A 72,089-nucleotide genomic window follows, 5' to 3' on the forward strand; every position below is an offset into this window, starting at 1 on the left:
TTAGCTTTAAGGATTGATATTGGGTTTTTTTGGTAGAGACAGACTCTGAGAGCTCTGCAATCTACTGGGTGAAAGCTTCATGCGATCGACAGAGTTCGACAAGGGACTGCTCCCTAGAGAGAAGGGTCATTTCAAATTTAGCCTATTTGGCCTCGATTTTAGAATAGGCTTGATGGAAGGCTCAAGTGACCATGCCATCCTCTGCAAATAACATAGAGGCAGAGTGTGCTATCTCGAGTAGCGTAGGCCTGTGAATGTTAGAAGAAGAGAAAGAGGGGTAGGTGAACTCTTTCAATTCTGGGGACAACTCTTGATCTTGGCGTTGTCGAATCGCAAAATGAGCAAAGGGATATTGGCAATATTGGCAAAATGAGCCGAATTAGTAGCACGTGGGTTAGCAATATTGGCGAACTCAGCCGGAAGACTAGGGATGGTTGGAGGAGGGAATGAAGAGAGCGATGGAGAGTAAAGTGCGGGGGTTGTGGTATTGGGCACAAATTGAGGAACATAAATTTCATCCTCTACATGGATCGACCACTTGCTAGGATGGTGATCAGGCAACCTATTGCCACCGCCTTCCCTAACACTAGAGGACCTTCCTTGAAGTCTCAACCTTTTTCGGTCGTTGTTACTAGCTCACGCATTTAAGGCGACCACATCCATAGTTTGTTGTTCACTTTTATATAAGGCCTCAATATCCATGACCCAAGGTTTGGGCAAAGCTGACGGCGGCAAGGGATGAATAGGACCTACAGGAGGAACAATTAGGTTAGGAAAGCCTTCAATTAAATTCCTACCAGAAGACTCAGCCCTGAATCCTAGAGTTGAGGAAAGCCAAGAGAGGGGCTGGAATGCTGCAAATGGTATAAAAGAAATTTATGGCTCCCTCTTTCTCCCTATAAGACCCCAGCTAACTCACCGTTAGCAGCAAATGGTTACGCCTCTTCGGCGGGCTAAACCATTTTAGAATTCATGCCATGATAAGAATCGGAGGCATGCCAACCATTGGGGCTCCTACCCTTCAAGCAATAATATAAAAGATTCCTAACAGTAGGAAGCTTCTTTACCTCTAGAGTCAACCCCAAGCTCAAACTTTTAAGTTTCTCAATCGTGACTTTTATATCTAAGGATTGTGATTGGTGACAAATGGATTTGATAGGAATACACCACCTTATGGGGAAATCGAAACCATTAGGAAGTCTATTTTTCACTAGAATAAATTTTATAAAGTCTAAATGTTAGTTTGGGATCTAGTTTTTGAGTATGGGTTTGTGACCCTGGCAGACACTGAAATAAGCCATCCCAACTGAAGGCCCTTGAGTCACCACCTTCAACTAGTAAAAGTATTGAAACACAAGAAGAGTTGTCTCGTTATGGCTACTAAAAAGTAGGGAATATGCCATTAATGTCCACCAAGTCAAGTCTGACAATTGTCTTGGTGCAATTCCATACTTCTTGAGTATGCCGCAGAAGAAAGAATGCAAAGGGAGGTGGAAGCCAACCTCCAACATATAGAGTGGTAAAAGGAGAACCTCATTAAAATCGCTCAGGTATCTTTCCCCTATGACAATTTCAAGATGATATGTGAAATTGGGAAAATGGATGCCATGGGCTATCAAATGATTCACCATCTCTTCCTGAGTGGTGGAACACCTCTACAAAGGCATCCCTAAAAGAATACCGACCTTGGGGAAATGTGGGTCACCACCATCTGAGACTGTGGAACCTTGCGTAGGACCCCTCTAATTTCAAGGATCAAAACCCTTGACCTGTCCACCCACTGTTGGTACAACTCCAAACATGATAGTGTAATGTGAAATAGGCGAAAAAGGAAGGAGGAGGATTACCTAAAAAGCAATAAGGGCTCACGACAAGTAACTCTGGTGGAAAGAGTAAGGATGGAGAAAAGAGATGAATGAATCAAACTTTGGGTTCAAAAAGAACTCAAACGGCACGAAAATGACTATTTAAAATATTGGTGTTTGATAAAAAAGATCTTTACAAATCTTGATTTAAATAACCAAACGTTAGAAAGAAGATTTGGTTGAAAAGGGGTATGAAAATTGTTCAAATCTCGAACCGATTTTTGACACCTGTCAATAGGAGGAAGGTTTATTTCAACTGCTCAATAGAAAAAAAAAGTGAGAAAACTTTGTCTGAATGAATCGTTCATAGAGAATCTGCTAGAATTGATATGCCAAAACCAATTGGCACAAGGCATCAGTTAAGGACCCTGCTAGAAGGGCTGACAAATTACTTGTAGAAAGATAACCTCTACATGTGAGAAGTCCGGACCTATCATCTGGGCGGAGTACTTTAAAATGTTTTAGGAGCAGGCTATACTACCTAGGTAAGTAGTAATGTATGCCTCTAAACTTATAGTAGGCGGTTAGAGGAAGATAAGTTTTCTTAAGGACAACTCTAGATTTACCACAAATGAAAATTTTGAGGACAAAATTTTCTTTAAGGTTGGGGAAGTTGTCACAGCTGGATATCCCAAATACTCAATCTCGAGGAAGAGTCAGGGACCTAACTGAATAGGAGTAGAAATTCACGGGCACTAATAAGGCATTTAGAAACTTAAGTAGCTGGTTAGGGAAAAGTTAAATGGCTGGTTAGGGAAAACTTAACCGGTTTGGTTTGATTAGAGTCGGCTGGTTCCATAGTGAAACACACAATAATTAAGACTAAGTGGTAGCACCGGTCTATGCAGATCGTGCTAAGGGAAAATAAATAGGTTAGACTGGAAACAAAATTCTTTATAATTTTGTCTTCTTAAAAACCAAACATCTTATTCAGGTAAAGTTAAGAAGAAGAGGAGGTAGTTGTGGAAGGTTTTGCATGTCGTTACCATCGTAAGGATCCAAGTCTAGCAATTGAAGAATAAGGAACCGCAACCAGGAAGAAGGAAACTTTGGCAAAAATGACAAGTTGAACTGCCAAGAATAAGGAATTGAGCTGAGATTCTAATATCCAATATGGCTAGTCAGATTCCTGTGGGGATAGTATGACATGTATGTATGGTAGCATGAGTAATTGTTGCTATATGTCAATATGCGTGAAATTATCATGGCATGGTTTAAGGGTTTATTGTACTCAAAATCATGTTGTATGACAATATATGCATGTTTTGAATGATAATTGTAACCCCCTCCACTCGACTCGATCAACCAGATCCAAGTATTGGGTGTTACACCTAAGGACAGACGTACTTAGACTTCTACTTTACTCTCTACTTGCCTATATAACTATTTTAGTGTTGGCTTAATGAAATTTCTTTATCTTTGTTTCTTGAATTACCTCTTATATTCTTATTACGTATATCTTTGTACAATGTAAAATCATGTTTACAATTTGAAATTTACAAATATTATCTTTGCCTTATTTCTATCACTATACAGAATTACATCTTATGTGCAGACTTCAACTTTGCCCAATGGCTTTTTGTATAGCGTGGTCGTTATCATTTAGTCTTAAAACTTTTCATACATCTTTCTCCTTATGTTTTCCTCTGTCTTTCATTCTTCCCCTATATGCATATTCGTATGGACCGCCACTTCTTAGCATAGCCTTGGCATCGTCTCTCGACACACTCTTTTGTATAAACCCTACATTTTGAAGCAACCATAATAAGTTCAAAAGAACTTAATAAGGCATTATCATATATTCATTCACCATTTCATAGTAAATATAAAACATTGCACTTTGCTCTATAGAACCAGATAGATACTAATCAAATTCAGCAAGAACGGAATTAAATCTCAGTATACCTTGTACCTTTTTCATATTTTTTAAATAATATTACCTCAGTTAATATCATTGAACTTACTTGTGCTCTTGAACTCATGAGATACTTTCATTTCACCTTTCATTCTATGAACAGGGTAGACTTCGTCTATTTCTAAGCATGAAAAGTTTCCTCACCAACCTTAAATCATAGCAAGCTCGATAGTTGCACTTTCATTTTGAGTTTGCCAATTTAACATTGCCTTCGAGTCGTTGTTCCTAGGTCATTTTACAAAAAATGACACCAAGGCGTATTATTGACTTCAAATGTCTTCCCTTGCTTCTTGGAAGCTTCAGACACTCGCTTGATAACCAGATAGCATCGAAGGCATCCACACAACTTTCAGTAGCCACAAAGGCACCTACTCACATTAAATTGCCACCAAGGCATTCAAAAATGTACCCAAGATAGCCATAACGATGCCTACATATATAGAAAGCCACAAGGGCGTCCACATAACATCAAATACCCACAAAGCCTCTCATACAACATTAGATAACCATAAAGGCATCCACATATAAGAGATTTCCCTACAATGGTGCATTTAACAAATACAGTAAAAAAAGATCTTCTCATAATAGAATCAGCCACAAGGGCTTCACATATAACATACTTCGTCACGAGGGTGCATATAATGGAAAACAGCCGCAAAGGCTTCCACATTTAACACATTCCGCTACAAGGGCTCACATATAACATAGAACAACCACAAAGGCTTCTACATATCAGAGAATGACCACAGAGGCTACCGTTAACTAAAGAACAATCACAAAGGCTTCCACATTTTGGTAAATGACATTTTTGACAATAGAGATTTGCCTAAAATCAACGTCTTCATGTTTGCCTTTCATCGCCTAGTACTTACCCAACCATCCTTTCTCTCTTTCCCCACATGATGCCATAGTCCTAGACTAGGTCTTACACGATATAATTTTCACTTGCCATATGATGCCATAGCAAATGAATATGCCTTACACAATATGGTCTTCTTTTCATGGCTAGAATTCATGTTTACTATCCCAACAGGCTCATATGCAAGCAGACTCTTTATGCAAACTCATACTGAACAGACCCTTCCATACATCCAACTTATCCATGTAGACTCATCATGTAGAGACTTACTTATGCAAAGACTCCATCATACACGTCGAGAATATGTGAATGCGAAACATGATACATTTACTTCACTAGGGCAACTGAGAGATTGTTAGAAAATGTGCTCATATTGTAGTAAAATGTAATTATTCTCTATGTATTTGAACGATGAATAAATAAATTTCACATTTCACTGTTATGTCTTTTATATTGTTGTCTTTCATATTTTGCATGCATAGCAAAATTGTGACAAACAAATATTAGTTCATTAATTGTCTAAGTTCAAACTGATGATAAGTGGCAACGTAAGAACGTTTACATTGCGAGAAAGACAACTTACTTCAGTAGATAATCTAAATGAGTACGTAATCCCGTAAAAGAATCAAAGTGACCATTTGATTCAAATACTAAAAAGGATTATTATGTCGTCTACAATTCCAATTGAGCGAATGGATAGTCTTAGCTATCAGAGCAGTTGACTCCATGGGTAGAGATATAGATGTATTCGTTGGCAGAATGTTACATTGGACTGGACCCAAGATGAATTAATTTTGAATCCATTTGTGAATTAATTCACTTGTAACATTCATGGTGTGATTTACCTAAATCCTGATTTAGTCACTAACCATGCTTATGTAACTCATGTGCTTTGATATAAGTGGTGGCTTATGCTCTAAAGATGATCTAGCTGATAGTCGGGATGTTGGGTACATGACTTGTGTATGGCATGACTTTACTAGAAATAGTGGAATTCATAGCTCAATTAAAAATTTAACGATATCCTCTCATTAGCATTGTATGGATTGATAAATATGAAACGTGGCCATGGGTTGCTTATTCTCGAACGATCAATTTATAACAGTCATTTGTTGATAGTGATTATATTAATCATTAAGAAGACACAATAGTGATAATGAGATAATATATGATTGTATTGAGTAAACAAATTTAACTCAAAGGAATCAAGGATGTCATATCAGGGTAATACACACATGATGAGGTCATTAGACAAAACAGTTGGATAAATTACTTTCGTAAAGAGCATACAATGAGGAGTTTTCAATCATCGTAATTCTAGTAAATTGATTCCATGATTAAGTAATTGCAAATTATTGTACCGATATTTCTGGACATAATTGCAATTACTAGAGCCTAATTGTACATGCCCGATTGGTCTTTTCCTTAGCTAAACAAATGCTCAATCGGACTACATTTGAATTCGAAAAAAAATTTAACACCCCTAACCCATATCCGTCGCCAGAACAGGGTTATGGAGCATTACTAGAGTTTACAAATCAAATACAGTTAATTTATAACATTTCCTATTCATATTTGAAACTAAACATATTCAATCATATTATCCCCTAAATGGACCCTCGAGGCCCAATTTATACGTTTGAACAAGTAGGGACTAAACCGAGAACTCAGGAAATTTTTTGCAAAACATCAAAATTTATCCAAGGTATAGGGGACACACGCCCGTGTGGTTAGGCCATGTGGCTCACACGGCCTAGAGACACACCTGTGTCCCAGGCTGTGTGGATAATTTAATTTTCGAAAATTAAGTGTAGGGGTCACACGGCCAAGCCACACGACCGTGTGCTAGACTGTGTGACATACACGATTGAGACACATTCCCGTGTCTCTACCTGTGTGAGCAATTTGAAGGATTCTGTTTCTTAAATTTTAAGATGCAGGGGACACACGGTGAAACCACATGCTTGTGTCTCTGACCGTGTGGACAAAATAAGATCATTTCCAAGCCTTATTTCTCACCCAACCTGGCATCAACCTATCCAACCAATTTTTGTACCATTACAAGTCACAATAATACCTTCAGTTCAAGCCAATTTCAAGTTCAATACATGTCATAACATCTCATTTATCTAATCTTACCTAACTGGCCATATAAACATATAAGTATGTTTATGTAACTTCCATCATTCAGCCATTTCAATACACATATCAAGCATGATAATGCCTTATATAACTACATCAAAATATGATTAACACTAGCCATTCCAATGGCTAGTTACAACCAAAACATTTCATCATTATGCCTACTTAGCTTATACATGCCATTATACCAAAAGTTAGCTTGCTTTATATATCGAGAAGTCCGAAGGATAGTGTGATGTGTCTCTGACCAAGTTCCAACCTTCACGAGCTTTCGAGTATTATAAAACAGAGGAAAGAAAAAAAATCGAGTAAGCACAAAATTGTTAGTAAGTTCGTATAACTGGAAATTTAACTTACCATTCATTTTCATTAAAATAAACATATAAATGACATCCAAACAATTTGGATAAGAGCCTAAAACACAACTTCATTAATCATGTCAGTCAAGGAATTCACATAAATACAAAGAACATGAATGAGCTCATCATGTAATAACTTTCATATACATATGCTTTTCAAATCATATTTCCATATAACATATACATTTTCCATGAAAAATCATCTCAAGTTCAGTTTAACCATGTCAGAACTTTGCCCGTTGAATTTATTTGAAATATCGATGGACACACATGTAGTACACTGTAATCCATCAACTCATATTTAGGGGTACCCATTAGGGCACAAAATCAGGAAGCACTCTCTCGGGCCATATAACATGATGCTCATGTGAGCCATGTAACAAGAGGCTTATCCGGGCTGTAACAGGAAACTTATAGGAGTTTAGAACAGGAAGCTCATTGAGCTTAACAGGTAAATTCAAAGAGTTATTATCAGGGAGCTCCAGATAGCCATATAACAGGAAGTTCAAGCGAGCCATATCAGGAAGCTCACAAAGAGCCTATATCAGGATGCTCATAAAGAGCTACAGTATGTCTACATTTTATGCAGGATCCATACCGATCATATAACAGGGTGCTCACAAAGAGCTGCGGTTTATCCACAACACATGCAGGATTAATAATAATGAAGATGCTCCCAGAACCATGTAATGGGAAGCTCGAGAGAGCTTCTAACAGGATGCTGGCAAGAGCTATGCTGTGTCCGCAACATATGTAGGACCACAACCAATACGGGAAATCCTATATTCATCAAATCTCATTATTTCAAATGGGATTTAACATTTATCGGGTATTATCGAATATATGACTGATTTTCATGCATAAGACATTTGTACAATTCACACATATACAACATTCAATTCAAACTTACCTCGATAATTGTTTGTGTCATAGGCTACTAATCCGATACTTTTTGTTTTCCTCGATCCAACTCCTTCTTTGATCTTTTTGGATCTATATAGATGAATTTAACACATTCCATATCCAATTCAATCCAATTTACATCTTAGGCAAAAGTACCATTTTGCCACTATACTTTTGATTAATTCCAATTTCATCCTTAGGTTCGGAAAATGAAATTCATGCAATTTAATCCTTATTCCAAGCCTAACCAAATTTTTCATATAACTTTTACAACCCATGTATTTTAAAAAATGTAGAAATTTTTCATGAATTTTACATCTTTTCAATTTAGTCTTAAAATCACAATTTCATGAAAAATTCCTTTACAAAAGTTGTTTATCTATCAATAACCTTTCATTTTCTACCATAAATTTCAAATTTTCAACATACTCATTCATGAAAAAAAATTTATACTTTGATAACTTTGCAAATTGATCCCCAAAATAGATTAGATTATGTTATTACGATCTTGGAAATATAAAAATTACTAAAAACGGGGCAAGAATTTATACCTAATTGAGCCAAACAACTTGCTTGAACTCACTTTCTCTTAGCTAGGGTTTCCATGTATTTTAATTTGGGAAGATGATGAAATAAGATGATATTAGCTTATTTCCATATTTAATTAATTTAATTTCCAATTTAGTCCTTTTCATTTTCTATTTTTCCATGGATGAATCATCATAAATATCTACTCAGTCCATTTAATGGTCTAATTGCCATATAAGGACCTCAAATTTTGAATTCTATAGCTATTTAATCCTTTTAGCTATTAGTACTCAACTTTTTCATTTTATGCAATTTGGTCCTTTCTATAATTAAACATGTAATCGATAAAATTTTTGCAACAAAAATTTCATACGTTATTTCTATCATAATGCAGACCATGCAATAATATTAAAATAATTTTTCTATTTGACTCAGATTTGTGGTCCCGAAACTACTGTTTCGATTTCACTAAAAACAGGCTATTACAAAAATTTGACGACTTTGGAAATAATTTCATTGAGTCGATTTATTCAAAGTGGAATTAAATTGGACGGTTGTAAGAATTGTTCAACTAGAAAATTTGATCAAAGAATTTTCTTGAAAATTTAATTTGGAAATCTAAGTGATTTTTGGGAAAATTAATTTTGATCAAGTAAAATTAAATTAATCAAATTAATCAAAATTAATATGATTTTTTGGAAATTAAATTTTAGGTCAGACAATTGGCCTAATGGGTAATTGAACTTGAAAATTGGACCTAATATTGTAAATTGGGCCTAGGAGCCCAAACCCAAGACCAAGATCCAAAAAGTGGTCGAGTCGGGCCCGGTATGTGAAGCTGGGCCGATAGTCCAACTGGTGGTTGGACTGAACCAGTCGTCACTAGCCTAGGTCAAACCAGTAGAAACCAAACCATCTCAAGGTGCTGGCTGCGACAGTAGCATTTTAAAGACCGGCAAATGGTTAGTGGTGGTGGTTCTTTGGTAGTTGAGCAGGGAAGAGTTACACTTCTACTGGAAAATTACGTAATTTTCAAATTACCTCACTGGTAAATTTTTTTTGATTCGAAGTAAGCCCACACTCGATAGATGTGAGCTTGAGGATAGTGGAGAAGACTACTCAGTTGAAGCGTTCATCCTAGACAAATTGAAAAAGTACAATTTTGATTAAGTGTTTATTACTTTAAATATCATAACCAAGTTATTGTTTTGGAAAAAATAGTAAAACTCTGATTTTTCCCTAAATTTATTTTTCCACTGCATTTTCGAAACTTGATTTTTCCCTAAATTTGTTAAAAATCATCCAAAATCACCATATGAAGATTGCTCAAGAAATCACCCACCCCATGTTTACTAGCCGATTTCAGTGAAACCAGAACAGTGGTCTCGAGACCACAAATCTGATGAGTAAATTTTTATTTTATTATTATAATTTCTATGGTATGTTAATAGGGTCATATAAAAATTTCGTTAAGAAATTTTGACATTTGCATGCATAATTATTTTAAAAGGACTAAATTATAAAAAGTACAAAAGTAGTGTTCTATTAGTTAAAGGGGTTAAATAGCTATGGAATTTACAGTGAGTGACCTTAAAAGATAATTGGACCATTAAAAATGTTAGTGGACATATATGGACATGGATTAAGTGATTTTTAAAGGTTAAAAATAAAGGTTAAATTAATAATTAGTAGAATAAACTAAAAACAAATAAAAGAAAATTTGTGCTCATCTTCTACAAGGGGTTATTCCACCGAAATTGAAGAGAAGAAATAAGCCATTTTAGGGTTCCTAATATTGGCAAGTTCAAAGGTGTGCATATCAAGATAAATCTCAACCGGATCTAAACCGAGGAAAGGCGAAAATCACGGATTAGCTTGATCGTACTTCTACGCTCTAGTTGTTAATGTAAGTTCTTAATTATTCACTAAATTGCACATACATGCCCTTGTTTGTACTTCGGCACCCCTAAATTGCACATACGTGCCCCTATTTTTACTTTGATACCCCTAAATTACACATAATTGCCCCTATTTGTACTTTGGTACCCTTGAGTTGTACATACATGCCCCTATTTGCACTTCAATACCCCTGAATTGCACATATGTGCCCCTGTTTGTACTTTGGGACCCCTGAATTGCACATATGTGCCCCTATTTGTACTTCGATACCTCTAAATTGCACATACGTGCCCTTGTTTGTACTTTGATACCCCTAAATTGTACATATGTGCCCTTGTTTGTACTTCGGTACCCCTGAATAGCACCTACGTTCCCTGTTTACACTCTGATAACCTTGAATTGAGTAAAAGATGAGTTGTATTCGATTTTTGTTAAGTTTAATGATAAACTATGCTCTTATTAAGCTCTATAAGCTTATTCGTTTGTTTTGAATTGTTTTGTAGATCATTTTTTATGATGTTTGGATGGATCAAAACTATGGCTCACACTATCTTTCAATGTTGGTAGTTCTTATGTCCCTTGGGGTTGTGGCATGTATATATGGCTATATAGGTTTCTTTGGTACAATATGACAATATACTAACCAAGTTGATAGGTATCTTTTTGTATAGTTAGAATGGTATGAAATTGCGCACTTGTGAATTGTTTTGGTTTATGAGTGAATTAAGTATTATGGTAGAAATGGATCAATGTTTATATGTGTTACATGTTCATTTTGAATTTAATTGTGGTGTTTATGAAAGCACATTGCTTGATTGGTTTTAGGCCATTAAAATGGTATGTTATGTTAAGTTGCTTGTGATCTCAATTGTGGTATGATTTAAGATGATATTGAACTAGTAGTCTATGTTTTTAGTGTAGTAATGCATAAGTTTAGATATATTTGATGGATTGTGATTGAGGTGTCTTATTGGAATATTGGTTGTATGGATTAATGGTATAGTGAATTGGTCATTTTATGCATGTTTTGGGCTTTTTTTAATGTCTTGGTCATATGTGCAAATTCTGTTTAGGTACATGCTTGAATTGGGTGAAAGAAATGGCTTGATTTTGGCTAATTTCTTGTCCACACAGCTTAAGACATGGGCGTGTGTCTTAGTTGTGCGTTCCCTGTAGGTTTTAAAGGTTCCAAGTCAGGTAGTTACACGGCCTCACACACTTCCCGGCAAACGGGCGTGTGAGGCCGTTACATAGTCGTGTGGCTTGGCCGTGTGACCTAAGTTAGAGAGTTACACGGGCATAGACACGGGCTAGGACAGCGTCGTGTGTCCCTATTTCAATTGTTACACAGCCTGAGACACGGGTGTGTGTCTCAGCGGTGTGTCACACAGCATAGCCACACGGCCATGTGACCCCTGTAGTTTAAAAATTTCTATCTTTTTCTTGAATGTTTCAAATGATCTTGATTTAGTCCCAAACCGTCTTTAAAGTGATTCTAAGGCCTCGAGGGCTCTATTAAGGTACGATATGCATGTTTATAAATGGATAATGCCATGTTTAATGAAATGTTTGAAAATGAATGATTTTAGGTTACATTTAATTGGTAATGCTCCATAACCTTATTCCAGCGACAGATACGGGTTAGGGGTGTTACACCATGGCTAAATTTAGCATGATTCCATGCTTAAATCAAAGAACCAACTCACCCTTATTTACACTTGTTATGGTTGGCCATTAATGGGAGAGAACCAAGGGATCTTTGACGCAATTTCTAGTAAATTTAGCCACCAACCTCAAGTGTAAATAGCACACTCCTCTCACGTTTTCAATCATCCCTTCATCCCTAAAAATCATCTATCATTCCTTCATTCATTACTCATCCATTCATTTTTTTCATTCTCATATTTGTTCCTTCTTTCCACACCTAGAACTTTTTAGCCAGCAAAACTGTGATAAGGTTGTCTCTTGGCCGACCACCTTGAAGAGCCATTAGCAAAGGAGCAACACAAGGATCGGAGGAAAACATCTTCATTCGAAGTTTGCGAGACTACCGATTTGAACAAAGTTTATTCTTCTTTTACTTTGTTATTTTGATTTAATCATGTCTGCAATGTGTTTTATGATCTTGTCATCAACTTTGGTAGCTCAATCTGTTGAGCTAGAATGATTACATTTATTTAATGAAATTTGTTAAATTGTGTTTATAGTGTTTTATGCATTAGTCGATCATGTTTTCAATTAAATTCAAGTATGTATTTCATTCATATGTGATTGGATGCATTTGAATTAGCTGAGCAATCCTGACCAGACGACGGCTAATGGACATAATAATTGAAAAGTTCATGCTTAATTTAGATCCTGATCTGACTAATTTAAAAGTTCATAATAACTTTGACGAGCTCTATTATCTTGCATAGTTTTTAGATTTATGTATTAAATCGTTTCAAGCATGATCCCTCCCTATTACTTCATATGAATTCTAAGAAACCCCTAGTTTAATATGGTTAGTAAAATGCATATTTCACTAAGTAAAAGATTCCTAAAGGACTTAATTTGGTTTCCAAACTCATGAAAGATCGAGTTGCCATGGAATGTTTTCTGAACACTGTTAAGCATGAGAAAAATAAACTAAGTTGAACAGTGTAATTATCCTAGCATATTCATGTTATTGATTGTTGAAATTTGTGTTTATGCTACTAAACTCATTTCATACCTCTCATCTCATACTTTGCATTTAGATTAAATTGCATTAGGATCATCCTGCATTTAGTTAATTTAATTTAGCTTAAACATCATCACTCAAAATATTGTGTTTTTATCACAAAATTGTTAACTTTAATTTTACAATTAATTGATTAACATACACGGTCCCTGTGGAGACAATAACTCTTTTACTTACTTTATTACTTGATAATGACTGTGTACACTTGCACAAACCTAAGTGTTACATGTTTATGCTTGAATAGTTCATGAACATGCTTCAATTATGGTGTCAATGGTGGCATATTGGTTAGGCACTTACGTTAGATCTTTCATGTGTGTTATTTGGTATATTTTGGTAGGTTCTTGATGCATTTTAATAGTTTAAATAGTTAGTGTAATGCATGACTTGTGGCATAAGTGAACCTAGTTGTGATTGCTTGGTTTAGAATACATGTTTAGGTGCACACGGTCTGCCACACAGTCGTGTGCCATACACAATTGCAAGGCTGGTCTATCATAATTCGGTATGGCAGATTAAACTAATTATCGCACTTTATGAGCTTGAAAACAAGCATTTTCAGTAGGTTTGGATTATGTTTCTTAAGTTTTTAATAAGTGAATAGAATGTGCAAATTGAGTATTTTATTGACCTTAGTGGTCAAATGAGGCCTAAAGTGAGCTAACTCACTTTGTGAGTGTATAGGAGACCTTTAGAAGACATACTAAACTGATATTGATCACTAGATCAGAAGACGGGATCTCTGATGTCGCAACAAAGGGAACAGAATGGAAAAATCTCAAGACTGCCTTCAATGTAGCGACATAGCCTGAGGGTGTCGCGACATACACCTGAAGATATCCCAAGAGGAGCACACTGACTACTATGTCACGACATAGGTCCTGGTGTGTCGAGACATCGACTCTGGACAGGAGATAATCACGAAACAGGGGGTGTTTTGGTCTACACAATCAAACTTAAAGCTCGAGAATGTCAGCTAACCTAGGATTAAGGACGATGGCCACTTAGAATATATAAATAGGCTCATTTGGCACATATTATGGGGATGATTCATTGAATTTAGAATGTCTTTTAGTTTTAGTTTAGTTCTTTTTCTTCCGTAGGTTTTTGGAAATTATTTTCAGTTGTTCTTTGTTTTCAAGATATTTGATTTGGGGAGATTGTCAAACTTTGTGGATTCACTATAAATTCTTAATACAATCAGACTTTTTCTTAAACTCTATACTGGAAATTTATTTAGCGTGTTTGCTCTTTATATTGATTTTATATTGTCTATGGAAGCCATGAGGAACTAATCCCTCTATGGGGGATTAGCTAGTGGAGGTGTAATCTATTAACAGTTTTGTAGGGTCACTCAACGGATCAATTGTTTGGGAAAGGGAGAATGTGAACCAAACCCTAGGCTTGACAACCCTGGGAAGTCATCAAGGTGTGAATTAACCCAAAATTGGTATAACCCATCCATGAAAACCTTCACCCCAAACCAGTCTAGACTGTAAGGTCGAAAGATAAGTAGTCCTAACTCGTTATGTTAGTGGAAGATTGGAAGATCCTACTAGGGTAACGGCTAGTTGATTGACCAGGAACTCGAAAAGGCAGTTAATGGGGATTACCAAAATGAGCTAATCACCCATAATTAAGATTTGCTTTACTCTACTATTTAGTCTCTTGATTTTTTTTATCTTTTATGTTATTTTATTTTTATCATTATAAAAACCCTAAAAATATTTTATTATATGTTTTCATACTATAACTAATTTAATTTACTAATTATATCTTTTAGTGTTTAGGTTGAAATTGATTTAGCACTCGCCTCCCTTGGGCACGATCCTTGAAATACTCACCTATTCTGTTGTAAAACTATATTACAACTCGATCCGTATACTTGCGAATATCGCCTCGTATTTATATATTTTATTACAGTATTCACAGTCTAGACGTTAGTATATCCGGAGGCAGTCAAGGGCACGGTCATGTGGTCTGTTGAATTTAGGTGCAGGTTGATCCACACGACCATAGTCTATTACACGACCTGGTGACACGACCGTGTGACCCTGATATATACGACATCAGTCTATTACACGGTTTGCGGACATGACTATGTGATAGCACCCCACGACCTCAACCTTGTCCCACGGTCGTGTGACCTCTGTTTTCACATTTTACCTATCTTTTCACAAAAGTTTCAAATTAGTCATGATTTGTTTCCGAGTTGATTTAAGAGCTTCGTAAGGTTATTTAGACTCAGTCTTGATTTAAAATCATTGGATTTTTTTGTTACTAACGCTTTATTGATTGATTAATTATTTATGTTGAATTTGTGTATGTTATTAACGATTAACAATTGTAACACCTTATAACTTGTAACAACCTATTTTTCAGTGGTTTTGAGGTCACCAAATCCGACGAGTAAGTTTTTAAATACTATTATTTCATATTTATGTGTCAAATATGGTTTTAAAAAGGTTTTTTATTTGATAAATTATGTTATATAAGTGATTTATTAAGTCCAAGTGGTATGACCCTGAGGTCAAGTGGTTTTAGAAAATGAGGTATCGGGACCTTGTTTCTATAAACCGAGTCATAAATCATTTTATAAATATTTGTAGAGTGTCATTAAGGTGGCATTAAAATTTCGTTGAAAAATTTTATCGTTTCGATGGTTAATTAATTAAAAAGGATTAAATTGTAAAAGATGAAAAATTTGATCGCTATTTTATTTGAGTGATTAAATGGTTAATTGAATAAAGGAAAAGGGACTTAAATGGTTAATTGAATAAAGGAAAAGGGACTTAAATGGTAATTAGACCATTTAAGAATTTAGTGGATGGTTTTGGGCAATTAAAAGCATGAAATATTGGATGATTATTAAAGGGACAAATGTAAATTATAATAAAATAAAATAAAATAAAACCAAAATGTTTAATTATCAATGGAAATGAAGATATGGTTGTCCCTTTAAAGAAGAAATTTAGGTGATTAAATGGTTGCTGAGGTCAATTCATCATATATCACTTTGACCATTCAAACATGCTTTAACATATTATCAAATTTACACATATCCACAAGGCACCGATACATGTTTAACTGTTGTGATTGAGGTGCCTTTTGGGCATATTGTTCGTATGAATATGTACCTATTTGGATAGCTTGTTGTTGTATGGTTTGGTGTACTTTGGGATGCTTGATCACATGTGGTAAATTGGTTATAGGTGTGTGCATGAATGGGTGAGCAAAATGGCTTGGAAATGGCCTATTTTTGGTCTACACGGTCAGAGACATGGATGTGTGTCTCAGTCGTGTGTGACACACGGCCAGGCGACACGACCTTGTGTTCCCTGTAGGTTTTTAAAGGTTGCATTTCGAGAGTTACACGGCCTGGCACATGGGTGTGTGGCTTGATTGTGTGACCCAAGTCAAAGAGTTACACGGGCACGGACATTGGCTAATGTTTTTTTGAAATTTTTTAGTTTTTCTTGAAAAATTCTATATGTTTCCGATTTAGTCCCGACCTGTTTCTAATGTGTTTTTAGGGCCTCGATGGCTCGTATAAAGGACAACATGTATGTTATTGATTGATTTTCTATGATTGATGTAGTGAATTGAATGTTTAAAATTTTTTGATAGTTTTGAAACATAAATTTCGGTAATGCTCCGTAACCCAATACCGGCGACAGATACGGGTTAAGAGTGTTACATAAGTTAAGTCTAGCAGTTGGACTGGGTATAGGGTTTTAAACTTAATTTCTCTCTCTACATCCTATTAGTGATTGGGTTGGTTGATCCAATCTTATCTTTTTCTACACTATAGTGACCAGTTCACTTTTCTAGGCTCTTTTTCCCTTTCCCACCCCAAAAAAGAAGGCCTTACCAAGTTTTGACCCTTTTAAATATACATATTCTTGTTTGTATAATATATTTAAGTCAATTTACAAAAATTGCATACAAACGGTCATTTATACAAACATTTCATAAAAATATTATACTTAGTAAAATTAAAAAAAATATCATAATTATTCTATTATATATTTATATACTATAATTCTATCCATAATTTAATAAATATTTAAAACTTTATTATAACAAAATTTATTAAAAATCATTCTAAAATTCTAGAATTTAAGGACTTAAATATAAGTTAACTTGCTTTCTTTAATTAAATTAATAAATTTTATTTTTATATACTTATTTCATTTAAATTTAAATAAATTAATATGGATTAAATTGCACACATAAATACAGAGTAAAATAATGGCTTGAAAAATTGGAGTAATTTTAGAGAAATTTTATTTGTAACAGTTATCCTCCAACCTCTAAAAAAATCATTTAATTATGTGTCAACTCAACCACTTTTTGCTATTTACATTATGCTCTCTCACCGATTGCTTATGGTTCTCGATGAGTGTGAGCTCGTTGACTTTCCTTACTCATTCAAGTTTTCACTTCTTCCACTACGGGTTCTTTTGACTCTTTTCAATCCTTCTTTCCTTCTATGGCTCAGGATTAGGTCGTTCAGGATTTGATTTATTAATGGATGGTTTGAGTTTTCAAGATCGATCTTGGTCCTTTAGCTTCTGGCTTTTCTGGTTTTTCTCTTCAACTTCACGTGGTTACGATTACTCTTTATTGGTTCGATTAGGGTTCACCTATCGGTGTAAGGTTGGGGTTCATCAGTTGGTCTTAATCTTTCTAGCCTATTGGTTGTTTTGGTTGGGTTTTGCTCACTTTTTAGGTTTGTGTGCTTTAACTTGTTATAGTTTTTGGGTTTCTCGAGTTTCCTATCAGTCTTGCTTTTTTTTTTTTACTTTTTGTGGAGCCTTTGTATTTGGTTGTTTCATGTTCTTCCCTTTCCATCCCTCTATAAGCCTAAAGTTAGGTTTTTTTCTTCTATTAAAAAGAGGATTCTAAGTTAGAATTGCAGGGGTATTGAGCAACAAATTACCATTCAAGATTTAAGAGAATTAAATAGAAAATATAAACCTCAAATCATATTTCTCATGAAGACTAAACAAAAAAGGGAGAAATTAGAAAGAAAGCGAAGAAGTCTTGGTTTTGATAATTCCTTTTACGTTAGTCTTATAAGAAAGGAAAAAAATCTTACCTTCTGGTGGTGGTAGGCCCTTAAAGTTGATGTTGAGAGATTTTAAAAAATATATATTAGTGTTGATACTTGAAAATGATGAAGGCTATCTTTAGAGTTGTAGTTTCTCTTATAGTAGTCCCTATAATGAAGGTGGAGCTAAGGTTTTGGAGACTTTCAAAATTTTCAATCGAGGATAGGAAATCCTATTGTGTTACATTGAAAATTCCTTTTATGTTAAGCCCATAGGAAGGGTAAAGAGTCTTTCCTTATGGTAGTGATAGACCCCTAAAGTTGATGTTGAGGGATTTCAAAAAAAATTCAACAATGGAATTCTTGAAACTAATGAAGGTTATCTTTTTAGATGTATTTTTTCTTATGGTAGTCCTTATAATGAAGGTAAATTTAAAGTTTTAAAGACCTTCAAAAATTTCAATCGAGGAAAGGAAATGGTGTTGTGTTACATTGGTGACTTCAATGAGGTAATATTCCAACATGAAAAAGAGGGGGGCTTTATTGGATGTTCAAAGAGCTAACAAATTTCATGACTTTATTTTTGAATGTGAGCTCATGGCGATCAACATTATAGAAGGTGAATTTACATGGGATAATAACAAAGATGACGAAGGTTTCATACATGAAAAACTCAACTGGATTCTATGCAATTTGAAATGGCAAGACCTCTTCCAAGACTATAATGGTAAAATAGAATTACCTATAGGATCGAACTATAAGTCAATCATTCTAAACCTCAAAATGAGTGGCAACAAATTTCCAAGATCCTATAAGTTTGATTCTAATGGCTTGTTACAAGCGAATGTGGTGATATCATTAAGAATGAATAGAGGCTTATGAAAAATTGAGAAAGAATAGGTTTTATGGAATATTTGTTAAAAATAAAGACTAAACTTCAACATTGGAGTAGAAGAAACAATTGAAGCTTGAGGAAAGCTATTGAAATAGTCACCAACTAAAATGAGCCACTATCAAATCATAATAGGGATAATTAGAGCACTAGAAAATTATCTCAATACCTTATAGGAAAAAGAAGAAAGACATTGGCACAAAAGGTTGAGGATCAATTGGTTACGGCATAGGGACTAAAACATTAGATTTTTCTATGCTACAACTATGTCCAATAAAAGAACCTACATAACTCTGAAGCTTAAGGATGGTCATAATTAATGGATTGAAGGGGAAGAAAACTTACTTTCTTACATACCTAGTAATTTCAAAGTGGTTTTCAACTTGGAGGGGGTTGTGGAGCTTGAAGAAGTTCCAAGCTCTTTTAAGAATGTCATATCGAATTATATGAATAGGGAATCATGTAGAGAAGATACTTTGGAAGAAGCTAAGGTTGTGGCCTTTGGTATGTGGTTCTATAAAGCCCGAGTCCTAATGGATTTTCTGGAATTTCTTACCAACAATTTTGAGACATTATTGAGGAATGTGTTTTCAAAATGGTGAAGGATTTCTTTAGTAATGGAAGATTTCAGAAGGTTTAAATGATATTAATGTGATTTTAATTTTGTTCGTTCAGAAGGATCAACTCGAAATCGTCGATAGGGAGGTTGAATTGGCCTTTGAGAAATTATGATAGATGCAATGAAAAATATGCAACAAAGACCATGATGATTTATAGTGGTTCGACCTCAATTGCCTACTTTACTACCTTAGCTTGCCACAATTAAGGATTTTCCCAAATTCACTAATTTGGCAACCTTTGAGGATAATCTTTAACCTTACAATCTCTCTTAAGATACAACTCCCTTAAGGTTTCTACCCAAACCTTAAGAATAAACCCTCTTTCAAAGAGAAACAAATAAGCAAACAAAGAAACAATTCTTACAAGATTAGGATGTCTGCCAATTAAGCACAAATACAAAGAAGAACAATTGAGCCAAATGAATACAATGAAAGCTCACAAGTGTTTATAAGAAAAGGTATGAAAGAATTAAGCTCTAGGTTGTTTTTATTGATCTTTAAGCATTACACATGTCTCTTGTTGTTGCTAAACCTTTGGAAAATGGTATTCATACCCTCTAATTGGTTTTTAACCATTGTGGTTGTTGTAGAAGTGAATGTAGCTGTTAAGGAAGAAATACCAGGTTATTAACTTCACCTACAGCAACAAGTATCGATACCTACTAAAAGGGTATCGATATTTTTTGTAATTAATACTGATTTTAGTGACTGTTGGAGCAGGAATATCGATACCTTAGGAAATATATCGATACTTTAAGAAAAGTGTCGATACTGGATCGATACCTACCAGGGTTTGAAAATTGCAGAACGTCAATTTGGTATCGATTATCATAAGGGTATTGATACCTTGTAAATTATCGATACTTAGACAAAATGTATCGATACTTTTTGTCTTGGAGCAATTCTAACTTGTTTAAAAATGGTTAAAACATATCTGTCGATGTTTGACTCAATTGAAACCATTTCAACTTGATTTTTATGAAATTGCTCAACTTTCATTTTATTCAAAAACACTTTAATTTGTTATATCAAAATGTATTATCCAATAAGGCTTAGTTTAACAATCTCCCTCTTTTTTATATAACAAAACATTTTGTAAACTTCTTTTTGAATAGGTTGCTCCCCCTTAATTAAAGTCTTTTTCAATTTAAGCTCCCCTTATATAAAAATCATTTTTGATTTAAGGCATAAATATTTGGAGCATAAAAATTTGAAATAAGCTCAAATTTGACATTCATTTTGCTTTGAAAACATAGTCACTAAAACTGGCATATTAGTAATCAATCAACCATAAAATTTACATTTCTCTTCTCTCTATTTTCATTATATCAAAGAAATAATCAAGTAAAAAACAATAGGAAAATAATATGGTTAGTCCAAATATAGATATATTAAAAATAAAGAGCAAATGAACTACCATACCAAATAACATTAAGGTGCAATCACATAGAATTTGCATTTGTTCACGTTGAAGCAATGCACCTTACCTACAAACATAGAATTAAGTGTTTGGTACCCAATTTCTTTTAGGTCCATAATCATTAGTCTTCAAAATCCTAGTCCCTTTTTGTATCCATTTTGAAAGAGCTTCCTTGTCTTGAGTAGCACTAAGTCCTTTAGGGACCCATACACTCTTAACAAGTTTTCCCTTCTAAAATCTTGAGGGACCTCTATGTTTTATAGAAAGTAAAGTTATTTTTAACAATGTTTTGTTTTGAATTTTCTCCTTTTTCAAAAACTTTGTTAGAGCGATTTTTTTCACTCTTAAGCAACTCAAGTTACTTTTAAGGATCCTCATGAACTTTTGAAAGTATATGCAAGTCTAAATTTTTCTTGCATTTTGTTTACTTTCTCTTCAAGTTCATGATTGGTTTTGGAAAGTAAGTCATTTTCATTTCTCAATTTTGAAACATTTTTCTTGTGTTTTGACATCATGAATTCAAATTCCAAACCCTATTCATCATAGGCATCTTCTAACTCATCAAAAGAATAATCATTTAAAGTAGATGAGTTAGAAGTTACCTTAGGATCATTGATGGCCATAAGGCGTAAGTAGGCCCTTTGTTTGCTAAACCCCTTCTTTTTAAGTTAAGGACAATCATACTTGATGTGTCCCAATTTCTTGCACTCATAGTAAATAGTGGGATCTTTCTCCTTGGTAGATTCAAGCTTGAGTCCTTCCTTCTTTTGAAATTCTCTTCCTTTGTTGGACCTCATGAATCTCTTGAATCTTCTAGCAAACATCTCCATCTCTTTATCTTCATCCACCTCTTCACCTGATTCATTATCGTTATTAGTGGTGGATTTTAGAGCTTTACCAACATTATTCTTCATAACTCATTCTTATTCACTCTCTTTGTTAAGCCTCATCTCATATGTAAGCAAAGAACCGATGAGCTCATCCAATGACAAAGTTACTAAATTCTTTGCTCCTTCAATTGCAGTCACCTTGGCTTCCCATGATACAGGTAAGCTATGAAGCACCTTCCTTGTCACCTCTTCATTTGGATAAGTCTTCCCATAAGACTTCAATCCATTTATGATGGTTGTAAATCGATCGGACATCTCCTTAAAATCTTCTTTAGGCTTTCTCTTGAAAATTTCGTAGTCGAGAGTAAGGATTCCAAGTTTAGACTTCTTCACTTGGCTAGTGCCTTCATGGCTGACTTCAAGTTTGTCTCATATCTCCTTGGTGTTTGAACAAGATGAAACTGTACTATACTCATCTGAACCAAGTGCACAAAATAGAGTATGCATTATAACACCCCTAACTCGTATCTAATGCCAGAATAGGGTTACGGAGCATTACCGGACTTATAACTCAAACAATTATACTTTTTATATTTATTTCTCATTCTAAACAAAAGTCATTCAAATTCATTCATATAGTCCCTAATACGGGCCTTCGAGACCCTAAATACTCATTAAAAGTGGTTCAGGACTAAGCCGAGTACTCAAGAAATTTTTTAGGAAAACATGGAAAATTTTCAAAGTGCAGGGGACACACGCCCGTGTGTCTCACACGGCCAAGTGAAACACCCGTGTCTCATGCCGTGTAGGTATTCAAAATGGGGACACAGTCATGTCCGAGCCCATGTAACTCACTGACTTGGGTCACACGGCCAGACCATACGCCCGTGTGCCAGGCCGTGTACCCTTTGAAATGGCCTCACACGTCTGTGTGCCAGACCGTGTGAAAACTGGAGAGTATACTGACTTGTGCAACACGGCCAAGCCACACACCCATGTGCTAGCCCGTGTGAAGCTACTGACTTGATTTCTATAGTAGTATCAGGGGACACATGGCCATGTCACCTGGCCATGTGTCATATACGACTGAGACACACACCATTGTGGACAAAAATAGGCCATTTTCCAAGCCATATTTCTTACCTAAAATTGGTACCAACCTACACACATCAATATGCATATAACCATGGAATAAATAGGCATTCAACTCCAACCAATGTCAAGTTAATAACATGTAATAATATCAGATACTATCATGATACATATAGGCACCTCCAATGGCCACTCATAATCTTGCCAACTATGTCTCCAAATATACCTAATTGGTCAAACACATATATGCAAACTTTGTGCCTAAAAACCTAACATGTATGCTATTTATAAATCTCAACCATTTGGTACCCAAATACCAATTCACAACCAAGTCATTCACATAACAACCATACATCATATACTATAAGGCCATTTATACATATACACATACCAAAATACATGACCACCTTACAAGCCAATTCAAATGGCCAAAACTCAATGAAACATATAGGCCACATTAGCCAAAATACCTATACATGCCATTTAACCAAAATATAAAGTCCAAAGTACCAAAATAAGAGTTTGATAGTGTGATGCAAATATCCAACGACTTCTAAACCGAGCGAGCTTCCAAAGCACTATAAAACATGGAAAAATAAACAGAGTAAGCAATTAAGCTTAGTAAGTTCGTAAAACACAGAATAAAACTTACTGTATAACAACAAATTTAGGTAAATAACTCAAAGCATAACTCAATTCAATTTTGGCCAAAGCCTATCACATAACCATTCACCAAGTTAGCCATGTATACACATAAAAACTGAGAATCATGTATGAACTCAACAATTATTAAATTTCCATGTACATGTAACATCTCTACCCTATATCCGTATATCATATATATAAAAACCATCTCCATGTAAATACTTGTACTAGTTCGTATCAAACTTATATAATCTCGTAATAACGCTATGTCCGTTGAACCACTTAGAATCTTGTTAGATACGCGGGTAGTACACATGAGGTTTAATGAATTGTAATCTGTCAACTCCTATACATGTAGGCTCATATGAGCGATAAACAGTAAGCTACTCCGAGCTGAATATTGGTAAGCTCCTACGAGCTGCAAATCGATAAGCTCGTATGAGCTGTGGTGAGTCCGCAACACATGCAGGACCTCAACAAAAACGGTAACCCTAATGACATGTCATTTGCATCCTATGAATTTCTAAGGTTCAAACGGGGCTCGGTATTCTTTGTACTATATCGGTTATGCGTTCAATAATTATACACCATAATTACCCAATCCAAATACAAATATTTCAATTAAAGTATATAAATACACAATGTAAATACACGAACTTACCTCGAATTAGTACGGAGTAAGTCAACCGATCAATCCAATACTTTTTCTTTCCCTCAATTTAATTCTGAACGTGGCTTTTCCTGATCCATATAATCAAATTTAACAAATTTAACCTTTATTCTTATTCAAATTAATCCAAAATTCATGTTATGGAAAATTATTATTTTGACCCTATACTTTTAACTTCTTTATAATTTAGTCACTAGGCTCGTAAAATGAAATTTATGCAATTTCATCCATACCCAAGCCTAGCCGATTTCTGTATTTGCTCATAGCAACCCAAACATTTCACAATTTCACACATTTACCACACAAATTTTACATTTCTCAATTTAGCCCCTAATTGACCATTTCATTAAAAATCTCTTTACAAAAGTTGTTTAACTAACAACAAAAATTCATTTTCTTCCATTAAACTTCAAAAAAAACTAACATGATCACATGGAAAAACCCTAAAATTTTAACCATATTGCAATTTAATCCTCTTTTTAGCTAGATTAAGCTACAACGATCCTAGAAACATAAAAATCAACAAAAACAGGACAAAGGATCACTTACATGCAAGCGAATTAAGTGGCTGGCTTCAAAACCCCTATTTTCCTTGTGGTTTCTGGTGGAAAAGATGAAACAAATGGGTTGATAATTTGTTTTATTTAATTTATCCATTTATTTACTATTTACCATTTTAACCTTACCTAACTTTAAAAATAACAAAATTGCCAAGCCGTGCTCATCCACTATCACTTTTAATGGTCTAATTATCATATAAGGACCTCCAACTTAAAGTTATATAGTTATGTAACACCTTTAGCTAATAGAATACAACTTTCACACTTTATGCGATTTAGTCCTTTTTCACAAATTAAGCATACAAACGGTAAAATTTCTTAACAAAATTTTTATACTATCATATTATCATGCTGTAGATACTAAAAAAATATTAAAATAAATTTTACAACATCAGATTTATGGTCTCAAAACCACTATTCTGATTTCACTAAAAACGGGCCGCTATATGCATTGCCTTGGCATTTGGTTGCATGTTCTTCCTATCTTCCTCATTCCATTCATTATTGCTCTTTAGAACAAAGATCTCTCCTTCTTTCTTTTGAGGTATGGTTGGACCATCCGTGATGATGTCCCATACGGCATAATCATTAGCTTGTATATACAAAGTCATTCTAGTTTTCCAATAAGAATAATTTGCACCATTGAAATGAGGACGTCTATTGATGGATTGAGACGCACAAGGAATATTGACATGAAAGTAAATGTCATTGTTGTAATGAGTTTATGATCATTTTGAGCTTCTCTGAGGATATTCTCTTGGTTGTTAAACAGTCTTTAGACGCTCTTTGATACCAATTGTTAGCTTAAAAGGATCAACTCAAAATTGTTGATATTGAGGTTGAATTAGCCTTTGAGAAATTATGGTAGAAGCAATGAAAAATATGCAACAAAGACCACGATGATTTATAGTGGTTCGACCCCAATTGCCTATTTCACTACCTTAGCTTACCACACCTAATGATTTCCCCAAATTCACTAATTTGGCAACCTTTGAGGATAATCTTTAACCTTACAATCTCTCTTAAGATACAACTCCCTTAAGGTTTCTACCCAAACCTTAAGAATAAACCCTCTTTCAAAGAGAAACAAATAAGCAAACAAAGAAACAATTCTTACAAGATTAGGATGTCTGCCAATTAAGCACAAATACAAAGAAGAACAATTGAGCCAAATGAATACAATGAAAGCTCACAAGTGTTTATAAGAAAAGGTATGAAAGAATTAAGCTCTAGGTTGTTTTTATTGATCTTTAAGCATTACACATGTCTCTTGTTGTTGCTAAACCTTTGGAAAATGGTATTCATACCCTCTAATTGGTTTTTAACCATTGTGGTTGTTGTAGAAGTGAATGTAGCTGTTAAGGAAGAAATACCAGGTTATTAACTTCACCTACAGCAACAAGTATCGATACCTACTAAAAGGGTATCGATATTTTTTGTAATTAATACTGATTTTAGTGACTGTTGGAGCAGGAATATCGATACCTTAGGAAATATATCGATACTTTAAGAAAAGTGTCGATACTGGATCGATACCTACCAGGGTTTGAAAATTGCAGAACGTCAATTTGGTATCGATTATCATAGGGGTATTGATACCTTGTAAATTATCGATACTTAGACAAAATTTATCGATACTTTTTGTCTTGGAGCAATTCTAACTTGTTTAAAAATGGTTAAAATATATCTGTCGATGTTTGACTCAATTGAAACCATTTCAACTTAATTTTTATGAAATTGCTCAACTTTCATTTTATTCAAAAACACTTTAATTTGTTATATAAAAATATATTATCCAATAAGGCTTAGTTTAACAAATTCCTAAACAAAAGTGTTCGAAAAATATATCTCAATTTTGGATGCAAGATCATTTCAAGACTATTAGTGGCTAGGATAAAACTGATTCTTAAAAAAGTGATTCATACTGCATAAGTGGCTTTCTTTGAAGGGATGCAAATTCAAGATAACATCACTATTGCGCATGAAATGTTCAATGCTATTAAGGAGAGTAAATGGGGGAAGAAGAGCGTATTTGCTATATAACTCGATGTAGCAAAGCATACAATAAAGTGGAATGGGTTTTCCTTAGGTTTTTTTATGTGGAAGATGGGCATTTTTTCAATATGGATGGAAAGGATCAATGAATGCTATAAATAATAGTCATTTATTCCAATAAAAATAGGAGGTCATCAAAGTTAAAGTACATAGATTTTAAATTCTTGGTTATTAAAGAAAGAGTTCAAAGTGGTTAGGTGTTTATAAGTATATCGGGACAAATACCATAGTTGCGAATCTACTTACTAAGAGACTACCACCCATGGTTTTTATGAGCATACTGCTCATATAGGTGTAATGTCATTTCAGGATATTCAATTTTAAGGGGAGTTTGTAATTTTAAATGTTTTTCTATTATAGATACATTTAGTCAATACAGTTTATGGATATTTTAAGATTATTTTCTACAAAAATATGGTTTATTCACACTCTATTTTTGATAAGGTCTGATATCAGTAAGGCTTAAGAAGGAGCAATAGGAAATAGGCATTTTTACATCACACTACATGTAATTTCCATGCTACACATTCTGTAACAGCCCATTTTCAGTGAAATTGGAGTAGTGGTCTTAGGACCACAAATTTGAGGTCAAAAAATTTATTTTAATATTATTTTAATGTCTACAAAATGATAGTATTATAGTATAAAAATTTTGTTAAGAAATTTTACCGTTTATATGCTCAATTTGTGAAAAATGACTCAATCGCGTAAAGTGCGAAAGTTGTGTTCTATTAGCTAAAGGTGTTAAATAGCTATAGAACATTAAAGTGGAGGTCCTTATATGATAATTAGATCATTAATTGAGTTAGTGGATGTGCATGACTTGGCAATTATGAAAATTTTAAAGTTAGGTAAGGCTAAAATGGTAAATAAGTAATAAATGAGTAAATTCAATAAAACAAAATACCAACCTATTTGCTTCATCTTCTCCAATAAAAAACACAAGGAAAATAGATATTTTTGAGCTTAAAAATTCAGATAGAAGAAGACCTTGCATGTAAGTGATTTTGGTGTTCATTTTTGTTGATTTTTATGTTTTTGGAATCATTGTAGCTTAACCTAGCTAATTAGGGGACTAATTTGCAAAACTATTGAATAGTTTGAGTTTTTCCATTGATGAGTATGTTAGAGTTTTAAAGTTTAATGGAAGAAAATGAATCTTTGTTGTTAAATAAAAAACTTTTGTTAAGTGAGTTTTGTTGAAATTGTCAATTAGAGGTTAATTTCTGAAATATGAAAATTGTGTGGCAAATGTGTGAATTTGTGAAATGTATGGGCTGCTATAATCACATATATAATTCGGCTAGGCTTAGGTTTGGATGAAATTGCATGAATTTCATTTTATGAGGTTGGTGATGCGGAACCTCGGATCTAGACACAAGAGAAACACAAATTAGAAATAAAAACGAGAATAAATAAAATTAATTAAATAATAATAATAATAAAAGGATAGATTTGCCCTATGGAACCCTTGGTTAACTTGCAACCAAAAACGCCAATGATTGAGCGGCTCCCTACGAAACCCCTAGAAGAATAACCTCTAGAAACACCGATGAACGGGAAAGAAATTTGAATATTTGTAACTCCGAAATACCCTCGAAAGTAACAAACTCCAAACTAAATAGTAAGAGAAGAATCACTCTACTCTCAAAAATTTGCCTCACACAAATTTGGAAGAAAACAAATACTCTCTTTTTTATCTGTCCTTTCCAATGTGTAGAAAGCAAGCCTATTTATAGGCAAATTACAAGAGTAATTGAATCCTAATAAAACTCTTTCAAGAGTAATTGAATCCTAATAAAACTCTTTAAAATTATCTAAGAAAATAAAATAAATAATAACCTAACCAATAAAATTACTTAACTCATAAGTGATGTGTCCCAACCAATGAGAATTAAGTAAATAATAATAATAAGATACATAAAAGATTAATCCACCAATTTATGGGCTTTCACTATTCCAAGATTGGTCCAGTGAATTGCATTCCCGTATTTGTCAACGTCACGAACATGATGACTTAAATTTGTAGCAACAAAGTCTTGGACAAAAACATTCATCTTTGATTTTAATTGTCGTGCCTTGCTTCGAGTGATTGGACCACAAGGAAAAACAACCCCTTGAGTGTCACCTCTTTGGCTTGTATCATTCTCCCCCTCTTCAAGAAGATTCATCCTCGAATCTGAACCTACATCAAATTCAAAAGGAGAAAGATCAGAAACATTGAAAGTAGCACTAACACTATACTCACCAGGAAGATCGATGCGATAAGCATTGTCATTTATTTTCTCGAGTACTTGGAATGGTCCATCTCCTCGTACATCAAGTTTGTTCTTTCTCTTAGAATGAAATCGTTCCTTCCTCATATGCACTCATACCCAATCTACAGGTTCAAACAAGACTTGCTTTCGCCCTTTATTAGCTCGATGTGCATTGGACTCATTCTTTTTCTCAATGGCTTTACGAGCCTTCTCATGGATCTCTTTCACTAAATTAGCTTTCCTTTCACCATCTAAATTAGCAATCTCATTCAAAGGTAAAGGAAGCAAATCTAAAACAGTAAGTGGATTAAAGCCATATACAATCTCAAAAGGAGTAAAACCTGTGGAAGAATGAACAGAACGATTATAAGCAAACTCAACATAGGGTATCCATTCTTCCAAAGATTTAACATTCTTACCTATTATGGCTCTAAGCAAAGATCCCAAAACTTGATTTACCACCTCGGTTTGACCATCAGTTTGAGGGTGGCATGTAGTAGAGTAAAGTAGTTTAGTACCTAACTTACCCCATAACACCTTCCAAAAGTGACTAAGAAATTTTACATCTCTATCGGAAACGATAGTCCTAGGGATTCCATGTAATCTCACAACTTCACGGAAAAATAGATCGGCAACATGGGTTGCATCATCAATCTTATGGCATGGAATGAAATGAGCCATTTTAGAAAATCGATCCACAACCACAAAGATGCTATCTCGTCCACGCTTTGTCCTTGGTAAACCTATTACAAAATCCATTGAAATGTCAGTCCAAGGTGAACTAGGAACAGGAAGAGGAGTATATAGACCATGAGGCATCACAGTGGATTTAGCTTGTTTACAAGTAATGCAAGTAGAGAAAATTTTCTCAACAAGTTTTCGCATGTTAGGCCTATAAAACTGCTCATGTAAAACATCATAAGTCTTAGTGACTCCAAAATGACCCATAAGACCACCACCATGAGCCTCTCGAACCAACAATTCTCGCATTGAACACTTTGGTAAGCATAGTCTATTATTTCGAAAAAGATAGCCATCATGCTTATAAAATTTGTGAAATGCACCATGTTCACATGCGTCATAAATGCTTGCAAAATCAGAATCAGTGGCATATAAATCTTTGAGATACTCAAAACCTAATAACTTAGTATGCAAAGTACTAGTAAAGTGTACCTCCTTGATAGAGCATCAGCCACAATATTATCTTTACCTTTCTTATACCTTATAACATAAGGAAAAGATTCAATGAATTCAACCCACCTCGCATGTCGCTTGTTCAACTTACCTTGTCCTTTTAAGTGCTTAAGTGATTCATGGTCAGTGTGAATCACAAACTCCTTTGGTAAAAGGTAATGTTGCCAAACTTCTAGTGCCCATACCAAGGCATACAACTCTTTATCATAGGTCGAATAGTTCAAATGTGCTCCACCAAGTTTCTCACTAAAGTAGGCTAGTGGTTTACTATCTTGCATGAGGACGACACCTATACCTACACCAGAAGCATCACATTCAATCTCAAAGGTCTTTTCAAAATTAGGTAAAACAAGAATAGGAGCATTACACAATTTATCTTTAAGTTCATTAAATACTAATTCTTGCTTATCTGTCCAATGAAAAGATACATCCTTTTTAATAAGTGCAGTTAAAGGCGAAGTAATTGTGGAAAAGTTACGAACAAACCTGCGGTAGAAACCGGCTAACCCAAGGAAAGACCTTACCTCAGAAACAGTTTTAGGGATAGGCCATTCTTTAATTGCCTTTACCTTCTCCTCATCCATATGGATTCCTGTAGAACTTATCACAAAACCCAATACTAATTTAAGATTAGCAAAGGTGCATTTTTCAAGATTAGCAAAGAGTCGTTCATGCCTTAACACATCCAATACTAATTTAACATGCCCAACATGATCATTCAAAGTTTTGCTATAAATCAGTATGTCATCAAAATACACAACGACAAATTTTCCTAAAAAAGGTCTAAGTATGTGGTTCATTAATCTCATGAATGTGCTAGGAGCATTAGTTAAGCCAAATGGCATGACTAACCACTCATACAGGCCATACTTAGTCTTAAAAGCAGTTTTCCATTCATCACCTTGTTTCATTCTTATTTGATGGTAACCACTTTTTAAGTCAATTTTAGAGAAAATGCATGCACCATTAAGCTTATCCAACATATCATCTAATCGAGGAATTGGATATCGATACTTTACCGTAATCTTGTTGACAGCATGACAATCAACACACGTTCTCCAAGAACCATCTTTTTTTGGGACAAGAAGTACAAGGACCGCACAAGGGCTTAGACTCTCACGAATCAACCCTTTCTCTAAGAGATCTTCAACTTGCCTTTGCAACTCCTTAGTTTCTTCAGGATTGCTTCGATAGACTAGTCTATTCGGAATACTTGAACCAGGAACAAAGTCAATTTGATGTTCAATCCCTCGTAAAGGAGGTAATCCCTTAGGCATTTCAAAAGGAAATACATCCTCAAAATCCTGCAAAAGATCAACAAAACAACTAGGCAAATGTGTATTAGGGTTAGTCAAAACAAAGTTTTCTCTAAACCTAATAATTACAAATGTTTGTTTTGTACAAAGAGCAAATTTGATATCTCGAAACCTAGCGAATAAACTCACTCTCTCATCTCGTGACTTGTGTGTGCAATCACTTATCAATGTTGGGCCTTTAAGTTGGCTTTTAACACTAAGGGCCTCTTTACTCTCAGCCTTTTTTAATGATTTTACCTCACTTCCCTTACCCATTTCACTAGCAAGTTTGAGTTGATCATTGTAGACTTCTTGAGGAGGAAGTAAAGCCAAAGTAAACTTCTTTCCGAGGAACACAAAGGTATATTGGTTAAGGAAACCATCATGATTTACTCGTCGATCAAACTGCCATGGCCGTCCAAGTAATATGTGCCCAGCTTGCATTGGAACAACATCACACAAAACTTTATCAGAGTATCTACCAATGGAAAATGAAACTAAGCATTGTTTAGATACTTTTACCTCCCCACTATCATTCAGCCATTGCAAGCGGTATGGCCTTGGATGCTTCACACAAGGTAGGCCAAGTTTCTCAACAAGGGAAGAACTCACCACATTGGTGGAACTTCCACTATCGATGATCAATGAACTAGGTTGTCCACCAATCAAACATCTCGTGTCGAAAATGTTATCTCTTTGTTCGCGCCCTTCTTCTTTAAACTGGATATTTAAAGCCCTTCGAGCAATAAGTGCTTTCTCACCATACTCCAAGTATTCTTCATACTCATCATGAGTATGCACATCATCAGCATCTTCCAAAAGAGGCATCTCATCTTCGTTATCAGACTCAAAATCAACCTCGCCATCTTCTCGAATCACCAATGACTTTTTATTAGGGTATTCTCGAGCATAGTGACCCCTTCCTTGGCATTTGAAACAAGTAATATCTTTTGGCTGCTTAATGGCACTAAGAGAAGTAGAAGAAGAAGATGGAGCTCGATTAGTAGAAGTAGAACCTTTAAATGAATTAGGCATACCTCTATCTTTGGAATAAGTTCTAGGCTCATTTGGCTTGAACCGTGCATCTCTCCCATTCCATAATCTATCATATTGTTTTTGCCAATTCCCTTTCCAAGCAGGATTAGAAACTAAACTAGCACCCCTCGTTGTATCTTTCTTTCGTAATTACTTTTCAATGGTGAGTGCGGTTTGAAGCATCTCTTCAACATCCATGTAGTGTTGTAACTCAACTCGATTTGCAATCTCAGGCTTTAGGCCGGCAAGGAATCTAGCCATAGTCACCTTAGCCTCTTCAACAAAATTGGCTCTAATCTGAATAGTCTCCATCTCTTTGTAGTAGTCATCCACAGATCTATCTCCTTGAACAAGATGTTGGAGTCTTTGATGGAGTTCTCAATAATAGTATGGTGGAACAAACCGTTTTCGCAAGATGCGCTTCATTTCAACCCAAGTAGTAACAGGTTGTTCTCTATAAAGAATCCTGCTTTTACATAATTGATTCCACCATGTTAGTGCATAATCAATGAACTCAGCGACAACGTATGTTACCTTTTTCTCATCAGAGTAATTGTAACAAGCAAAGACTGCTTCCATCTTTTCCTCCCAATCAAGGTAAGCATCAGGATCATTCTTTCTTGAGAAAGAAGGAAATTTTGGTTTGGGGGTGTCATTGTTTCGTTCCAACCTTTCTCTAGGTACATACTCAGACTCAAAATCATCATAAAAAACATGGTCCTCCCTTCGTTTAAAAGTTCGATCACACGAATTTGATCGGCTTATAAAGGGTTCGTTCAACTTCTTGTAATTATCGGCAATGTATCCCTCTTGAGTTGTAAGTTTTGCATCAAGATACTCCCTTTGCTCTTGTAACATCTGGGTCATGCGATGTTCGAATTGAGTTTGCAACTTTTTCATCTCTTTTGTAACAACTCGACCAAAGGATCGTTCTCTCTTTTTTGCTCATCCTCTTCATTTTTACTAGTTTGGGATCTAGTGAGCGGCATGGTATCTGTGAAAGATCAAACAAACAGGAACAAGAAAGAAATAATAATAATAACCTCACTTGTTAGCTCTCAAAAGAATAACTCTCTGAATGATTCAAAACTTGTAAATATGTTTGGAGAGGGTTACTAATCAAGATCAAATAACGGAGGTGCAAACTTCAAAGAAACAATGAAGACCCTAATTGCTCTAAGAGGCCAATAAACTTGACGAGGCAATTTGTAATGGAGGCTACACGGATGAAGGAATTGTGCGTGCCTTTAATATCTGCTAACACAAGAAGAAACAAAGTGTTAGAAAGCGTAAGAGAAACAAAAAAAAAACGTAGACCTGCAACGATCCCTAACTCTAGAGTCAAATAAAAGCTTTAATAAGAAGAAAACTTAAGAAAACTCTACCCAAATTAAAAAAAACAAAAATCGAAAATGTTTGGTGTCTTAAGATTTTCAAAAATTGAAGCTTTAATTATACTTGAGTTAAGAAAAGAAGAAGGAAAAATAAAAAAAAAATTAATTTTGGGAAAAATAAAAATAAAAATAATAATAATAATAAGGAAAGAAGAAACCAACGTATGAAAGGTAGGCAACTTTTTTTTGCGCTTTTTGCTTCTTTTTTTGCGCTTTTTGCTTTTTTCTGTTTTTTTAAAGAATAAGAGGAGAATAAACACAAACTTAAAAAAAAAAAAGAATCGACGAAACCGATGAAAAGTGTTTTTGGTATTTTGACTCGTTTCAAATTTGATTTTAGCTTCAAAAATAACACCGAATGGCCTGAAACTGATACCAACTGATGCGGAACCCCAGATCTAGACACAAGAGAAACACAAATTAGAAATAAAAACAAGAATAAATAAAATTAGTTAAATAATAATAATAAAAGGATAGATTTGCCCTATGGAACCCTTGGTTAACTTGCAACCAAAAACGCCAATGATTGAGCGGCTCCCTACGAAACCCCTAGAAGAATAACCTCTAGAAACACCGATGAACGGGAAAGAAATTTGAATATTTGTAACTCCGAAATACCCTTGAAAGTAACAAACTCCAAACTAAATAGCAAGAGAAGAATCACTCTACTCTCAAAAATTTGCCTCACACAAATTTGGAAGAAAACAAATACTCTCTTTTTTATCTGTCCTTTCCAATGTGTAGAAAGCAAGCCTATTTATAGGCAAATTACAAGAGTAATTGAATCCTAATAAAACTCTTTCAAGAGTAATTGAATCCTAATAAAACTCTTTAAAATTATCTAAGAAAATAAAATAAATAATAACCTAACCAATAAAATTACTTAACTCATAAGTGATGTGTCCCAACCAATGAGAATTAAGTAAATAATAATAATAAGATACATAAAAGATTAATCCACCAATTTATGGGCTTTCACTATTCCAAGATTGGTCCAGTGAATTGCATTCCCGTATTTGTCAACGTCACGAACATGATGACTTAAATTTGTAGAACAAAGTCTTGGACAAAAGCATTCATCTTTGATTTTAATTGTCGTGCCTTGCTTCAAGTGATTGGACCACAAGGAAAAACAACCCCTTGAGTGTCACCTCTTTGGCTCGTATCAGTTGAGGACTAAATTGTAAAGAAGTCAAAAGTATAGGGGCAAATGGTAATTTTTCCATAAGATGAATTTTGGATTGAATTGAATAGAATAATGATTAAAAGAGTTAAATTTGATTATATAGATCAAGAAAAGCAACGTACGGAATTAGATCGAGGGAAAGATAAAGATATCGATTAAACGATCGTTTTTTTCCGTACGAGTTTGAGGTAAGTTCGTGTAATTTAAATTGCATATGTATATGCTTTAATTGAAATATATGTATGTGAATGGTTTAATTATTATGTATAATTAACGAACGCACAAACAACGACATACAAAGAATATCGAGCCCCGTTTGAACCTTAGGAATTCGTAGGATACAAATGACATGTCATTAAGGTTACCAATTCCAGCTCTTATGAGCTTACCGATACTCAGCTTCGAGGAGCTTATCGTTTATCCCTCGTATGAGCATACATGTACAATAATTGATGGATTATAATTCAGTACACCTTGTGTGTACTACCTGCGTATCTTAGGATATTCTAAGTGGTTCAATAAACATGGTGTTATTACGAGATTAAACAATTCCGATACAAACTAATACAGATATTTACATGGAAATGATTTGTATATGATATACAGATACAAGGTACTGATGTTATATGTACATGGAATTAAATAATTGTTGAATTCATACAGGATTCTCGGTTTTATATGAATACATGGCTAACTTGGTTATTGATTATGTGATAGGCTTTGGCCATATTGAATTATGTTATGCTTTGAATTACTTACCTAACTTGTGGTTAAATGGTATGTTTAATTATGTATTATACGAACTTACTAAGCTTAATTGCTCACTCTGTTTATTTTTCCATGTTTTATAGTGATTCGAAAGCTCGCTTGGATTGAAAGTTGTCAAAGATCTCATCACACTATCAAACATTATTTTGGTACTTTGAACTTTAAATTTTTGGGTTAAATGGCATGTATAGGTCATTTTGGCTAATAGTAACCTATATGTTTTGTTGTGTTCTAGCCATTTGTGTTGGCTTGTCTTGTGAACATACTTTTTGATATGTAAATATGTAAATAGCCTTATGGTATGTGTTGTATGTTTTCCTTATGAATGCCTTGGTTGTGAAGTGGTATTTTGGGTACCAAATGGTTGAGATTGATAAATGGCATGCATGTTAAGTTTTAGGCACAATGACTCATATATGTGTGTGACCATTTCGAAGGGTACACGGCCTGGCACACGGGCGTGTGGTTTGGCCGTGTGACCCAAGTCAGTATGCTCACTAGTTTGGACACAGGCGTGTGGCCCCATTTTAAATGCCCACACGGCCTGAGACACGGGCGTGTCTCTTAGCCGTGTGAGACACACGGCCTAGCCACACGGGCGTGTCTCTTGGCCATGTGAGACATACGGCCTGGCCACACGAGTGTGTCTCTTGGCCGTGTGAGACACACAGCCTGGCCACACGGGCGTATATCCCCTGTACCTTTGAAAATTTTGCATGTTTTCTGAAAAATTGCTTGAGTACTCGATTTAGTTCTGAACCATTTTTTAATGTTTATTTTGGGCCTCGAAGGCTCTTATTAGGGACTATATGAATGTTTATGAATGATTTTCTATTTGAATGAGAAATGTACATGAAATGTTTGATTGATTGAGTTATAAGTCCGGTAATGCTCCGTAACCCTGTTCCGACTTTGGATACAGGTTAGGGGTGTTACACATCCACACTTTATCTATGTTATTCGATTGTGTTAATATACATGATTAGGGATGGATTTAAATACGATACATGTAACGAACTAACTTTGGTTCTATGTTAATATAATTAATAAATGAGATTGTTCAGAATACCTTTTGGTCATGGTAGTAAAGTTTTGAGCTCATAATGTTATATAATGACATGTAATAATAAGGTAATTAGTATGTATGTGTGGTCTAGGTGAGAGATTGTTGGATAATGCGGACATCACATATATAATAAGAATAATTACAAGCTATTATTTACTATCATAAAAGGTTAACCCAAATTAAAAGTGATATAATTCGATTAAGGTTTATTGAGCTTCAATTATTAAAGGTTAGTTTATCATTAAGGTTGAAAAGTGCTATGAAAAAAAGCTTTTTAAAAAGTATCGTTGAAAAGTTTAATAGTATTTTGCTGTCAAAAAGTACTTTTAAGAAGATAAAATGTCAATTTTAGATATGATGTTGTAAAGTAGAATATTTAATGGGGGATAAAAAGGTGGTTCCATTGAAAAATATTTTTCCAAAAGCCAAAGCTACAAAATTTGGCTTTTTAGCTTGGATTAAAATTCAAGTTTAAAATTAAGGTTTGGATTAAAAATTGCTTATTTACCAAATTTTTTTGTTTGAAATCAAGATTTGGGTTGTAAAGTGCTTTTTAACCTAATGGCAAACAAAGCCTAACTAAAATACAAGTTAAATATGTGTAGATACTATAATATCTAATTTCTAATTGATGATTTGTTGATTAGAAATTAAAATTAATACGCAAAAGTTATATATTAGGATTATAGTCTCCAAATTATACATATGTAACTATTTTGACATTCTATCTTTAGAAAAAACAAAGATTTACTTTCTCTAAAATATTTGTGTTAATTTGAAAAATCAAAACGATAAAACTAAAAATTTCAAAACATATTAAGGAATTCAAGTATGCTTTCAATAATCTAATACGACAAATATTAATTTATTAAGTTTTATATCAAAATTTTTAATTCAAACATGGTTAAATTAAGAAATTTAAAATTGTTTTGGGTAGGGGTTCAACTTTTGATGTTGTATTTTATTTCATTCTATATAAATCTTCTTTTTCCTACCACTATAATATTATATAATCTAGCATTTATTAAAAGTATTGAACTTTGCAAACATGATTAGCCGGAAATTAAGAAAAGAAGAATAAAAAAATTTCATTTTGATAATACTTAGATTTTAGAAGTCGAAACATAATGTGATGTGTTGAATCTTGCTGATATGAGAATATTATATTTTGAAATGAAATTTAGTTGATACGGAAGGATGGTGTGGGAATAGGTAGCCGAAATTCCCGGCTTGAAAATAGGCTTCGCCCTCTCTCCTCATTCTGCTCCGCTCTCTCAATCATTAACTACTCCACTTTCTCCGCTTTTATATCACTCACACCACTTCCTCTGACGCTAGGTTCTGTAAAAATCGAATTGCTAATCAATGGACTGCGATTTTACAGCTGGCAAGTCACCCTTAAGCCATTTCTTTTCTTAGTAGATAAAATTTTCACCATCAAATTAGATAAAATCTCGTAATTGATATAATGCATATTTTTTTCTATTTAAAAATAGTTAATTGAGTCTTAGTATGTATATTGTTGTCAATATAAGGACGTGAGTTCAAGTGCGCTGAAGCACATTATTCTTCTATTTGGATTGGACAGAAACTATGGATAGTTTTAGGCATTGTGTTAAAATGTATAATTTTAAACTAACATAATTATTTCTTATATTTTATTTTCTTTCTTTTTTTTACTTAAGAGTGTAACCTCAAACTTAAAAAAAAAAACTAGTAAGCCCTTTTTTATTTTTTTTATTTTTTTGCACTTGATTAGGTGCTTGAACTTTTAAAAATGCATCAAAAACACTCTTAAATTAAAAAAAACAATTAAGTTTGTACTCTTTTTCACTCAATTGTGTACTTAAACTTTCAAAATACATCAAAAAAACCCTTTGACCACTAACTTTAACAGTCAACTGCTAAAGTTAGTTGCCCCTAATTTTTTTAGTTAAAGCTACCCCGTGTCACAACCACAGCGTGACATATGACAAAACATTATAAAAAATAAAAATTTTAAAAATTTTAAAATTTTAAAATATATATAAATTAGAAAAAATTGGAAAAATTTATAAAAATCATAAAAAATAATAAAATACATTTTAACCATTAACTTTAACAGTTGACCGTTAAACTTAACAACCTTTGGTTTTTTCAGTTAAAGTCATCACGTGCCATAACTCAACGTGACATGTGATGTGGCGAAAATTGATAAAATAAAAATAAAAATCAATAAAAGTTATAGAAAAATTATAAAATACCTTTTTGGTACGATAATTTTTATAAATTTTTTATGAATATTATATTTTTTATAATTTTCTTACGATTTTATAAAATTTTATAATTTTTTTAAGATTTTTATAATTTTTAATAAAATTTAAATATTATTTATATTATTTATTAAAATTTAATCATTGTTGTTGATTTTTATTTTTTATCATTTTTTACCACATGTCATGACGTGGTTGTAACACGTGGTGACTTTAATTGAAAAAAATTAAGGACGATTAACTTTAACGGTCTACAATTAAAGTTAATGGTCAAAGGGTTTTTTTAATGCATTTTGACAATTCAAGTACCTAATTAAGTGCCAAAAAAAAAAAAGAAATAGGAGCTTAATTGCTTTTTTTGAAAAATTTTGAAGACATTTTTTAGGATTTTAAAAGTTCAAGTACTCAATTTGAGAATAAAAAAAGAATGTAAGAGTTTAATTATTTTTTAAAAAAAAAGTATAAGAATTTTTTACAACTTTAAACATTTTTTTCTACCAAATACACTTTAAAAATTAAAACTATTTTTTATCCACTTTTTTACTCCTTTCATCCATTTACTTTCCAAGGTTATTAAAGGGTTGCAGCCGTGAAAATAGACCAGAATTAGAAGCATATTTTTGACAAACGAAAGGGGACATAAATGTCTGTTTCAAAATGTGATGATAGGTGAAACAAATGAATACATATATGTAGAGAGTAAAACAGTCAACATTCTAAAATTCTCAACTCTTTACCTTATTACCCATTCCCATCCGCTTTCAAATTTTCAACCATTTCCCAAAGGAAAAAGAAAGTTAGAATTTCAATTTCAAAGGCTCGTGATTGTGAATTTTTTACCACTCCCTCCTTTCCATGCTTGTGTCATTCACACTCATTTATTTATTCTTATGTTAAACCATTGGTCTAATTTTTTCAGCAGTCCCTGTACTCTTTACATTTTTAAAATTTAATCTCTACTAATTGATATTTAACAGAATTTAGTTAAAAATGTTATTACTTTTGAATAAAAAGTTGAATGCAATATATTTAAATTTAGAAAAAATGTTATCAAATAAATAAAAAGACTACATACTTGAATTTAAATATATAAACAAAACTGTGTTTGTATAAAATAAATGAACCGTATTTGGCATTCGAACTCCACTCATCAACATCAACCCAAAGCTTTTGTGTAATCATTTTAGCTGTTATTTAACACTTTTTTTTCATTAAACAAAAGTGTGCTCCATTACCTAAAAGAAAAAAAAGTGTGTCATGTTTTAATCAATGTTGCTTTTATGGATTTAGTTAAAAAAATCATGCTCTCCTTTTACAAATCTAACTTTTACTACTTATAAAGTACAATAAACTTACCTTTTAAAATTGATTTTTATAAATTAACCATTTTTTAATTAATTAATTAATAATCGAAATATGAAATTTACATGATGCTCGTGAAATTTTATTAAAATAAGAACAAAAAATTTACAACCGTATCTACAGATCCTTGTATCAAGTAAAACCAAATCAAAATTTAAAAAGGGGGGGGCGGATAGGAAAAATCAATGTGCATTTCATTTTTCTTACCTTGTCAAAACAGTCAATCATCGTGTGACGTCACCACGAAAGAGAATTTTGAAAAATAGGCGGGACCCGCAAGTTACCCAACTACGACCGCAGACCAACCCGCGCTTAAGCTGTGCCCCACAACTGCCATCACGCACCTCAGATTAACGGCTCCGATCTCCTACCGGATGCGAACCGCTTCATTCCACCTAGACTGACCGGTTCACTCTCCATAATTTCAGGCTCCATCGATATTGCGTCACGATCATCTGGTGGCAAACGAGACCTAATGTCCCTATTCCCTGGCGGCCACTGGGCTACTGGAAGCGCGTCTGATTCACTTGCTTTCCCACTGGACCTGAAAATAGCACGAAAACTTGAAAATAAACCGCTTCTTTTGCCCGTCGTTTTCTCTTTAACTGTTTCAACTCCGGTCGATTTTTGGCTGTTCTTTTTTAGCCGGCCATTCCGGTCACGCTTCGATCTCACTCTTCCCATACAAGAAACCTTAGGCGAAGATGGTTCAACAACTGGCCGATCCGATTTAACTGAGCCAGGCCGTTTAGGAAACAATCTAGTGTTCCCAGGTTTCCTGTTCTTCGTTTCGACAAAGCAAGACTTCTGCGGTTTCGGTAAGCCAATGATGGAAGCTTTAGACTTTCTCAGAGAAAAGCGTTGAGAATTGGAGATCGAGTTAAGATTAGGGTTGAGGTTTGCAGAGTTGGGACCTGAGTTTCCTTTATGCGAATCTTTCCGTTCGTAAAAAGCGTTACGATCGAACCAGTCGAACTCGGCGTCTTTGGATAAGCAAAACGATTCTGGCGGGAAATCCGACGGGATTTCTTCTTCAATATGTTTCTCCGCCGGGTGGAGGTGGTCGTCGGAATCACTTTCGCTGGTTGCTAAAGTCTCGCAAATGATTTTGTTGTCGCAAGAGCCCCCGGCACAGGCGGAAACAAGGGTTTCTAAATTGCCCTGTGGCATTGTACGAAGGAAAAAATACACGCGCACTTGAATGTAGGAAAGGGTAGAAGTTTGACAGAGAGGAAGGTCGAATTGAGAATATTTATATATAAAAAAAAGTAAATTGTTTTTTCTTTCGGAAAATTGAGAGAAAAATTGATGCTTTGGGTGGGAGAGTTTCAACGTTGTTGACTAGCGTTTGCTTCCTTTTTATGGTTTGAGATTATTTCTGATTCAGATAAAGTGATATTTAGATAAATTCTTTCAAATTATAACGTTTTCAAAATATTTATTTGGAGGTATTTTCATTTTTATTAAAAATGCAATAAAAATTTAAATGATGTAGAATTTAAACCCATAATATTTATAAAAATAAAATATTAATTTTATAATATTTACATAAATAATGTATTTGTATTTTTTATATGACGCATTTATGTGTTTAAATTTTTATTTTAATTGCAGTTTAATTTAGTTTTTTATTTCATATTTTATTATTAATTAATTTAAAATGATAAGTTTATTAATATCTATATTCTAAATGAGTAATTCTGGTTAAAATGTTTTTCAAACTTATTAAAATTCAAAATCTAAGCAGCTAAATATAATTAAAAAGTATCAAAACATATAATTTAAAAAAGGGGATTCAGAGTTGTTTTGAATTAATAGAATATGTATTTAGGAAATAGAAAAGAACCCACAGAAATTCTTTGCTTGCGAAATCCAGCTACTAGTAGCAGTAGTAAACCACTTCATGCATGCCGTAAAGGTCTTGGTTGCTTGATGGATATAGGTAAACATGGACAAATTTTAGTTTTCATATATGTAATAGAAAATATATCCACAATCGTCCAAAAAGTTAGATAGGATAGTGCGTGTTCTTTTTCTTCTAGATCCTTCTTTCTTTCTCGTTTTATGCTCAAGTTCAACCAACTCCACTAAAACAAATTCATATAATTTGTTTAGTTTTACTACATACCCTAAATGCGTGTGCAAATATATATTACTGATTTCATTTATATCAAATAAAGTTTACAGTGGTCAGTCACGATTCGTGTAGAGAGCTGGAAGAGGCGTTATGAATACTCATGAGTAAAAAAAGATGTTAGTGAATAGAGAGGAGATCCTGAAACCCTTCTCGAGGCATCATGTGTTTGTCTTTCACCCATTTCATATTCTCTATAGTTGATCAGTCGATCTATTGGTATCACTTTTTCTTAAGTAACGGTTGTTTTATAAGGATAATAGTAAATATGATGTATGGATATGTTGCTTTTGTCGAGGTGTCATCTTCATAATTTGTGGGTTCGCGAGTGGAACTTCTCTAAGCTCTAGTGTCACGGGCCGCAGTTCAAAGCCCGTGACCATCGCACCAAATGCATCCAATGGAGGTCTATTGCTCAGATGGGGATCATTTGGCTCACGAGAACTGGCCCGATTCAATGAGATACTAAAGAAGCCTGTCAGATTGAAGCCTGGTTGGCCCGATAGCGAAGTGATGGCAACTTAGACTAATATGGTAACTAATCTTAGAAGATATGATATTATAATCTTAGAGATCTTAGATATGATATGGAATCTTATAAGATATTATTTTATAAGATTACATATCTTATCTAAGATATGGAATCTTAGAAGATATGATATTATATTCTTAGAGATTTGATGGTAGGTAAACTTTAATCTCGTCCGTCGATGTAATTGTATCTTGACCGTCGGTTTTGGGGGAGCTCAAGTATAAATAGAGAGCCTCCCCCTCATTTGTACTCACTCCATTCATTGTTTCATTATTCTTTGTGAATAAGAGAATAGAGAGCATTTACTCAAACACTTTGTGTGCGTCCATTTCTTTTGTTCTTTATAAGCTTCTTTTGGCATAAGTTTGCTTCCGCTGTACGAGTTGGTGCCTTGGAGGAGTTCTTAAGGAATCCTCATTCGAGTAAAGGCTGACTTGGGCGAGTTTGGACGAGCGAATCGCCTAAGGCCGCACGGATCGCGAGACGAAAGGTCTAGCCCCGTGACAAGTGGTACCAGAGCTAGAGTTCGAACCAAGAAGTATCCGAGCTGTTGGTTCGAAGGCACCGTTGGGATGTCAAGAGAAGAGTCTGAACAAAGGTGGGCGAGGAAGTCTTTGAGGGAGATGTTGTCGGCTGTTGAGGAACGCGTGGGGAAACTTGAGGAGTCCATGGAGGACGCCAAAGAGTCGAGCAATGCGCTTGGGGAAAGCATTGATGACTTGAGGGAGCAGTCAAGGGACTTTGTTACCGAGTGTCTCACTTTCCACAGGGATAGTGTGCAAGAGTTGCTAGATTCCCAAAGGAAGAAGCTGACGGAGAGGAACAATGCTCTCGAAGCCATGATGATGGCTTTAAAGGAGGAAACAATAGCCACGACGAGGGCTTTGAGCACAAGGATAGAGGAGCTCGAGAGAGAGTTAGCCTTGTGTCAAGCAGCCGTGGGGAAAGGAGTGTCGAGTGCAGCACTCAGTAGCGAGTGTGTCCCGGAACCGAAAGAGTTTGTGGGGACAAGGTCTGCATGTGAGGTGGACAATTTCTTGTGGAGGATGGAACACTACTTTCGTGCCAAAGGAATCGTGGATGATGCGGTTAAGGTAAATACTGCTTCAATGTTTCTTACTAACATTGCGCTTTTATGGTGGCGACGTAGGACTACAGATAAAAGGCAAGGTGAGATTGGGACGTGGCAGGAGTTCCAATGCGAATTGAAGGGACAGTTTTACCCAGAGTTTGCCGAGGAAGAAGCTCGGGCAAAGTTGCAAGGAATAACGCAACGGGGCACAGTGGGGGAGTATGTTCGTGAGTTCAAGGAACTTATGCTCCAAATTGCAAATGAGACCGATGAAGAAGCATTGCTTGCTTTTCAAAAGGGATTGAAGCCGTGGGTCAGACAGGAGGTGGAACAAAGAGGTGTCCAAAACTTGTCGGAAGCCATGACGGTAGTTGAATCCATAGTGAAGCTTGGTCAAGGGAACGACAAGCTTGGGTCTTCCAAGTCCGATGGAAGGGGCGTATGTGAAATGGATCACAAGGAAGATAGTGTGGATGGCAATGGCAACGGCGACAATGGTGGTAATGGGAAACCACGAGTTGGGAAGAAGAAACCCAAGAGGAAAAGAGACAAGCTGAAATGCTTTCTGTGCGACGGTCCACATATGTTGAAGAAATGTCCAAGGAAATCCGCGCTTAAGAAGAAGCCGGTGGGTAAGGCCTTGGGACTTGGTTCGAGCGCAAGGGGTGTTGAACCTAAGGAGGCCAAAAGCGAGAAGAAGCCAGTCGAGTGCTTCTTATGTCATGGTCCGCATCGGTTGCGGAAGTGTCCGAGGAAGTCTGTTATCGATGGGAATGATCGAGCAGATACGGAGCCCAAGAAGCTTGGTTCGAGCAAGGGTAAAGCCGAAGCCAAGAGGGCTAAGAGGAGCAAAAAGAAGCGAGTAAAGTGCTTCTTGTGCCGTGGTCCGCATGAGTTGCGGAACTGTCCAAAGCAAGCCGTAGTCAAAGGAAAGGCAACGTCCGAGCATAGAGAGTCGTCGGAGGGGCTTCCACCCAAGGGAGAGGTGAGTTTGTCATCGAACTTAGAGGAAGAAGTTGCGATGAAAACAGTGAAGCTAGGAACAATGAGGCTCGAATCGAGTGAAGCGTCGGAGTTGGCCGAGTCATCGACAAGGCTTCCACCTATGGGAGAGGTGGGTGGTGCATCGGACTTCAAGGAAAAAGAAATGGTGCATGTGGGACAGTTGACCCGAGTAAATGCAAAGGTACATTCGAAACACTCTGATAGTGTTTTGCATTCTAACTTGTGTACTTGGCGAGAACGTAGGGGCCCTTTCGAAGTTCTTGAGCAAGGAGGCCGAGAGACTGTGGGCAAAGTGAAGCCAAGTGTCGCGAATCATGAGGATTCTGTTCGAGGGAAGTTAGAATGTGGGCAAGGGAGTGACATAACTCCTTGTCGTCGAGATGTACAAACGAGTAGGACGGCTAGAGTTAAGAAGCGACGAAAGCCGAGGCAAAAGTCCCAAATAAAGGGAAAGGCTAAGGCGTCGATACGAGATCGAGACGAATCAAGCCAGTGCCATTCAGAAGTCGCAACGAGGGCGTTGCGAGAATAGGTGGGGGAGAATGTCACGGGCCGCAGTTCAAAGCCCGTGACCATCGCACCAAATGCATCCAATGGAGGTCTATTGCTCAGATGGGGATCATTTGGCTCACGAGAACTGGCCCGATTCAATGAGATACTAAAGAAGCCTGTCAGATTGAAGCCTGGTTGGCCCGATAGCGAAGAGATGGCAACTTAGGCTAATATGGTAACTAATCTTAGAAGATATGATATTATAATCTTAGAGATCTTAGATATGATATGGAATCTTATAAGATATTATTTTATAAGATTACATATCTTATCTAAGATATGGAATCTTAGAAGATATGATATTATATTCTTAGAGATTTGATGGTAGGTAAACTTTAATCTCGTCCGTCGATGTAATTGTATCTTGACCGTCGGTTTTGGGGGAGCTCAAGTATAAATAGAGAGCCTCCCCCTCATTTGTACTCACTCCATTCATTGTTTCATTATTCTTTGTGAATAAGAGAATAGAGAGCATTTACTCAAACACTTTGTGTGCGTCCATTTCTTTTGTTCTTTATAAGCTTCTTTTGGCATAAGTTTGCTTCCGCTGTACGAGTTGGTGCCTTGGAGGAGTTCTTAAGGAATCCTCATTCGAGTAAAGGCTGACTTGGGCGAGTTTGGACGAGCGAATCGCCTAAGGCCGCATGGATCGCGAGACGAAAGGTCTAGCCCCGTGACAAGTGGTACCAGAGCTAGAGTTCGAACCAAGAAGTATCCGAGCTGTTGGTTCGAAGGCACCGTTGGGATGTCAAGAGAAGAGTCTGAACAAAGGTGGGCGAGGAAGTCTTTGAGGGAGATGTTGTCGGCTGTTGAGGAACGCGTGGGGAAACTTGAGGAGTCCATGGAGGACGCCAAAGAGTCGAGCAATGCGCTTGGGGAAAGCATTGATGACTTGAGGGAGCAGTCAAGGGACTTTGTTACCGAGTGTCTCACTTTCCACAGGGATAGTGTGCAAGAGTTGCTAGATTCCCAAAGGAAGAAGCTGACGGAGAGGAACAATGCTCTCGAAGCCATGATGATGGCTTTAAAGGAGGAAACAATAGCCACGACGAGGGCTTTGAGCACAAGGATAGAGGAGCTCGAGAGAGAGTTAGCCTTGTGTCAAGCAGCCGTAAGGTATTCTATAATATCAGTTTGCGAGATGTAAGTATAATTAATTAATTAATTTAGATGAATAATTCAAAGATTTGATGATATTATAATAAAATTTTATAAAAGAAATTGTTAGGAAATCAAAATTTACAAAAATGTAAGCAAATATATATAATTTATAATATAAAAAAGGCGTAAAATGTAATATGAAAATTGAAGTTACAGCAGGAAATGATTAGTTGGGTAATATGATGTTGGGGTAGGAGGAAAGCGGGAGTTCATTAGGTATGAACCAGTTGGACAAAAGGAGAGAAAACAGCTTGATTCTAACAAATCTCCTCATCCACCTTTCATCACTATCATTCATTCATTCTTCACTATTTAGGTTAGATGGAACTGATAATATTAAATATGATATGACTAGGTTTTGTATTTAATTTCATTTGAGAATTTAAAAAATAATCATCAATATATTTAATTTATTTATACTAAATAACTATATTTTAATGTTTTGCAAATAAATTTAGGTTAGAATTAGATAATTGAAATAATATTAAAGAATATAAGAAAATAAAAATAGGTCACAACACCAAAAAAAAAAACAAAAAAAGAACATCAAAACCCATGAATATATATGAGTAATAACAACACTTCAAATAATGCGATAAATATGCATAGCAAATACTGATCCGCGAGTGATTTTATGGGCAGGCTCCTTTTTAAGTATATCATTTTAAAAATTAAAAGAAAAAACATGCATGAACCATAAATCAAATTATTATTATTATTAGAATATAAGACAAGTGCTTTAAATATATCATTTAAAATTTTGATTTTTCTCAAATAATTGGAACGGACCCTTAATCGAGTAACTTTTTTAAATACACGATTAATAGTAATAAATTAATTAAGTAAAAGTTAAAATAAAAAAATTTAAGTAAAAATATACTTTCTCTAAATTTAATTAGGATGAAATTTTTATTTTAATAATTTAAGTCAATACATTATGGAGCATGAACATGAATAAAAATTACTTTTTTAAAAATACTGAAATGATTTATGGTAAATATTACGTGGATTCATACATTACTCAAACATAATATTAAAATAGAAAAAAAATAGAGAAAAGTGTTTGTGTAATGCTATCTTCCGATGGTGGCATTGGACGTTCAACTAAGAAAATATGTCGTAGACCAAAGTAACCACCTAATCTAAATGTTCCCATGGTAGACGTGAAAGGAATGACGGTGAACTCGAGTGGTGGTACAAATGAGTTGTGGAAAAACAAATTGATGGGTACTAGTGCTAATGGTGAGAAACCTCAGAAGGAGGAGGAGGATTTTGAATTAATAGAAGGTGATGCTACAAATGAGGTCATTGATGGTATCCCCTCTATTACTTTCTTTGAACGAGTACACTAGTATATCGTCCAAAGGATGTCTCGAATTGTAATTGTTAAACTCCTTGGAAGAAGGATCTCTTATCTCACCATGTCTAGCAAGTTACAGGCCATCTGGAAAACAAAACATCCATTACAAATTCTGGACTTAGAAACTGACTATTTTTCAGTTAAATTTCATGAGAATGAAGATTACCTTGCTGATTTATCAAGGGGACCGTGGATTATCTTCGTCCAATATCTTATGGTACGGCCATGGACTCCAGCCTTTACGACAGATCAATCACTACCTAATAATGGTTTGGATTCGCCTACCTGGGCTACTAGAAGAGATGTATTCTAAGAGCTTACTGAAATTTATCAGGAATGCGATAATACTAGTGGCGAAAATTGACCATAATACCGATGTTAAATCAATGGGTTGGTTTGCTAGAATGGTGGTTTTCGTGGATTTGGGGAAGCCTTTAATCTCAATGGTCAAGATTGACGAGAGGATTCAACGGGTTGAATTTGAATCCTTACCCATAGTTTGTTTTGACTGTGGAAGGTATGGGCATTATAGAGAAGTTTGTCCTCACAAAGCAGGGAAAGAAGTAGATCCGGTGGTGGAGGAAGATAAATCACCAAAGCGGGCGATGGTGTTGCAGGAGGTTGTAGAAGCGGAGAAGTATGTGTAACGACCTGAAAGTCAGTAATGTTAGAAACAATGATTTTGGGACTCCATTTTTCGTTGATTGAGTTCGTAAATATTATTTATTAATATTTACGAGTTAACTATAACATTATATTGAACTTTGGTCTGACAAATTTGTTAATTAAGTAGTTAGTTAGGGTACAAGGGTAACAACCCGATTTTAGTGGGACCAAAAATGGCAGTTTCAAAACCCTATCATCTGATAATCGAGTCTATAATAATTATTTAACAATATTTACAAGTCTACCATAGTTAAATTGAATTTAGATATGATAAAAATATCTAATTAGACTGTTAGTTAAGTACAAGTGGTTTGACCCAAAAGTTAGTGATTTTGAAAAATGAGGAATCGAAACCCTATTTTTGTAAATCAGACACAAATATTTTTATTAAATATTTAAGGAGTCATATTAGAAGTGAATTGAATTTTGGTAAGGTAATTTTTTTTGAATTAGTGTTTAATTACAGTACAAGAACTAAAACGTAAAAATGTTAAAAGTTTAATCCGTAAAGAATCTACAATTAGAACTTAGTGTAAAGGGCTTATATGAGAAATATACCAAGAATATGTGTATATATAGCCGGTTAACTAAACATTATATATGTTTATATTAAATAAAACATTATTTAATTATAAAATAAATAAATTAAAATTTAATAATAAAAAGGTGATATTATGATGGAAGAAAGAGAAAAACTTATTTCTCTTTACATTTCCACATTTTCGAATCAAAGAAGAAAAGGGGAAGAAGGACAAGCGGCTTGGTTTCCAAAATTTCAAAGCTTAATTTGGTTAGTCCAATTTAGTATTTTTCTTGTAATTTTTATATTTTCGGAATCTCAGGAACTCAAACTAGCTGACCAATGTTGTATTTTTCATTACTGTTAAAGTTTGTGGATGTTACCATTGTTGAGTAATTGAAGTTGGAGAGATCAATTTGATAGATTTTAAGTTTAGTATTGAAAAATGACTAAATTGTAAAGTCAATTGATGATTTTGTGCAATAGGGATTAAATTGAAAAAAATTCAAAATTTGTGGCAAAAATGAAAAATAGAAAGTTAAATTAGGCCTATAGTGAAGCCGGTATAAAAATTGGAGGCTTAATTTGACAGTTTTGTTAGTCTCGGTTTTAGGGACTAAATTGAATAAAATGTAAAAGTTGCATAAATTTACAATTGAATATGAATATGTTTGTATCTTGATGATTTGGTATGTTTGTCATAAGGACTAAATTGAATAGATTTAAAAATATGATATATTGTTATAATTGTGCAATTGAATCAGTTGATGATGAGTTATGTTGTTACATATGTGATTTAATGATTCGTTGATGAAATTATGTTGTAGAATTGAGAAATTGAGTATAAACGAAATTGAAATAAGGGTGGATAGTGGATAACAGATTTTAAGTTTGGAATTATGGATTTGACATTGTATGATTTAATCAATTTGATTGAGATAGGGAAAATGTATATGCTCAAAAATATTATATTTAGAAGAAAATGAATGAGAAAAGAAAATAAATTTTCATGATAAACTCATTTGAATCAAGAATTGGCCCGAAAAATTAATCATTAGTTTAGAGGAGTTTTTTTCTTTCTTTTTGGGGTTTTACAAATTTATAGATGTGAAATGCCCCTATTTTAAAAGCTGAAAGCTTTGAATAGGAAGTTTGATAATCAAATTGATAGAATTTGTAAATGTGAATGGTTAAATTTATTAAATTATTTAGAATTTGGATCAAATTTATATAGTATGTAAGCATTGAGAACTAAATATGTTATTACACCAATTAGAAAAAGGATTTCTGTGATTAATTTAATAGTGGGTAACCAAAATAGGAATGAATTCAAACGTTAGTGCCTAAATTGAAAATTTTAAAGTTGGATGATTAAAATAAAAACACGGGCATAATTGAGTGGCCATTTGTATAATTTACCCTAAAATATAATATGTGATTAGAAAACATGAATAGGAAGCAAATATAATATGGTTAATTTTGATGATTGTCAAATAGTAATAAGACAATAACCTTAATGGCTAAAAACCATTTGAAATGTGAAATTGAAGAAATGTATACGCGAGGGATAGAGATGTTAATGGGATGGGTTTGGGTCGGGTCCAATCAAAATTTTAGGCTTGTTTGTTAGGTTTGAGTTCGATTTGGCCCGAAAAATGGGCCTAAAATTTTGTTCAAGCCCGGCCCAGATAAAAATACTAAAATTCAGGTCCGGCCCGGATAAAATACTAAAACCTGAGGCCTAACCCGGTCCGGCCATATTATTTTTTATTTTATTTTTTATATAATTTTTTTAAAAATATAATACATAAAAAATACTAAAACATTAAAACAAATGTTTCCCAACAAATTAAAAATAAATTTAAAAACAATATGTATACTTAAATAAAAAAGATATGTGCAACTTAACAAGCAACAAGATTAACAATAAAATAAGAGTTATACAATATCCAAATAATAACTTCATAATAGTGAAAAAAACAACAAGAAAATAACAATAAAACAATAAAAAACAACAAGAAAGCAGTAAAAAAAATTTCTTTTTGCATATTCGGGCCTGGTCGGGTCCGAGCTAAAAAACCTTACCCAAGGTCCGATCTATATTCTAAATAGGTTTTTTTTTTGCCCAAGCCTATTTTTCGAGTCTATATTTTTACTTAAGCTCTTCACTTTTCGGACAAGCTCGACTCGACCCATGGACAAATCTAATGAAAGATCATTTAGAGCCAATATATAATCTTGATTTTATATAAAGTTAAAAGGTGATACATACTATCGCTCAACAAATAAGACTATTAATGAACTTTAAGATTTAAGGTTTATAAAAGTTTTAACGAGAACCCATATTAAGAATTCAACGACAAAAAGCTACAAATATACTAAAATTATTAGTTTCAAAAGCAAGTGACCATGGATCCCATAACGTTTTAGCCCATGGCTTTAAAAAATAGTAGCCAAAAATATCCCTCTATAAAGATTTTGAGAAAGGGGGCCTTAAAAATTTGACCGATGTGGATTCTAGAAGATGAAGAATATTTAAGACTAACGTGGAGGAATGAAGCAAGTACTTTTGACCACCCTATTTTAAGCAATAATCCTGAAAACAAGGGGAAATGTCTTTAAATGTAGAGCAATTTTATAAGCAAATAGGCATGTGATGTGTCGCTTCAACATTATCTGGAAACACAAACATCCAGCAATGTCATGGATCTCAGTTCCTTACATTAAGCATTTCAATGCCTGCATAAACATGATTTTGTGTATGTTAATTAAATGTATTATTTATAGGAATAATTATGTATTAAATATACTAGTGGACAGTTTTATTTATTATCTTTAATATATTAAGTGAAAGTATACTAGATTGCAACCTTGTGATTTTGTTATGATATATAATATGAGGTGTGTTTCAAGTTCAGTGGCTGTCTCCCATGTCATTATTGTTGTAGTTTTTTTATCATATATATATAAAAAGATTCATATCCTCTCACATTATTATTGAGGTATTCTTTTTCATAATTTCTGAATACATAAAAGATGTTCTTCTTTACAACTCACATGTCATTGGTGTAAGCAAAATAGATGATCCTAGAGCAGATTGCTTGGATTTGAGAATGAGCACCCATAACAAATGAATCAATTTAGAGTCAAAGAGACAATCTAAATATTTAAAATTTTTACAAGGTTCATTAAAAAACTAGAGTATTTAAATATTTAAATTGTTTAAATATTATACCTACACACATAATTAAAATATATTAATAAAATACATTGTATTTTTAAGAAAAAATAAAATAAAATAAAATTTGAACCTTAGAGATAAACATTATTGAGAATAGGGGCAAAGCTAGGAATTTGTTAATGGGGAATAAAGTTTTAAAAGTTTGGGGGCCAAAGGTAAAAAAAATTATGTAAAAAGGCTTAAATTTAATATTTTATAACTAAAAAGGACTAAAAATGGTATTATACCGATTATCTAGGCTTGGCCCCATAGCTATGTCTCTGGTTGGGAGGGGTAGTAGAAGCAAATTTAGATGTTGTTGGCAGGGGCCAGAGGCGGATACAGGGGGCCTGGCAGGGGCCTTGGCCCCCCCTAAAATGGAAAATTTCTATTTAGACCCTTGAATTTTTTTTAAAATTTAAATTAGTAAAGGTAAAATTGTACTTTGGCCCCCCTAAAATTATAAAAATTCGATTTAATCCTTTAAAAATTGTAAAGATATAGACTATAAAAAATTAAAATTTCGTTTGCCCCCCTAAAAATTGTTCTGGCTTCGCCCCTAGCAGAGGCCTCTACCCATCTAAATTTTAAAAATATTCAATTTCACCCATTAAAATTTCTTAATTTTTATTTTAATATTATATTAATGTCTAAAAATATAATAATTTGTGTTAGGCCCCATAAAGTATTTTGAAGTTTTTTTAGCTTATAAATGTTTATACTAAATTTGGTAACAATTTCAATTTAGTTTGATAAACCAATACAAAGTAGTAACTAAATATTAATTTGGTAAGAAAATAATATTAATTAATATATCTAAATATAAAGTAGTATTTAAATGTTAATTTTGTCACAACCAATTTCTTTTAAATCTGGAAATTAGGAACAATTGGGGGTTAAATTGAAATAAGCCGTAAGTTGGCGGCCTCTACTGAAAAGTTAAGAAAAGCTAAGTGACTGATTTGGATAATGGCTGAGATCCAAATCTGGTCTGGTTGGATTAAAACCAGCTCATTCCTTAGCGGGAGACATAATGATTGTCAATGGATGGAGTTTATATTGTTGAAGACCGTGCGAGAAGGGCTATAAATAGCGGGAAATGATTTCCCAATGAGAATTCTTCTCACTTTTGTTTTATTTTCTTCTCTTCTTCATCTTCTTCCTTGATTACTTCAAAGAGATAGATATAGAAAGCTCTACATGGAACGATGATCATGAGGATTCAGTCGGAAAAGTAGAAAGCCCAGAGAGCTAGTAAGGTTCTAAGTCCTTCAGTGTGTGTAAGATTTAGAAAACAAAGTTAAGGGTTTTTAGAATCATTTTAAGGGTTTTGCATGTTTCTTAAAAACTGAGTTCTAAGTTGAATAGCTAGTTTTAACTTATAAGTTCTGGTTATAATGCTTAGCTGCCAGGAGAATGGAAGCTATAGCGTTTGGAAAAGTTAAGTTTGGGAGGAAAAAGGCATCAGGTGAGTTTCTGTAGTCCATCCCTAGAATGTTGTGTGACTGGCATGTTCTGTGTTGAATACTATGATGATGTAGGAACTCTGTTGATTGTGAATGGTAAGTATGCATAAGGTTGAGTAGGTTTATGAGTATCCTCTAGTGTGTTGGTATAAAAGAAATGGTTATGATTTTATGCTTGAAAAGAAGACTACCCTATGGAAATATGTTATGCATGCATGTATTGCTTGTTTGTGAAAATGGAGTATAGAAGGGAATTTTTAATGGGTTAGACGAAGTTAAGACTAGGAAATGATATTTTTGTATACTGCCATACAATGTTGTTGGATGCTAACCGTGATGTGTGAAGCTCTGGGCTTTGTAGGGGGACACTTCGGTGTTTGTGCATTAAGGTATAGAAATGATAAAATGGAGGAATGGGCGGATGAATAGGGAAATTGAAATTTTGTTAAGATTTCACCATACGGTGTTGCTGAGTGCAAATCATGATGTGTGAAGCTCCAGGCCTTGCTGGGGGGAGGGACACTTCAGTGTTTGGGCATCAAGGCAATATGTAAAAAAGAATAATAATGACTGGTCCTTTAGGTAACACCGTGACGATGATATTTAAGTTCCATATAGCAACACCGTGACAGCAGTCAACAGGCTTTATGAGGCAACACTACGACGATAGTAAGCTTTTTTAGGGCGACACCTCCAAGAAGTTTAGGGTGTAAGACCATAGCTTGACTATGGTGACCAATGGAGTCCCCAAGACATTAAACATGAGATATATTGTGTAAGGCCATAGTTTGACTATGGCAGCATAGAGAGTTTGTCGGGACAATAAACATGAGAAATCTATTAGGGCATTAAACATGGAACCTAATGAGTAAAATCATAGCTCGACTACAGCAACATTTGGAGTCCGTCGAGACATTAAACATGGGGTAGTCCATCGAGAATATAAAAATGGGGTAGTCCGTTAGGACGTTAAACATGGTATTGTGTTGCATAAGACCATAGCTCAGTTGTGGCTACATAATTTAATCCGCTGAGACAATAGACATGGGTGGATAACCAGGATAGTAATGATGAGAAATCCTATAAATAAGGAAAAATTTTATGAGGAAAATGAAAGTGTGGACAAACAATAGTTAGCCAGTAGGTTTGAGGAATCCGTTGAAGATGAAAAACAAAATAGAAATGGGAAAAGACTGCCCAAATAGTAGTCATGAAAGTCGAAAAGGCATATGGGTGACAACCCAGCAAGATCTAGATAGAGGAAATAACGTGCCAATAATGACTAGTGTAAAAACAAATGAGAGAGGATGTATCCAAGGATTTTGGTTAAGGATCCGCCATTAAGGGTCGCCAGAGGGCACTTAATGAAACTTGGATGAGAAAAAGAAAGAGTGTAACAACCTATTTTTAGTGGTGTCAGAAATAGTGGTTTCAGGACCATAATCAACAAGTGAGTCAGTAAATTATTATTTATTTAATATTTATAGAGTTATATTATGGTCATATTAAGATTTGGCTTGTAATAGCCCGTTTTCAATGAAATCGAAACAGTGGTTTCGGGACCACAAATCTGAGTTAGAAAGAAAATTTATTTTAATATTATTGTATGGTCTACATTATGATAGGAATGACGTATGAAAATTTCGATAAGAAATTTTTACCGATTTCATGTTTAATTATAGAAAGGACCAAATTGCATGAAATGCAAAAGTTGAATTCTAGTAGCTAGAAGGATCAAATAACTATGGCATTCAAAAATTGAGGTCCTTCTAAGGCAATTAGACCATTAAATGTAGTTATTAGATAAGTATGCTTAGTCATTAGTGGAAAATTAAATAAAGAAAATGACTAAATTGAAAAGATGAAATAATAAAAGATGATATTTTAATTAAATAGAAAATACTATCATTTTATATCATCTTCCCCAAATTTTTCTATGGAAACCCTAGCTAAGAGAGAGAAATTCAAGCAAGCTTAATTGGTTAAGTAATCATGTCCCGTTTTTAGTAATTTTTATATTTTCGAGATCGTAGTAACCTAATCTACCTATTTTGGGGATAAATTTGTAAAGTTATCAAAGTATTAAAAGTTTTCCATGGATGAGTATGCTAAAAATTTGAAATTTATGGTAGAAAATGAAAGGTTGTTGATAGATAAACAACTTTTGTAAATGAAATTTTCAAAAAATTATGATTTAGGGACTAAATTGTAAAGGTGTAAAATTCATGGAAAATTTCTAAATTTTATGAATTACTTGGGTTGTAAATGTTATATTGAAAAATTCGGCTAGGCTAGGAATATGGATTAAATTGCATGAATCTTATTTTTCGAGCCTAGGGACGAAATTGGATTGAATTAAAAGTATAGGGGCAAAATGGTACTTTTGCCTAAGATGTAAGTTGGATTGACTTGAATATGAAATGTGTTAAATTGATGTTAAATTCATTTATATAGATCCGAAAAGATCAAATAAAGAGTTAGATCGAGGAAAAGAAAAAAGTACCGGATTAGTAGATCTCCGTATACGAGCAAGTGACGAGGTAAGTTCATGTAACTAAAATGTATGTTTATATGTTTAAATTGAATTTTATGATTGTGAAATGTATGATTGCCATGTATAAACATTAATCGCATCTCGATCGGTATTGATCCTGTATGTGTTGCGGACTTACCGCAACTATTTGTGAGTGTCCTGTTATATGATCGATATTGATCCTGCATGTATTGAGGACATACTGCAGCTCTTTGTGAGCTTCTTGATATGGCTTGCTTGAACTTCTTGTTATATGGCTATTCGGAGCTCCCTGATAATAACTCTTCGGAGTTACCTGTTAAGCTCAATGAGCTTCCTATTTTAAACTCTTATGAGTTTCCTACTATAGCCCAGATAAGCTTCCTGTTACATGGCTCACATGAGCATCATGTTACATGGCTCGAGAGAGTGCTTCCTGATTATGTGCCCTAATGGGTACCCCTGAATATGAGTTGACGGATTACAGTTTTGTACACTTTGAGTGTACTACATGTGTATCCATCGATATTTCAAATAAATTCAATGAACAAAGTTCTGACATGGTTAAACTAAGCTCAAGATGATTTGTCATGAAAATGCACATGTTATATGGAAAAAGATATGAAAAGCATATGTATATGAAAGTTATTGTATGATGAGCTCATCCTTGATTCTTGATGTTTACATGTAATACATGACTAGCAAGTTTCTTGAGATTATATGTATTTAGGAAAATTGCCAAAATTTCTTTGGATGAATTTTGTATGCTTATATTAAATATAAATTATTGGTAAGTTGATTTTCCATTATACGAACTTACTAAGCATAATATGCTTACTCTATTTTATTTCCTCTATTTTATAGTACTCGGAAGCTCGTAAAGGTTAGAACATGGTCGGAGCCACATCACACTATCCCTTCAACTTCTCGGTATATAAAGCAAGTTAATTTTGGTATTATAATGGCATGTAAATGCTTGGTTGGAATTAGCTATTGGTATGAATTGTGTTTGGTATATTTTGATATGTATACATAATTATGACCTAAACATGTTTGATATGTGTGTTTGAAATGGTTAAAGATGGAAAGCATGTAGGCTTAATGATGAATGGATTGTGATAGCATAATTGGTAAAATGTGCCAAAATACATATATGTGTCTTTGGTAAGTTTGGACACTTGAAAACATGTGATGATATGTCATGTATAAGAATTGGTTTTGGCTTAATTTAATTGTTTTGAATTGGCTTCGGAATGTGTTAAAATGTTAATGTAGGTGCAAGACAAATTTGGGTGAGAAATAAGGCTTGGAAATGACCTTATTTTGTCCACACGGGTAGAGGCACGAGCGTGTGTCTCAACCATGTATGACACACGCCCATGCACACGGGCATGTGACTTGGCCGTGTGACCCCTGCACTTAATTTTTGAAAATTAAATTGTCCACACGGCCTAGCACATGGGCGTATGGCTGACCGTGTGACTCAAGTCAGAGAGTTACATGGGTATGGACATGGGCTGGGACATGGTCGTGTGCCTCACATCGAATGCCCACACGGCTTGGGACATGGGTGTGTCACTTGGCCGTGTGAGCCACACGGCCTGACCACACGGGCGTGAGTCCCCTGTACCTTGGAAAAATTTTGAAATTTTGCGAAAAATTTCCTAAGTTCTCGATTTAGTCCCAACTTGTTTCAAATGCTTAAATTGGACCTCGAGAGTTCATTTAAGGGACAATATGATTGAATATGATTGATTTCGGATATGAATAGTAAATAATATGAATTAATTGTATTTGTTCTATAAACTCCGATAATGCTCCGTAACCCTATGATGGCGACGGATATGGGTTAGGGGTGTTACATGGATAAAAAATTTTAATGTTTAAATAGTTAATTAAGTGAAAATGACTAAATCATAAAAGCTACAAAAGTTAGTTCCTATCAGCTAAATGTGCTAAATGGCTATGGTAATGAAATTTTATGGACTAAATAACATGAAATATTATTGATTTTTAAAGGGTAAAGATGTAAATTGATAATTAAACAAAAAATTAACAACACAAATGTTTAATTGACTATAATCTTCCTCATTTTTCACCTATCAAAATTGAAACCACAATTGTTGCTTGAAGAACATTCGACCAAGCTTGCCTTTGATGCATGGTATGAAATCTTTGTCCGTTTTTAGTGATTTTTATGATTCCGTGATCGTTTTAACTTAATCTAGCTAAATCGAGGGTTAATTTGTAAAGCTATTAAAAGTTTAGGGACCTACCATGAAAGGTTTAGATGTGTTGATGAACTTTGTTGAAAGATTCATGAATTTGATAGCTAAATAAAAATATTTTGTTAAGTGATTTTTGAAAATTTTAATGTTTAAGGATTTAATTGCTAAAATAGTAAAGTTACATGGAATTTTGGTGAAATAGTTGAACAATATGAGTTGATTAGGTACTATATAGAAATTAGCTAGCATGGGTTTTGCTTAAATGTGGTTAATTGATAAGTTTTGAGTTTAGAGACTAAATTACATAAAAAGTAAAATGTTGACGGTAATCTTGTAATTTTGTATTAAAGGGGTATAAGCTTAAGTTTACTAATTGAGATGTTGAATGGATTAATTAAGTGAAAATTATTATTTAGATCAAGAAACAAATCAATTGGACGTTAATCGCGGAAAAGCCAAAGTAGCAGAATTGTCTTTGGTCTCGTGTTGGAATTGGTTCTACCTAGGTAACTTTGTAATTTAATTAAATTAATTTATTTGGTTCCTAGTTGTAATTGGATATATATCCATAAATTTGGTGATTGGATTCATTAACTTGGGAAAAGAGAAAGACCATGGTTGAAAGATATCATGGCATTATAACCGAAATGAGAAAGACCATAGTTGAAAGATACCATGGAAATAAACCAAAACGAGTAAGACCCTAGTTGAAAGATACTATGACACTATATCGAAAAATGAACAAGACCATAGTTGAAACATACTATGGCATTAAATGTGAATGAATGAAAACCATAGTCGAAAGATATTATGGCACCACTTCGGGATTGTGTAAGACCATGGTCGAAAGATACCACAACATCTTCTGAACAATGAGATAATCGAAAAGGTACACAAATTGAATGTTTATTATATTAATGATCTAAGGTTTGCCATGTGAATAGGAATCAATGAATATGTAGGTGCTATTTGAAATAATGCATGTCTTAAGTAAAGTAATTTTATTGGGTAAATTATGTTTACATTTATTCGAACTTACCAAGCATTATGTGCTTATGTTATTTGTGTTTTTCCTTATGGATCTCGAAAAGCCTAGTTGATCGAGAGTTCAATTCGGAGCATATGCATTATCCATCTCTCATCTTGGTAGATGTTTTGGGTCATTTTGATGTTAGTTATAAATGGCATGTACTATGATATTGTGGTTAACTTATTCATGTGGTTTATGTTTGGAATTTGACTTGGTGATACTTTGTAGTTATGTATATATGTTTGGTACTTTGGCTTACTGTTGTGATTTTAAATGCTTTTGGTCTTCTAGTTGATGCCTTATGATGATAAATATAAATGTTGTTTAATAGATGTGATTAAATAAATTATTTGAGTATGTTAAGTACATGTTTAATGTGTTATTTTAAGATTAAATTGCGTGATTGTTGGAAGTAGACATGAATGGTATGATTGAATAATGAGATTGGTATGTGATTATATTTGGATATTATGAATTTGAATGTAAGTTAGCTTGGTGTGAGATATGTGTTTGATTTGACAAATGAATTGTGGTGTCAATGAGGGCACATTGGATAGGCACTTAGGTTGAATGTTTTGGCATGTTTAAGGCTTGTTTGAATGGATTTTGAAGGCATGTGTGTAACGACCCGATAGTCAGGGGTGTCGGAAAGTGCATTCCAAAGACTTTGTTCCCGTAAATCGGACTCATAAATATTTATTAAAAATATTTACGAAGCTAGTTGTGTAGTTAATTATGTTTTGGTTAAGTGAATTTGCATGAATTAAGAGTAATTAGATATAAGGACTAAATTGCATATAAGGTGAAAGTTGAATTATAGATTAAAGAAAAATTAAAAGGACTAAAGAAGTAATTTTGCCATAGTTTATAAATGAGGCGGCATAAGGGTGAAATTATTATAAAATTTTAAGTTAAAATATATTATAATATGTTACTTAATATTTAAGTGTATATATATTATATAATAATAATAAAACAAATAAAAGAAAAAGAAAGAAAAAGGAATACAAAACCAAAACGAAACAGAAAGAAAAAGAAAGAAAAAAAGAAATAAAAGGGAGAAAGAAGGAGACGAAGGGCTTTAGGGTTTCAAAGTTTCCAAGTTCAATTGGTTAGTCAATTTAGTCCCCTTTTTATTGTAATTTTTATATTTTTAGAATCCTAGTGTTAAGTACTACCCCACTCATGTCGAACTTTTAGCAATTATTGAGTTTTTAAATGTTGTTAATGTTGAATAATTATAGTATTAGAGATTAAATTGATAGATTTTTAAGCTAGAAATGAAAAATGATTAAATTGTAGAATAAATTGTAAATTTTGAGTAATAGGGACTAAATTGTGAAAATTTCAAAATTTAGGGAGTTAAATTTAGTTTAAAGTGGAATTTACATGAAAATATAGGATTAATTATGAAAAAATAAAGTTAGTCTTAGTTTAGGGACTAAATTGAAATTTAGGCAAATATTGAGTCAAAATTGAAATATTCAATATGAAATTGAATTGTGTTATATTGATGAATTTTAATTGTTTTAATTCCATAGCTAACGTCGTTCCGAAATCCTCGACCAAAAAGGGGAAAGATAAAGTTGACGTCGAATAGCTCGGAATTTTTGGTTTGTATTTCTATAATCCGAAACTAGTAATTAATTGTATTTTTTATTTAATGCATATGGTAAGTGTTGAGGTGAGTACTTGGCACTTTGACATTGAATTGAATTAAAGTTGATTGAATGGATTGAATTGACATATATTATGAATGTATTGATTATTGAATTCAAATGAATATATCTATGTGTATGCAAATATGATAATTGAATTTTGGTTGTATTTGGAAAGTGAAATTAAACCTTATTAACTATATCGGGTTGAGTCGGATATAAATGGTATGCCATAGGATTGGATAAGTTCAGGGACTTCTTCGACTTCGAGTCGATGAGACACTAGGTGTCAATTTATCACTTCGAATTTATTTGATGAAGCACTGGGTGCCAATTTATCGGTAAACTGTGGTAATGCTCTGAAACCCTATTCCAGTGACAGATATGGGTTAAAGGTGTTACAATAAGAATGGATGAATTTGGTTTGGCTAGGCATCTAAGAAAAGGGCTTTGTTTTAGCTTGTTTTGGAAGGCATTTTAGGTGCACACGGTCTGAGACACGGGTTGTCACACAACTGTGTGCCCTACATGGTCACACCATACGACTGTGTGTAATTTTAATTTTAGGTGCAGGTTTGTCCACATAGTCTTAGAGAGTTACACGGCCTGGCGACATGGCCGTGTGACCTCATTTGGAATACTCACACAGTTGGAGACACGACTTGCAACATACCCTATTTCGAATACTCACACAGGCGGGCACATGGGTTGAGACACGACCGTGTGACCCATATTTTGAATTATACACGGTTTGGCCACACGACCATGTTTCTAAGCCACATGGTCTAGGCTTTATCACACGACCTGTCCACGCGGCCGTGTACCCCTGTTTCCAAAATTTTTATTTTTTTTTCTAAAATTTTCAAATTAGTCATTGATTGTTCCCAAACTATTTTTAAGGCCCTGTAGGCTCATTTTAAGTCCCGTAAATGTATTTATGTTATAAATGAAACTTGAAATTGATTGTTAACATTTAAATTTGAATAATTGTTTTTATATGATGTTAGTTGTTTCGATTTGTACTAAATACTATGTAACCCTAATTCGGCGATGGAGAGGAGTTAAGGGTGTTATAGAGAGATGTCCAGAAAGAGTATCCCAGTGACAAATGTGTTTGTTAAGACTATTCCCCTTGAGGAAAACCTATTTCGAGTATAACCTGTTGGAAAAAAAACCTGATTTGAAAACGATTTTCTTGCACAGCGAAAAATTAAAATTTTGAAAATCGATCTGGTTTGTGATATTTATAGTAATAAACCTTAATCGAATTCTTACTTGTGTTTTTGGATAAGTGGATCTTTGATGTTTTTTGGGTTTCAATAAAACGATCTTCTCTGCTATTCTCATACCACGAATTGTTTCGAGTATGGGCTCGAACTAATTGAATCAAAACACAGGACTAGAAAAAGTTTTCCATTTGGGGTAAAAACAAAAATTCTCTCTTCTTTAGTAGAAATTAGTAAAATTCTTATTCTAAAAAAATAAGTTTATAAGTTGAGAATAAATTCTCCCTATTTTTTGGCAGAATAACAATCTCTCAAAAGTTATGTTAATAGCTTTATCGGTGCTATCTATTTATTGGAAGAGAAGGTAAAACCCTTATAGAGTTGTAGAGGTTTATTTTAAATAGAAAAACAACATTCTACTTAGAGTATGAGAGGGGTAAATGACTCACCCTTGTATTTCTACTAGGGTTGCCATCCCCTTCATGTTATATGAGGGGTTTTGGGCCTCTCTCACATCAAGTCCAATTACGAGTACTTCCAAGGTCTTTTTGGCCCAATACTTTGTAATGTGATCCAACCCGATTCAGTTTTTCTATTTCCTAAAATAAACTTTAATATTACATATTAAATAATTTTCTCATCCCAATTTTACTCTAGTAAAATTTTAACGATTTTACCCCTGATAAAATTTCAAGAAAATTTGTCCAATATGTCACAACTCAACATGCTCACTATGACCTTTATTTTCATTTCTGGGCTTCAAAATGGTCTAAAAATATAAACTCATTCTTCCATCATTTTTTAAGTAATCCTATATAAGATTGCAAATTTCCATTTCCATTTTAATTTTCATTTTTGGAAACCTATATTCATTTTCATATGATTCCACTTCTCTTTTTCTATTCATTTCGTTCATTTCTATTCAAACACACAATTCATTTATGGTTTTAACGAGCTAGCAAAGGGCTCAATTGGACATATGTAGTTGAGATTCAAATGATTTATAATAAAGTTCTGACTTTTTACCTATTAATTAAACCTATTTAGTCACGAAATTATTCTACTATAGTATCATGACTGAGCTCTCCCCAATGACATATCATTACGAAAGCAACTATTCAGTGTTCGTCTAATGACCTTGTATTAACGTGTTACCCTCATAGGATATCCTTGATCTCTTTGGGATAATATCCGTTCTTCTAATATTATCCTATTTTATCTCATGGTGACCATTACATCTTCTTTCATGAAAAGTTAACCACTGTCAAATAGTGATCAAGTCATCCATCACAAAAATGGACTACTTGTGGCCACATTTACTTTTCATCAACCATGTAATGCCAATGAGAGGATATCATTTACTCATGTTTTGGGCTATGAATTGCACTGTTTTGAATGACGCTACATACTATAGAAGTCATACACCCAACACACCAGCTTTCGGTTACTTATCTATTTGAACTTAGGCTTTTAAATACATCAAAGTGTATGAGTCATGCATACATAGTTTGCCATCCACTCAGGATTTAGGTATGTCACACTATGAACAACAAGTGAATAAATCCATAAATGGATTCAAGATCTATTTTGCTTGGGTCCTGTTTGATGTGCTGTTAGTCCATTTAATCACATCTAAGTCTCTATCTTCTGGGAGTCATCCGCTCTAATGCCCAAGATAAGACATCTCCCCAATTGGACTTGATAGGCGACATATTACCCTTTTAATCGATTTGCTCATTTTTTATTAGACTAAGGACATTTTAGGTTCATCTACTAATACAAGTTGTCTTTCTGTATCATGATACCGCTTAGTATTAATTACACATTAGGCAACCATTGAGCAACATTTGCTTCCATTTTTCTTTTCATGCAAAAACTGTTTGAGGACAATAATACAAAGTATTAATGTAATTCATGAATAATTTTATTAACCAATCTGTTCGAAAAATTACAAGTGTACTTAGACGAAAATACTACACTTAGGGCACCAGATCCTATAGTATCTCACTTGCCCTTCCATATGTTTCCCAAAGAGCTCTCTAGCTAGTAGAATTTACAGAAACAAATCCCTAAGGTTTGTCCTCAGGTGCGATATTTGACTACATCCACTATTCCGTCAAACACTACCATATCCCTTAATGTGTTTTGTCCTTATGTGGTTTATTTAGGTTTAGCTGCATCTATAATGTTATAGTGCCATACCTTTTTTTATACCTCATATTCGACCCTCCATAGTGAAGTTAGCAGTGTAACCCTGCTTGACACTTATTTATACTTTGGACCCATCGGTTAGGATAAAAACACAATCTAATATCGATTTTCTTGAATCCCAGCATGTTTGGAAGTCAGAACTTGTATATTCGATAGGTGTAAGGTCTCCTTTGCAATACACAAGCATATAATCCCTCGTTCTTCGTAAATACTTGAGTATATGCTTAACTACTTGCTAGTGTCTTGGACCTGGATTTGCCTAATATCGACTTACCAATCCCACTGCAAAATAGATATCTGAGCATGTGCATAACATAACATACATGAGACTTCCTACTACCGAAACATAAGGAACCTTTCTCACGTTCTCTCTTTCTTCCGTTGTCTTAGGACAATCCTCTAAAAAGAGATGAACTCTTAATACGGAGGGTTGATTTCTCTTCTTAAAATCGGTCATTGCATAATGCTCCAATATCTTGTTTATATATAAAACTTGAGACAGTGCTATCACTTTGTTCTTTCGACCTCTTATGATTCGAATACCTAAAACAAAATTAGCTTCTCCCAAATCCTTCATTCTAAACTGTTGGGTTAACCACAGTAAAACAATAAAAAATTTCAAATTTCAAACCATAATTAAATACAAACTTTTCTTTTATTATAATTTTTAGTTATTAATTGAATGAAAATATTTAAAAGTTGAATGTTAATGCATTTATTTTATAGTGGTAAGTCTTAATTTTATATTATTAGCATACTAGTAAAAGTATAACTCTAAAATAAATAATTAAAATCACGGTGAAAGTGTTAAATAATTTAACATGATACAAAGTGCAATTTAAGCTTTAATAAATATTCCTATAATATTAAAAATTTAATAGTAAAAACATAATATTATTCTAATATTAAATTTTTGGCCATTATTTTAATATTAATTTAGAAATATGGTTAATAAAAAAAGGATGTTTTTATCGGTTTATAACTTTATTGAAATGGTATATATAGAGGTATAGATTTTAGATTAGATATATAACTACTGCATATTAAAATTATTGAATAAAAATAATCTTCTTTTGTTGTTGAAATTAAGTGTTCAAACTAACCTAATGCTTTTGACTTATATTCAATCCCTTAACCACAAATTTAAGTTCTCAAAAAGTCCAATGATGAGTGAAATATATCAGGTATGGCCATTTGTGCATGTGTATTATAGTTCATATATTTTTTTATCATTATGTAAATTTAAAATAATATGATGATTATTAAATGCATGGAAAATTTTGTATTCACTATAATATTTTATATTTATATTACACTTGAAATTTCTTATTGAATTCAATTTGAAAATTTACTTTTATAAATTTTAATTTTACTATTTTAATCAAAAGTTAATTTAGATTTATATAAAAGTTGGATAAATATATTTCCTTACATAAACTTTTATGAGCCAATATATATATTTTAATGTATGTTAATTATATTTAAATATCCCTTATCGTGTATATGTGGTGTGTCCATGGTATAAAAGAAAATGGCAATCTCTCTTTTTCTAAAGGAAAATCATTTTAAAAATGGGTGCCCTGTGAGGTTAATTTCATTTGGCCAATGAGTAAAGCGTTACGTTTGAGTTCAAACTTCAAAAATAAATTTAATTGTGATGATGAAATCAAAGACTTTTCTAGCAAAAATAGGAGAAGCATTTGGTCAACTTTTCCCATTAATGATGCTCTAGCGGTTGGACTTATGACTTTAGGTAAATCAATTAAATAATCAATGAATTGATAAATTAGGTGTAGTGTGAATTACCATATCTACAAATTTCAGTGCAAACCAGGTCAATGTTACACTTATAATCTTGTTAAAATAGTTTTGGTTAATTTGTATCGTTATTATTGCAACATATAGAATGCAAGTTTACATATCAATTTAAGATAGTTGAAAGAATCAGTAATTCCTATAGTACAGCAAAACCCAAACCACTCTCAAAGATTATTGTAACAAATGTTTGTCTCGGTCAACACATCCATCTTTTAAAGTTATTATTCTACTTTTTATAATATTTTGTTCATATTACATGTGTATTACAAATATACTAAAAAATTATGATATATTTATAAGTTATAAATATTAAATAAAAAAGTTATTAGTAAAAAGAGTGAAATAAAGCATATGTCAACATGTGGTGGGCATGGATGAAATTAATGTTGTATGAACCAAATTAGATGAGTTAGGTTGGGAGTTGGTTAGAATATCTGTTCAAAAAGTGATTGAATCGATTACAAATTTAATTGAACAAACCATTAAATTAATTCAATCAAAATTTTAAATTTTGAATATTTTTTAATTGTATCGGTTAAATCAATTAGACCGATAAATTAATAACATGATCAATTCAACTACTTATTTAATTTTGAAAAACATTGGATAAAAGAATCGAAAGGTTGGTGCACTGCGCCCCTCTGCATGAAGTTAAAGTCAGAATCGTAATAAATAAGAAAAAAAGTTGACCATTAACAATATTTTTGAATTTGAAGGCTTACATTTTCAGTCCTCTTTCGTTTTAAAAAATAAAAAAGAAAAGTAGGAGATTCATTGGTGGAAGACAATAAATGATTATATAATTATTTGGAATTTGATCAATTCAATTATTTTATCCCTCTCCCGTCTCTTCTAAAATTCTAAACTAGTATATAGAGAGGACTTGATGGTTACCAAAGTGGAGGCTCTTCTACACGAAGATTTTGATTACATTAATAAGAAAAAGTGAATATATTATTAAATGATAAAGCAGTGTGAATCTAAAAATGGTCAAAGCCGAAAATTCAAATAAAGAAATAATAAAAGCAAAACAAAATAAAACAAAAGCTTACAAGTTTTCTACGTCCTCCTTTGCTATACAATGGGCTCCGCCACCCAAAACAAATTAAGCCGCCACCATAAAAGCCTAAATCTTCTTCTAGATGACTTACATATTATTGAATAATTAAATAATTACCAAACTAAAGACAATTCCCAATGTAACTGGTGAAAATTTATCATTTTTTTTCTTTATTATTAAACAAAACCTCACCGATTATACGATATGTTGTTAAAATATTTGATTTGGATATTTAGAAAGCTTAAGGCCTGTTAAGCTTTTATTACTAAACAAAATACTTTCCCTACATTAGTTTTTGTGAGCAAACATCATCCCCTAATACTAATATTTTTATGGATACAACAGTCACTTGTTATAACTACATTTTGTTTTAATGTTTTATTTTAACATTTTATAACATCTTTTCACTTATAATAGCAGCACTCATGGTTATGAAATACATTTTTTTTATTAATTTAGTTCTCTATAACAACATATTGTCTAAAATTCTAAGTAAAGTTATAGCTATTTCATATAAACAAACCTATTAATTATAATTAATTAAATAAAAATGACCTTAATTAATATAATATTTCAATAAAATGTTTAAATCTCACATCAAAAAATCTGTTAATCATATTTTATGATTGGAATTAAAGATACCAATTCGATACACTATAAAGTTCTCTAATTAAATATTCTACTGTGAGTTTGGAACATTATAAACTTATAAATTGATTACTTGTGTAACACCCCATACCCGACCCCATCGTTGGGTTCGAACTATAGGATGTCACAACCAGAATTATGATCTGACTATTATTTTAATTATTATTACCCACAATAATAAAAGAATGAAGATAAAGAATACAATTGACAATGCTATTAAGTAAATTCAATTTTACAAAAATCTATTTTGATAATAAAGCTTAAATTTAATGTACAACAATTTCACCAAGAAGACCTCTACTTATATTAACAACCACCTAATATCTTGACCCCTTAGTTTCATTTACAATAAAGACCTTGCGACATTGCCTCTGGACCGCCTTGTTGTATGCATGTTACAACTAAGAAACAAATCCGTCGCTACATGACGAACCCTTGCCTGGTCCCCTCTCGAAATCTCAAAATTTCCTCCATTTACCTGCAATACATAATAGCACAAGTATGTTCTGGAGAACTTAATTAGTTTTCATACCTTACTAACACAACACTAATATGCTTGCATTTCATGGCTGGAGTTTCACGATTATCTTGCCCGTACTAGAATAGTATGAGATTCTCATTATCACAGTAGATGATTCCTTGATGGGTTTCCCTTACTAATTCCATTTTCATTAATTGCTTTCATGGCTCCTCATGTATCTATCTCCTCGAGAAAGAAATCCACACAGATTCTCACTTGCGAACTTATAAGAGATAATCAGTAAACAATTCTTATAGCACACATTGCACCAACAAATACTGATAATTATATAAAACCATTCTTGGCGAATAGTCCCTATTGTGGACTGTTAATGGCAGTTAGTCTTATTGAACTCTGACTCCTATTACTATCCTCTTGGATCCCCAAGGAAAACACCCTTATGGCTTAACATAGAAAGTCGGCTTATCTCAATCAAGTGAACAAATCAGATGGTACATATCATCCCTCCTTTGTTCCACGATCAAGTAGTCCACTCCTAGTGGTTATCTCCTTTAAAACATATAACTTGCAAATGAATTCTTAATAGTAAATCCCATATTTGAAGAACCATACATTCGAGACAGTCATGGAAGATTACGATAACTTTCACATACAGTCTCGCATAAAGAGGCAGCTTGCATAGTATCTCGGATGCAAACTTTGATAAACAGTTCCTTCATTTCGAAAATATAAGAGAATACCTTAGTATCCTAAAGGAACTTGACAGATTGTCATATATATAATATGATTTTCATACAATTTTCCTGTACAGTAGGCTCAAGCTTAGGATATGCTACTAGCGACAAACTTATAAAATTAGATTGAAATCCCCAAACTAACATGCAAACTCTCACCAAGGTGAATTCTACGAGTACAGTAAATAAAAAACTGTGAGAATAAGCCAGTGGACCGTCATAACTTGTATCTGCCTTACTTTATCTACTAGCACAGACACAAAGGCCTTCTCAAATTAATAAATCACCTATTTGCAGACTCTTACAAACAAACATAGTGTGGAACTATATTTACACAATAGTTTTGGTGAACTTTCCTCACAACAAAAATTTTAACTGACTTTCCCCATATTAGATAGCCCTCACAGACTTCCGTATTTGCGATCGTCCTAATAGACTTTCCACATTAAGAAAGTCCTGACGGACTTCCATATTTATGGCAATGCTATGGCCATGGACTTCTATTCGTCCCACCAAGGGCTCACATATGTCCCCCGAGGGGCTCTCAAATGTCCCATAAAGGGCTTTTATATATCCCACACAAGGGGCTCTCATATACGGGTGTGAATCGAGTCTTAGTATAATTTAATCTCCTTTCTTGGCTCAGTCTAATCGAACGCCCTCAAAGCCACATAAATATAATTCATATGCAATCCCGTGTATGACCATCCAAACCTCCTCAAAGCCACATGCATTCCATGCATACATATATAAACATTCAACCAACATGTATTATCTATCATGCTATAACACTACATACTCGTCCCATCTATTGAATCTGGATATCGAGTGCCACAATTCCCAAATCTCTTAATAAACTCCTAATCGATTATTTGCAACCCTAATTAGATTAGATACATACCACTAAACTATAACACTATTAACCGATGTAAAATTTTCATAAGTGCTATTAACTTCCCAAATTTTAACATCGAACAATTATTGATTTGTATATGTACTAGGCTCATGTCGCCCTTTTCAATTTAAGAGACTCGAACTACTATCTTAGCTTAATAAGATTCATGACTTGACTACGATTACACTTAATAAATCCTTGAGGTGTGCCCTCTAAGGATGCCCCACTATATACATGAAATAACTACCACCATTCGCATGGCTCGATTATGGTTGGCTTGATCTCCTATCATGATCCTCGAGATAACAATTAACCCTATAACCATATGCTTCAAACATAAGTTCAGACGAACTTCGTGAGATTCCACTTAGTAATATCATACAAATTTATTTTTTAGTTCAAGGGAAAATAAATGAAATGCAGAATTTAAAACTTCCTATAACTCATTGGGAGCATCGCAGACTTCCTGTCGTGGTTAGCGCCTAGTGTTCTTCGTGCTATAATGACGAGCTATTGGATAACTTGACTCTTTCGACGGTTTCTACTACATTATCCTTACTATGTCATTTGCATGTGTCAGTTCGTTCTTGAACCTTCTTGCGAAATAAAACCCTTTATTCAATCCACCTCTTAGGCCATCTAGCTTGAAAGATTTGTCGAATATGAAACTCTCAATTCTTATAATTTCGTACTTGCATATTAAACCTCTTCATCATGTTTTCTTCGGTGAACTCATTTACGTGCCCATAATCCCCCTCCATATTGGCTTTGACGAGTCCCTTATCAACCTGGTGGTCTATGTATTTCGGACGTTCCTCGCCTAATCCTTCCTTTAAGTTATCATGCCGTTCATTATTCTTTCGATCCTAGCCCATGGTGTACCTCCTGTGTGACGAACTCCCTCTTTGGGGTTCCACGCCATACATCTTGGCAGACTTTTCTACCTTGTCGTTTCGATGTACTTTTTGATATGTCGTAATTCGATACTACCATGGTTTGCCTCACCTTAATCCCTATGTTTAACATCCTGGCAGACTATCTGTGCTTGCTCACCAATAGGC

General features: G+C 33.8%; 1 protein-coding gene across 1 annotated transcript; it reads right to left on the minus strand.

Annotated features, from left to right (window-relative positions):
• Positions 1 to 40,899: 40,899 nt before the first annotated feature.
• Positions 40,900 to 42,218, minus strand: LOC107899242 (uncharacterized). The gene has a single exon (XM_016824897.2). The coding sequence runs from the start codon at positions 42,007 to 42,009 to the stop codon at positions 41,185 to 41,187; it is 825 nt and encodes a 274-aa protein (XP_016680386.2). The 5' UTR covers positions 42,010 to 42,218; the 3' UTR covers positions 40,900 to 41,184.
• Positions 42,219 to 72,089: the final 29,871 nt, after the last annotated feature.

Source organism: Gossypium hirsutum, chromosome D04 (assembly GCF_007990345.1).
Source record: "Gossypium hirsutum isolate 1008001.06 chromosome D04, Gossypium_hirsutum_v2.1, whole genome shotgun sequence".
NCBI classification, from domain to species: domain Eukaryota; kingdom Viridiplantae; phylum Streptophyta; class Magnoliopsida; order Malvales; family Malvaceae; genus Gossypium; species Gossypium hirsutum.

Bases quoted from the DNA above. Each gene is read 5' to 3' on its own strand.
- LOC107899242 (XM_016824897.2), bottom strand. From the start codon at position 42,009: ATGCCACAGGGCAATTTAGAAACCCTTGTTTCCGCCTGTGCCGGGGGC.